Here is a 72,089-nt window from a genome sequence, read left to right as displayed (position 1 = left end):
AATCAGTTGTGACCACCCCATCGTTAGATAAAGGGCCGCAAACTGGCAGCTGACAAATACATTGGGATGACTTCCAAAGATTCCAGAAAGAAAGACTTAACCCACACCCTGGCACAACCACCACTCTGGCTAGCGTGCGCAAAGAGGAAAAGACTGTAATTGAGTAAAGCTTGATTCGACTTCCTGAAGTAGTCCAAAGAGTTTTTAAAATGAGCAAATGAGGGAAAACACATAAATAGTAAGGGCTGGAGTCAGGCTAGGTGTCTCTGTCTGCAGGTCTTTATGCCTTTTTAACATTTGTTTGTTACACCTTCTGGATAATGAAATCAAGATGTGCATTCCTTCTAAATACCTAATTGTAGTCTGTGACCTCAACCTGGTCAACAATCAAACCCTCTACCCTCAACCAAACAAATGTAAACCCTTTCAGAACAAATGTGCCTTTGAGCCAGAAAGACCTTTAACAATACTGTGCAGAGTTATTTGATGCCTGCACGGCTGAATGTTAGTCATCAGTGCAAGAGATTAACCCCTGTCCTGCTTCCTCAGATAATGGCAATGTTGAAGTAATTTGTTCCACCATTTTGATAAACCCCTTGGTTTAGTTCAATCCCCCTACATAATCAGCACATTGCTTGAAGCACATGTACAGTTAATATTGGAGCTATTTTCCAGGCCCAGAGATGACACAGATCAGGAAAATGGAACAATATGTGTGTCGGCGTACTTAACTGCACTTAACTCTTTTTAGCATGTATATGCGAGTGATTTTTTATATTTTTGCATCAAATATGAAGATATTTCATGGGAAATTTTCATTGTTTTGCTTAAATATTACTGGTTTTTACTTAAGCTATCATTTTCTCCTTTTATATTTATTCGGTTTCTGTCATTTTTGTGTATGTGTGTGGGGAGCAGAGGATGGGAATCAAGTTGATACTCTGTAGTCTACCTGAATTTCAGAAGTACTATAGAAACTAAAATTTCATGAACCACCAGAAAATCATATTTATATAGAGGAAACAACTTCAAAATATAAAATCACTTTCATTTAGAAAAGTGTCATTTTTTTAGTACTAGAAAAATCATTTCTTTATTCTAGTCTTCAAACGTAGCAATTATGAATAATCACCCTCCTCATATATATCACTCATCTCCTACTCTGCCCTGCCACAATTCAGATTATGACAGGAACTAGATGTCATTTTGAATAAAATAAAACCTACAACCATGTAAAGGTGCCTGGAAAAAACAGTCTCTCAATTAAAAACCTTGTAGGAGAAATATGTCTGGTAGTTGGTGCTTTCAGGAAAAACCTACTTATTACTTTAGTGAATTCCCGGATGTGTCTGAAGAAAGCCGCATTAAGCTGAAATAGATTGACATCTAGGGTTCTATTAATTGATGGAAGATGAGGAAAATATTTTTAAAGTAAGAATGTGTTAAATGAAGTAGTTTTCTCTTTATCTAAGGGGCATCCCTCAATAAGGTTGCAGAAAGAAATAATAAAGGAGATTCCCATACATCTGCTGTTAATCTAATTTTCTTTACTAAATCACATACATTCAAGGATCCAAAGAGGGAATAACATAAAACATTTTCTTTTGTGCTATCAAGTTATGCATGTAGACTGAATTGATGCTTTATAAATAAATAAATATATATATACATATGGTGCATCAGCTTCCCCTGCCATCCAAATCCCATCCTTTCTACATCACTGCCTGCGTCTACTGTTCGCACAGATATTTACCTTTATTATGTTTTGTTACAACAGTCATATTTTTCTTTCTTGTTGAAGCATTAATCTTTGTTATGTGCTCTAATTTTTTGCTAAGAATGTATGAATCTACGTTCCTTCCTGCTATCTCCCATTTGAACTGATTTGCTTTGTTCATTGGTGGCTTCTAGCCCTCTTAATACAAATTCTGTCAAACAAGGACATTGTAACACTATCCAGATGGCTTTAGAAGCAGGTAATTTTGGGTATGTAAATACGAAGGTCATTCATCTATAACAGATGGGTGACTTGTGTATTCTGTTTAAGAAGGTGAGTCCAGCTTATTTCAGGTTCTTGCTTCAAGAATTTAAAGTACTTTTATAGCACAAAAGGAGGCTTTAATACCCTTGGAAGACAGGTTTGGTTAGATCGTCTTGCTTATAGCAATGATATTGGATAATCTTAGTGATTCATCTTTACGATTCACTTAAGAGCAAGATATATTGGTTTTATGTCAATATTTTGCCTCTGCGAAATAATTATTTTGTAGCCTAGTTTCTTCAGAATTTCATCCTTAGTATTCATAAAAGCTACCAGATAGTGATGTCCACTTCCTGACACTCCATGAAATCTATAAATCATTTCTGACACTCTTTGCCCTCAAATTAATGCCTTTTTTCTTCATGTGAATTTAGATCAATAGCAATATAGAGAAGGCAACTCTCCAATCTAAATACTTTGTGTTTGTGATGCACAATTAACCTGTAAATTACACTGAGCTATGAGAAGAAAGACAAGATATTTGCCAATTTTGCCCATCAGTAATAAAATAAAATCAGTCCTTTTCATGTACCACTACAAAAAAACCAGGCATTATAGCATTTTATGAATGTCACAAAAAATCTATTTCAAGTTTGCAGTGGAGAGAGACAGTTTATCTTTTTAATTTGGAATAGCATGGTGACAATATTAGGGATATTTCTAGTAGCACTTTAAGTATTATAATAACAACTCTGTATGCAGTAAGAAAAACAAACATAGCTAAATCTCAGTAAGTTTTTACCATTCAATTTTCTCTTACTTTACTTAGTAAAGTGAAAAAAAATTAATAAATAATGTTGTAAAAGCTAATTGGACATCGTTCCAGCTTTTATTTTTAAAATTCTTGCTTTAAAAAAAAGGCGTTTCTGGCAATGTTCTCTTGAATATAACACCAAGCACATGGGCAACAAAAGAAAATATACATAAATTGCACTTCATTAAAATTAAAACATTTGTTTATTAAAGGACAATATCAAGAGGTAAAAAGACAACCCACAGAATGAGAGAAAATATTTGCAAATAATGTATCTGATAAGGGATTATTATCCAGAATCTGTAAAAATCTCCTACAACTCACCAACTATAAAACAAAAAATGCAATTTAAAAATGGGCAAAGGACTTGAATACACACTTTTTTCAAAGAAGATATACAATAGCCAATAAGCACATGAAAACATGCTCAACACCATTAGGGGAATACAAATCAAAACCACATACTATTTCACACCTATTAGGATGACTATAATTAAAAACAAAACTAAACTAAAGCCAGAAAGTAACAAGTGATGAATATGTGGAAAAATTGAAACCCTAATGCATTCCTGGTGGGAATGTAAAATGGTGTAGCTGCTTTAGGAAACAGCATGAGAGTTCCTCAGAAAATAAAGCATAGAGTTGTCATGAAACCCAGCAATTACACTTCTGGGAGTATACCAAAAAAAATGAAAGCAGGGGCTGAACAGATATTTGTACATGAATGTTCGTAGCAGCATTGTTCACAATCATCAAAAGGTGGAAACAACCCAAATGTCAATCAATAGATGAATGTGGTAAAAAAAAATGTGGAATATACAACGAAATATTATTCTACCTTAAGAAATTCTGATACAAAATTTTCTACAATATGAATATACTTCAATATGGATAAACCTTGAAAACGTTAAGTGAAGTAAACCAGACACAAGAGAACAAACATTGTATGATTCCACTCACATTAGGTACCAACATGACATAATTTGGATCTGTGTCCCCACCTAACTCTCAGGTTGAATTGTAATCCCCATTATTAGAGGTGGGGCCTGGTGGGAGGTAATTGGAATTATGGGAGTGGATTTCTCATGAAGGTTTAGCCCCAATCCCTTGGTGCCGTCCTCATGATAGTGGGTGACTTCTTACAAGATCTGACTGTTTAAAAGTGTGTGGCCCCTTTCTCTCTCTCTCTTCCCCCTGCTTTCACCATGTGATCTGCCTACTCTCCCCTCTCCTTCTACAATGATCATAAGCTTCCGGAGGTCTCCCCAGAAGCCCAAGGGATGTCAGCACCATGCTTCCTGTAAAGCCTGTGGAACCATGAGCCAATTAAAACTCTTTCTTTATAAATTACCTAGTCTCAGGTATTTCTTTATAGCAATGCAAGAACTACCTAATACGCTAGAATAGGCAAATTCAAAGACAGAAAGTAAAACAGAGGTAATTAAGGGCTGGGGATAGGGAGGAATGGAAATAATTGTTTAATTGGTATAGAGTTTCCATTTAGGATGATGAAAAAGTTCTTGAAATAGAGGTGATGACTGTATAACATTGGGAAAGCACTTAATGTGATTTGTACACTTGAATAGTTAAATAGTACATTTTATGTATATTTTGTTACAATTTAAATGAATAGAATTTTGGAAAAAAAAAAGAAGGTTCAACAGTATTTTCAGCTGCTTGCATAAGACAGATCTCCTTTTAGGAAGTGGGATGGATTGGACTATCACAGTTCAAGGAATTAACTCTCAGATATGAAAGTCTATATTCCTATTTGTTTTTCTCATTTTTAGACCATATTTGATTTTGACCCTGGACTACTGCACAGAATCTGCCTTTTGCATTTTTGCAGCTCCTATTATACTGGGAACAATCTCTTGGCTTTGGCTTTCATCCTAGCTGTCAATCCTATTCTATAAGCTTGCTGATCCCATGACGGGCTCCCTAGTTTTTCACAATATACAGCCTGATGTTGATAAATCCAATGTTACCACCACATGACATGACCTAGATAGCACATTGTTTGGTTTTATAGAATTTATATTCATATAAATGTAGGTTAGATGGGGAAAGTAAGTATAGGAAGACAGCCATGGACAAAAAGCTGAGTGCTATTTATTCCATGCATTCATGTGATTTATGCTAAAATTAGAAGTAACTTAACAATTCCTTTGAGCTTTCAATGAATGAGATTTCAGTGCACTCATAAGCACTCAGGCTGTTTCTCATTATCCTCTTTCCCTAAAATGATCTGTTTGTGTTTTTATTTCTTACATGAGACTGAAGGTCAGAGACTTTGTCTTACTCATCTTCATATCTCCAGTGTTTAGCACAGTGCTCAAAAACGTTTGGTTGATCTATACCATTTAATAACATAATACTAATATTTAACACAGTTTTGTTCTTGCTCTCATTTATTATTTAATTTAACCCTTAAAACAACTCTCAAAGCTGGGTACTTTTATTATTATTATTAATTTACAAACGAGAAAACTGGAACTTGGATAGTTTTGACACCTTGAAGGTAAAACATCTGAATGGTAGAATCAAACATTCATGAGGTCTCTTGATTCAAGAATCCAATATATGTTCAATGACTTCACAGTTGCTTCTCTGAATATCATCCAAATAACATTGTTAGGGGAGAACACTTTATCCATACCTTTCACTTGTATTTCCACATTAAGGAAATGGAATTCATTCTGCCCCAAGGGCAAAGGTGTGATTCAAGTGATTGGTTAAACTGAGAAAAACATATTGAACATTGATCATGCTCTGCTCGAATCAGCTCATCCCTCTTTTCCTCTGGGATCCAGATGCCCACAGATAGCACAAATTCTCCTTGGTAAGTAAGGAGTAAGTCTATTTAAATTTGGGGTTCAATTAGGTGCTCACTTAGCTTTTGTGTTAGATACATTTTCCAACTTAGTGTAAAGTAGTAAATATAGTAATTAAGTGGACACCTTTTTCTCCATCTTCCTTCCAATTTTTTACTAATTTTTCAGATTCCATGCAAGGTGTTATTTATTAGACCCCCACAAAGGTCCCAACAACCTTGAATAACTCAGGTTATTTTAAGAGTGGAGTGGAGTGGAGAGAGGATAAGTTGTGTAAGGATATTGGTCAGAAGAATCTATAACTCTGAACTTCAGTGATAGCACCTGGAAGTTGTGACTGTCTAAAAGGCATCTAATAGCCACATAAAAATAATTCTGATTTTCATCTTATTATTAATTACACAAGAGAAGTCAAGCATGTGTAGGCTCCATCACTGGCGTAGACATTAAAAGGATTCTCAAGATACTGCTAGGTAACTAGGTGATCTTTATTTGTCCTAAAAGTACCAAGAGGTGCAAGCCACCTTCCTAATGAAGTTTAGTACTCGGGCAATAAGGTAAAGAAGGTATGGTACTTTCTTGCCATTCAATCAATGGATTCCAGGTACCTAAAAAATTATATCTGATGTTACATGCTCATTATATTCAATTAAATCACGCCTTACTTTTTAAATTTTAAAAAGCTTTATTTTAAAAATGCAATCATGTCTTACTTCTTCTGACATACATATTTTTATGTAAAAATCACATAGGAAAAAAATCTATATGTTTAGTGCACCTCCTCTTTTTTGTAGAAAGTTATACTGTTGGTGGGAATGTAAATTAGTTCAACCATTGTGGAAGATGGTGTGGCAATTCCTCAAAGATCTAGAACCAGAAATACCATTTGAGTCAGCAATCCCATTACTGCATATATACCCGAAGGAATGTAAATCATTCTATTACAAAGATTCATGCACGCATATGTTCATTGCAGCACTATTCACAATAGCAAAGACGTGGAATCAATCCAAACACCCATCAATGATAGACTGGATAAAGAAAACGTGGTACATATACACCATGGAGTACTATGCAGCCATAAAGAAGAATGAGATCGTGTCCTTTGCAGGGACGTGGATGGAGCTTGAAGCCATTATCCTTAGCAAACTAACACAGGGACGGAAAACCAAACATCACATGTTCTTACTTATAAATGGGAGCTGAACAATGAAAACACATGGACACAGGGAGGGGCAAAACACACAATGGGGCCTGTCAGGGAATGGGGTTGGGGAGGGAGAGCATTAGGAAAAATAGTTAATCCATGCTGGGCTTAATACCTAGGTGATGGGTTGATAGGTACAGCAAACCACCATGGCACACGTTTACCTATGTAACAAATATGCACACCCTGCACATGTACCCCACAACTTAAAATAAAAATACATTTTTTTAAAAAAAAAGAAAATTTTAACACATTGCTTGAACAACTTTTTGCTCAAATTTTTCCTTCATCTGACCATGATATTATTTCATATAATCTCTTCTTTTCTATAAAGCCTCTTCCATTATATTAGTGCAATGCAGGAATAAACCAAGTTCACTTAAAAATAAATATTAGATACTAAATCAGCTATCTAAGTTCATAAAATATTCCTAGTTTGAATTTTGTTTTCTAAGATTATAAAAGTTGATACTTCAATTTACATAATGTAGAAAATTTCTTAAATTCCCTTCCTAGTACAAATATTCTATTGTTTTCTGAATTGTACAGTGTATTTAATCCTGAACTCAATAACTTGCAACAAATTTTTACACACCAAGTCCTTTGTTTAATGTACTTGACGTATAACAGTAACTCAAAGGAGTTAATTGAGAAACACTAGCAACTAAAAAAAATCTTGCCAGGAACTTAATTTCCCTCAAACTAAAATCTATTGCAGATGACAATATATACAGGCAAAAATATGTCTATATATTGTTATGAAATGCAAAGACATTTTCTACTTTCTGTTTTATTGTCAACAGCTAGATTGGATTTCACAGAGGTTAAACACTTACAGCATATATAATTTCTAAATCAGGGTTTCAAAATTTTGAGTAAATACATTAATCAAATTTAGTTACTACAGGACTGATCAGAGTGATCTATAGACTGATATATGTTGCCATTCTCAGATGGAGATAATTGTGTGGGATTCCCCAAACTTTTTTAACCAAACATCTGGGGAGAAAAGTTTGAAAAAACTCAGTTTAGAAAATACTGTTTTAAATAATCAACCTGGAGTGAGAAGTATTGACATGTATGTAAACCAAGTTTACTTTTCAATTGCACGTGAAGGTCTGATTAGAAGCTAAGTGTATCAGTTTGGGTTTTATATACTTAATGATACCATTAAGTTATTATGATGTATATAACTTATAGCTTAAAGACTCTGATAAATTTTTAGAGGATCTCAATGATATCTTAACTATTGGTATCCCAGTTTTCATACAGCCAAACCATAGTCAGATAGAAATACGATGGCTTTAAAAAAAAGAATAAATAATGTAACAAGAAAATTTTGTAAGGAACTGATAGCAAAAAGTAGTATCCTGACCAAAGGTTACACCTCAAATTTAATATAATATGCAAGCAATTTGACCTAGAAAGTTTTTCCCTTGATTTAACTTGATTTATTCAGATATCTATGCCACTTGAAAGAACATCTCTTATAAAAATATAAAAACTACTAATGAAAGGTAACTATGATTTGAATATTTTGTACATTTTTCTCAATGTAATTTTTAGCTATTGTGGTATAGACAAATTTTTTTTAAAAGATTGTCTTGTTAAGTTGACTTTTTGTGTATGGTAATTTGTCTATAAATTGTCATCAAGCTACAAAACAACAACAAACCAAACATTTATTTTATTAACTATGTGATATATTTTTTACCCTAAAATAATTATGGACAAATGCGTTAACTAAATAATTGTGCTAAAGCAAAGCTAGATTTTATTTATTTTGATTTAAAATAAAATTTCCAATGTATAAACAGAATTGGTTATCTGACAAATATGCTTTCTGTTTCTGAAAAAAAATATTTTCAAATAACTTTCTACTTGTTCTAAAGAAAATAATATTTTGTGGAAATGGCCTAAAAACTCTAAAACATTATATTGTCTATTGAGAAAAAAATCTGAAAAAAAATCTGGAGTAGAAGATCGATTTGCTTCCAGTTTGCATACATGTAAATGAAAAACTATGCATATACTAGGCCAGCCCAGTATTTCATGTCTCCTCATGGAATTAGAGGACAAACAGGAAAAAAAAAGCCACTATTGTGAGTTTCAAATGCTTATACTAAATTTATTTATTTGATATTTTTATTAGACATATGAATATGCTGCAAAAACAAACAAGCAAGCAAACAAATAAAAAAACCATAAGCCCCCCCCCCCCACACACACACATACACACGAAATTCTCCCTTGGGAATTATACACTTTAAAGCAATTTAAATTTTAAAAGGTATATATGGGTCTCTAAACATATGGCCAAAGATCTAATAGTTCTCTAAGTATAAGACAGAGTAATTTTTCAGAGCACAGTCTTTGAGGTAAACAGTTCTAGTGGCTAAGCCTGACTCTGCAATTGATCTGTGTGATCTTAGGCAAATTATAACTTCTCTAAGCCTCAGTTTTTCCATTTAATAGACTTAGTATAAAAATATTTACATCTTTTCTTCAGGGGTTACTATAGGTATTCGATGAGGCAATCATAGTAAATATCAATTACTACCATTTAATTTGTACTTACTGTCTCTCAGTAATTATCTAAGACATATTGAATATAAAATGCTTAGCAGAATGTCACATATTCATAAATACAAGCAAATTTATTAAATGAATATAATTATGTATACAATAAGAATTATACTCCCAATAGTGAACATCAGAATAAAATATTACGTATTGCTATAATTTAAAATACAGTTATTATTCCAGCAATTTTACTTCTTACTCTATGCCCCAAAGAATTGAAAACAGTGACCCAAACATATATTGTACACCAATGTTTATAGAAGCATTATTTATAATATCCAAAAGATAGAAATAACTCAAATGTGAATCAACAGCTGAATGTGGTAACAATTGGAAAGTGGTATACAGAAACAATAGAATATTATTCAGCCTAAATTCCGATACGTGCTGCAACCTTGAAAACTGTGTGCTATGTGACATAATTGAGACACAAAAGAACAAACACTGTACGATTCCACTTACATGAGATACCTAGAATAGGCAAAATCAGAGAGACTGAAAGTAAAATGATAGTTTCTAGGGACTGAGAGAGAAGAGGGAATAGGGAGTTATTGTTTAATGGATACAAAGATTCTGTTTGGGATGATGCAAAAGTTCTGGAAATGGAGAGTGGTGATGGTTACACCACATTGTGAATGTACTTAATGCCACTGAATTATACACTTAAAAATGGTTAAAAGAGTAAGGCTTATGTTATGTATATTTTAACCACAATTTCAAATGTAAAAGAAAAATATTATTAGAACAATCAAAGGTAGCAATCTGTTTAAAGACGGTGTTTGAAGGCAGTTTTATATTTATTCTTGTTTTGTGATTTTGAGAGCCTGGTATATTTCTAGCACCAACATTTCCCCACATTAGATATTGACGATTCAAGGGTATTGGGCTGTGACACACAGATTCATCTTTAGAACAGAAAATCTTCAGCAGCTGCTGGAATGTTAGGGGCTGACAACCCTCAGTTCTCAGCCCTGTCAGAAAATTGCCTTCGGGTGGAGAGCTATCTTGCCCGTGGTCAGACTCCCTCTCCAAGGACAGCTTCCATCCAATAAGCAGTGAAAGAGGGAATAGAAAAGCCTGTCTCCTCGCCATGACGTGGGACAACTTGAGAGAGTAACATTTAGAGCTCCACATAGGGTCCCCTGAGGTCTTCGTTGAAACTGCACTGTAGCCCAGCTTCTCCCTCTGTTCAATCTTGTTTCACTATCTGCCTTCCACAGATATTGAGTCTAGCACTCCCTACTGAACTTCTTTAATGCTCACTTCCCTCTCAGAGTAACTATTCATTGAAGAAAAGAGAATACCTAAACATTTCTAGGTCACTGGACACAATGTCCTTGTTGACATTGAACTCTAGGGAACTAAAGTGCCATCAAGAGCCCTCTGTTGCAGGAGGGCAAATATAGGGTCAAGTATCAAATGAAGTCTTGGCCAAAGTCTGGCTTACAATGGTCCACTCTGTTCATGAATCCTGTTCAGTGCTAATGGTCCCACTTGGCCACGGTCTAGCTTACAGTGGTCTACTCTGTTCATGTACCCTGTTCAGTGCTAATGGTCCCATTTCAAGTATATTCTTAGGGAGTGGGCACATTAGCACTGAACTCTGTTTAAGTTAAGCAGAACCTCTAAAGTGTTCTCCCCGTCAAGACTGCACATCAAAAACAACATTGTATTGCTTAAGGAATGGCAGAAATTATTGTCCTAAAGGAGGCAGTGCTGGTAGTCTCTGCCCTATGTCTATGTAAATAACATTTCCTGTCATCATCCAGGAACCCCTACAAAAGCAGGTGGCTTCTGGATGACAACAATCAGCTACTGACTCAGTCAAATTATAGCCCCCATTGCCTACTTGCCTTTGCTGTTCTAGATGGGCTGTTTCTGCGAGCACAGATAAACACATCCTCAGGTTCATGGTATGAGGCCTTTGATCTGAAAAATGTGTGTGTGCTTTTAACTCTTCAGAAAAGAAGAACAGAAACAATTAACATTTCCTTGGAAGTGACGATAGCATACATTTGCAGTCTTGCCCAGCACTAGGTTAACAGTTTTTCTCTCTCTATCAAAGAAATCTGGACTGGCCGCACATCCTGAAGAACATCCTGCTGGCACGTTACACTGCTGACATCATGCTAATCGAACCAAATAAATAAGAAATGACAAGTATATTGGAGGCTCTAGTAAGACAGATGTGCTCCAAAGGGTAGGGAATAAACCAAAAATATTTTCAGGGGCCTGCCACATCCCTAACATTTTTAAAGGTCATGTGGTTTAAGGAATGCTGGGCCAACACCAAAGAAAAAGAAAAATTTTTGCACCTCACGTCTCCCACTACAAAGAAGAAAGCACATCACCTGATAAGATCCCTTAGGTTTTGCAGGCAGCATATGCCAAAACCCAGGAATATTACTCTGGCCTCTGTACTGGGTGGCATGAAAAGCTGTCAACTATGATTAGAGCATGGAGCATGAGAAGAATCCAGCAGCAGATCCAGGCTAGAGAGGGCAAGGACCTTGGCCACTTAGGACACATGACCCAGTAGACCCTGTGATATTAGAGGTATCTTCGGTGAGAAAAGATGATGTGTAAGGTTCATGACAAGCCCAATAAGGTCATCAACATAGTCCTCTATGATTCTGAAGCTGTCTGCAGAGGAAAATGCTTCACCTTTTGAAAAACAGCTCTGGGTGTGTTTTAGGGTTCTGGTGAAGATGGAGTGCCTGACCATGGGTCTTTAAGTGAGCATGTGGCCAGAACTGTCCAACATAAGCCAGTTCTCTGTCAGGCTCACCAGTTCAGCAAAGGAGGCCTGATGTTAATCATCAGAAGACTTTAGGGCTGTGGTTAGCAAGGGATTATAGGGAGAAATATGTTTAGCCCCAGTATATCCCTTTAAGCAACTCTTGGTTAATTAGATAGTTCTACATATCTAGCCTTTCTTTCCTTTTTTTTTTTTTTTTGAGATGGAGTTTCACTCTTGTTGCCCAGGCTGGCTCGCAGTGGTGCAATCTCAGCTCACTGCAATCTCCGCCTCCTGGGTTCAAGGGATTCTCCCGCCTCAGCCTCCTAAGTAGCTGGGACTATAGGCACTACTACGCAAGGCTAATTTTTGTATTTTTAATAGAGATGGGGTTTCACCATGTTGGCCAGGCTGGTCTCGAACTCCTGACCTCAGGTGATCCGACTGCCTCTGCCTCCCAAAGTGCTGGGATTACAGGCGTGAGCCACGGCACTTGGCCCATATCTAGTCTTTCAAGAGCCAGCAAAGCCTGTCTGTAAGATGTTGGATGATAAGGTACCTTTTCAACAAATCATTTAATTCATGGAGATCATTCTTTTGGAGCATTAGAATTTATGTATAATTGAAGCACTCCACCTAGAAAATTGATACTAGCACCCACTTGTATTCTGATGGTGACAAAACACAGACTCAAAATAATCTCATTTTTCTGTTTTAAATTTCAAAATTACTTTATTTCTACTACTATTATCTACTGTTTACATTGCAAACACTATTCTATGCATTATATGCACAATAGCCTAGAACTAATCTTGCAAGATATACATAGCCTATCCTCAAAATAACCTTACAAGACAGATACCATTAACATTTGCAAATACTGAGCCTCAGAGGGATTCAAACTTTGCCTGTAATTACCCAACTTATAACTGGCAGAACTACTATGAACCTGAATCCACAAGTTATTAAAATTCCCTCAAATTTTCATTTTCTCATAAGTTGTAATTTGGTCCTAGCTAAGAAAAACTAAAATAATGCCATAAAAGCATAAGGTTTTTTACATTAACCAGACCAGGAGTTATGGTGTAGTGGTAGAAGTAGTAAAAGCAAAACCTGAATTGCAGAAAGCTAGAACAAAGAATAGGTAATGAAATAGCTAAAGCATGAGTAAAAATCTCCTCCAAGAAGCATGGCTTTGTAGAGATTATATGGTAGCTAGAGATGCAGCTTGGATCCAAGAAAGCTATTTGTAGTTGTGTATGAATTTTATTGTGTTTTGCTTTTGTAAAAGTAGAGTAGGCCATGCCTGTATCCTGATTCAAAGGATTCCCTAGAGAGAAAGAGACTGAAGAATAGAGAAACAGAAGGAAAAGTTAATGAAGCAAGATCTTTAAGAAGACAGAAAAGAATGAAATGTAGCAAATCTTTGGTACAAAGTTATACTGCTTCACTGCAGCGCTTCTAAATGAAAGGTTACCGCACCAGCGGTTCAGCCTCACTTGAGAATTATTAGCTTTGCAAATTATCAAGCTCCATTCAAGACTTGCTAAACCAGAAATTCTCCGGTAGGACCCAGCAATCTAAGGTTTAACAAGCCTTCCAGGTGATTCTCACCTATACTAAAGTTAGCAGACCACTGCTGCATTGTGTTAACAGGCAAGAAAAAAGCCAGGTGCAAATGGATGTGGACTTACAGGGATTCAGCAGAGAAAGTTTTGGTGGAGTTTCCATCTATTGTATCTCTCAGTCATTAGGCATTTTCTACCTTCAGGACCTACTCTTTCCACACTCCGTCTCCCCACCCAGCAAAAAGGCAAGAATTTTAGCTGGCTTCTCTTTCAAAATGAAGTCTCAAAAGAGGATGGGAAGCAATCGCGATCAAAGCCCAAGGACTTCCAGACCGGGTTACACAACCATCAGGTCAGCAGGGGCAGAGCAGAGTAGGTCCCAAAACCCATGGCAGATCCTAGGGTGACTTTTCTTTTTAAGTTAAGTGCTATCTTAGAAAGGAGAGAAGGTTAGTTTAGTCTGAAAGTCAGAGAATTGTTATCTAAAGAGATTAAACCCTGCATTAAACACTATTACGTGTTTGCTCAAATTATGTTTAAAATGAATTTGGGCAATCTCCCCGCCCCCAACCCGGCCCACCCCTGCTGCAACAACACAGAAAGTTCAGGTTTCAAGTTCAGACTGGTAGTAGACAAAAATAAGCAGACTATATTTTTGCTTTAGATTTAAATGTAGTGTGAGTAAATCTGTGACACCATTTTCTATATTTAAGCAAGTAACTTAAATAAATTAGAGGGGAAAAAAAGAGATGCAATGTTCAAGCTAATGTATATTTCACCATGATATTCTCGGCAAAATTATTAATATAGGTTTATTATGTATTATATAATGAACATAAAAATCCTTTAGAGGGTGAAAATGTATTTTTTTCTGTGACAGAAGAATATGCATTAAAATGCAGAAGAGAATGGAAACTGCCTGAATCAATTAATTTAACTTAAAAATTAGTCAAATACATTTTAAGGAAGATAAATAGCGTAAATACTATGATATATGTAACAAATTTGCTAAGTAAAAAGCCTTTTTTGTGTACTGTGATATGATGTATATGTTAATACTCAACATAGAAGACCATCTGGTTTTTTAGACTTGTGTTATATACACGTATGATATCCATACCAATTAAATGGTTACACATGTTTGATGTGTGTAATGGATGTTAACTTACAAGCAAGTTCTATACAGAAAGAAACAAAACCAACAGTGTCCAAAGCAGGATATTTCTAGAAAAACACTGCAGAAATTATAGGAAGAAGGGAATGCCAGATTGCAAAATTGAAGGGATTGTCTGTTGCCCAAGAAAAAACAGCATTTTAAAACAAAAACCCAATTTTAAAAAAGATGTTTCTGTATCAGAACAGAGTATTTAAGTGTAAGCATGTCTTCTTTGTAACCACAAAGGTAAATTTCATATACAACTTGACCACCATTTACTTTCTCTCTCCTTGACTTCATATTAATTTGCTACATTTGATTTTTTATCAGCTTAGGTGATTTATAATGAATTTATAATTGCATTTGTGATGTAATGGGTTGGACAATTCTGATAACAGAAAAATTATGTTATCTAAACGAGACAATAAAATTATATGTTGGTAATGAGAATGAGATTTTGCTTGTACCATTTTGTACCCTGCTGCAATCTTGCATCAAGCTCCTTTGAGTTACACATGCAACTCCTATTACCACTAATTGCAGTTTCACTACACAGACACATCAAAAGAAAAGAAACAGACCTCCTTTGTGCTGTGGGTTTTGTAATCCTTTTTATATTGTATAATGAGATCCCATTCTTCTTTCACATTTTAGGTACCGGATGTTCTTATTCCAATATTTACCTATTTCTAGTTTTCCTTTATTCTTTGAAATTCCTGGAAATGTTCAGATAGATGTATTAAAATGAAAATAGTTAATTATACTTTTCAGAATATGCTTGATTCTAAAATGAAAAGAAAACCTTGTGAAGGCATATATCTTTTTATCTTTAGAATTAATATAGTTGTAAACACAATCTAGAAATTGAGATCCATATAGGAATTTAATAATGTAAAAATGCTCAAAAATTACTTCAAGATTTGTGGTCATACGGATGTAATCTTTTACTAGTTTGAAATATAATAATTATTTAAACAATATTATGGTTCACATGCAGAGTATTGAAATCAGGGTACCTCAGCTCTGTTGTTAGGCTATGCCCTTATCCTTTCTGAAAATTCTCAGGCTTTGGTACACATAAATAAAATCTGTACTCTACGGAACCTTTCAGTATCAATGAGATATCACATATACAGGAAAGGCAGGCATGCATGTCCCTCCATACCTGCTCTGCCATGTTCCCCATCAGAGATGGTACCACCGCCCATTCTATTGCACAGGCCAGAAACCTAATAGTCATCCCTTCCACCCCTATTTCCTCTGCTCTTTGTTCCACCTCTATTATAGACTCTGAGTAGTTTTACCTTCTAAAGAGCTCGTGATTTCAACAACTTTTCTTATCACCATAATCAAAGGTTAGCAAAGTTCCTTTGGCTTCATTTCTGGACTGTTGCAGAGACTCCAAAGTGGGATGTCTCTATCCGGTTGACCCATTTCTCTCTTCTCTTCACATTGAAAATATGTCTTGCTGAAAACTCAAACATCAAAACTCAAACTTCTTTCCTGATTAAAATATTTCAATGGTTCCTCATTACTTTTCAGATAAAGTCGAATTTCCTACAAGCCTCTAGCCTGGCCTGCTTCTCCGCCAAGTGTTGCACTGAACTGCGCTGGCTCTTTGGGCTGGTCTTTTCTCCTTTTTTCCTATTTGGCATGCTCTGCCCGACCACAGGCCTTGGCACACACTTCCTCTTCTACCTGAAGCTTGTTGCTGCCCCCTTTCCCAACATATAGGTGCACATGTGTCCACACACATACTCCTTTAGAACCTCATTCATTCTTCAGATTTGCAGTACAAATCTTACTCCCTCAAATATCTGTGATTTCTCATATCAGGTAAAATACTTTCTCCTAGTACTCTGTACTTCTCAGGAGTCCTTCTTTCACTTCTTTTAACAAACATTTAATGAATAATTAAATGATGGGATAAGTAGGCATGATTCCAGGCACTGGGGAGCAATAGTCAATTAGATAAGATCCTTGATCTTAGGGGCTTCTGTCCTAGTGGAACACATGCAAAAAATAAACCAAAAAGCAACTCAACAAACAAATAAGTGCTATGATGAAACTATAATAGGATAGAGTGGTAATGACTATTGAGGGGAAGGATCTCCTCTAGGGAGAGATTTTGCTGATACTTGAATTATGAGTCAGTTCCATTTCCTTATTTGGTAGGTAGATTAACTCTTATTTATCTGTCAACTTGAAACTCCATGACAGAAGTAGCTATGGCAATTTGCCCAGTAATTCTATAACTTAGAAGGTACTCTGGAAATATTTCTGAATAAATAAATAAATGGAAATATCAAAAGTTTTAGCTCAAGCCTATCTGAATTCAAGTCTTGGTTCTCATCTTCAGCTTGGTCAAATTACTAACCGCCCCCATCTTCAATTTCCTCATTCTACCGATGAGAATAATAATGTCTGTCAATCAATTAAATTATTATATATATCTCAGCCACCAGCTTATGATTTTAACTATCGTAAATCCAAAGGTGTGTGTTCCTAATTTGGTGTTTCTCCTCTTATGTCTGAATCAAGAAGATTTTTGTTTTTAAATTCAATGACAGCCCCTAGCATTTAGTTTTCTCATTTGTTAATTAAAATAACAATACCTATGTCTCATGATTGTTTTGAGAAATGAATGAGGCATTAACCTATTAAGAATCTTAGTTCAGTTTCTGGAGTGGTAGAGACAAATTTTTATGTTATTTTATTATAAAAAGTACATCAGAGTAGTACACAAGAGTAAAAGCAGTACACAAGTTCACAGAATTATTACTAGACAACAGTTTTTAAAATGATTTTGCTATAAAAAGAAATAACTAATTTAGATTCTTACAGTGTATATACAGTGTGTGTATTTATATATATATATGTACTTCCTGAGGGAATATCATACATACTAATATTTATATGGTGTTTACAAAACTCTTCTGTAAATATTCTTTCATTAGACCCTCAATAAGAAACTTGGAAGGCAAGTATTGCAAGTCATAAGGAACCTCGTTTTGAAAGAGCTAAAAGGCAGTGGCCAGACTCTTAGGTTACATGCCTTATCCTGTTACTAACCATAAGCAGTGCCCTGATTTGTCAGCAGGTGTTGGTACTGAGGGTTCAACTCTCAGCTGCTGGAGAGGCAGAGAAAAGGAAAGGAAAGGTAACCTCATTGCTACTTCCAGAGTATGGTACTGGCAACATGATCAGTTGGTGAGGGAAGATAGATTTTTACCTTCACATTCCCTTAGTCTTTTACAGTTCACTGCCTAAGCCTGCTTGAAACTCTACATTTACTTAATCCTTCCAGCAGAGAACAATCACTGTGAGTTTTCCCACTGACATACTTTTATTTGCTGAGATTTCATTCTTTGCAGGTTGAGAATATAAAAATTTAAAGGGACAGACTTATAACTACTATAAATCACCTCCTTCATCCCACAGGAAAACAAAGTACCCTACCTCAAGAATTGTTTAAAAGTATTTCCAGAAAATGTATTCTACATAATATATAAATACTTTGAAAAAATGAAAATAAAACCAAGGAAAGAGCTAACCTTGCATTTTCACAGATCAAAATGTTCATTCAAGTAGTATTTGTTGAAAAATGGCAGTGTCTATGGCGTGAATGATGATATTCACCATACTCTGTGAAAATCTGATAAAAGCGTTTGGGATATGACTAAAATTTTTGTTTGACCGAATTTTGAGTTTCTATGATAATGTCAGTAAATCCCAATTAATCTCTAGTCTAACATTTTGTAAATATTTCCATTTAATACTGAATGCTTACGTTTCTGAAAATGAATTATTTGTACATTCGCTAACAGAGAACAAGTTGTAGGTGAATGAAATAGGACTAATGTTTTTATATTTATTCTCTAACGTTCTATGAATTAATGATTCTATGATACCTGATCATGTGGTTAAAATTCACAAATGTTTTATGTCTGTGATATTTCAATTTAGATACAAAGAAATTTAGGAATGATAATAATATTGCAATGTTCTCCACAAGCTAACACAAGAGAACTTTGGACAATTGGGTTTTCCTTGGTCCAGGCTGAATTTTAAAATGTCATGACAAGAATATGGCAAAGGTGAAGGATCCTTTCAGATGTAAGTAAGCTCCTAAATCAGTTGATTTTGAGTTCATCAAAAAGTAAGGAGATTATCCTGGGTGGGCTTGACTTAATCAGATGAAAGCCTTCAATTAGACCCTCCTAAAGACCTCCAGAAAATAAGCTACCCTCTTGTGACAGTGCCTGCAGGAGCCTCTGGGAGGCAAGTAGGGTCCCTTACTGATGACAGCATGGAAATGGGGACCTCAGTCCTACAACTGCAAGGAGCTGAATTCTACCAACAGCCATGTGAGCCTGAAAGAGAACTCTGAACCTAGGAAAGGAATGCAGCCTGAAGATACCTTGTTGGTCATTGAATGAGTCCAGGCTAAGCCATGCCTGGAATCCTGACCCTCAGAAACTGTAAAATAGTAAATGTATGTTGTTTTAGTCCATTTGAAAAAAAGAGCTATTAATGAGTTGTGACTCCTACATTAGCTATACCCACATAATTTCTTGGGTTTAATTACCACTTACTACACAGCCACTGTGTTTCAGGCAATATTCTAGATACTGAAGACTACGTGTTTTAGTGTAAATGAAACCATTAAATAACTCCGAGTGTTTCCTCTCTGATTCAGAATAACATAGTGCAAGTGTAGTAGTCTCTCCCTAATCTCTGCTACTTCACCCCAGCTTCACCCCTAACACATCCAAGCTCTCGGTCCCAGCATGATGAATGCCAGCCTCCAGAGCAGTCTTTTCCTCACTCAGTTAGGTAGAGTATATTTTTATAAAGGGGCAAAGCATAAGTAGCTTGTGTCCTGGGAATCACAACACAGACTTTTTACTGTCTCCTTATGTTGTTATTATTACTATTATTTTTGAGACTGAGTCTCGCTCTATCGCCCAGGCTGGAGTGCAGTGGCGCAATCTTGGCTCACTGCAACCTCTGCCTCCTGGGTTCAAGTGATTCTTGTGTCTTAGCCTCCCGAGTAGCTTGGATTATAGGCACCTGCTACCACACCCAGCGAATTTTTGTATTTTTAGTAGAGACGGGGTTTCGCCCTGTTGGCCAGGCTGGGCTCGAACTCCTGACCTCAGGTGATCCACCAGCCTCAGCCTTCCAAAGTGCTGGGATTACAGGCGTGAGCCACTGCACATGGCCTTTTTATGTTTATTTTTCCAACTTCTTAAAGTTCTACGTGTTACAAATTGCCTACTGGAGTTAGGATACTTATTTTTACTCTGATGTAATTTCCTTCTATGACTTAAAAGACTTACTTTCTTGTTCTAATTGCTCCAGACTTCCCTCTAAAGTCCAGTTTGTCTCCTTAGCAAGTCTTACTGGGTGAATTGCACTGAACCCCCTTGCCAGTGCTGGGACCTCTTTATTAAACCTGCCCTATTGCCTCTTCTGCTACCTCATGGTTGAAGGTTACTAATAAAGGCAAATCATTAGTAACAGCAAATATAATTCATTCATTCTTCAGTCTTTCATCCCCTGTCATTAGAAATTGCTCTTTACTTCCCTAAAAGACTGTGACAAGATGTTATCTTGGTAACATCAGACATCTTTGGTTCCAAAATTAATTTTGAGACAAGCTTGGGATATTTTAGTCCAGTCATTTCTGTGATAAAATGATATTTTTGAGATTTTAATCTAAGTTGTTTTCATTTTCTTCCTGTATTATCCGTTTCTTCCCTCTGCTCTCATCCACACAAAACATGGAGACCCCTGCATTTCTTTGCCTTAAAAGGCATTTGAAACAGACTAGAAAACAAAACCAAAAAAATGATATTTACTTCCCTTTTTGTCAATTTTGCCCCCGGAAAACATAAGTCTATATTAGAATCCCTAAGCAGAGTAATATGAAGTGAAAAGATTGTGTCTAAACTAGGAAGACATTTTCCAGGGCTGAGGTAAGGAGAGCTGAGAAGGCAAAGACTGCGAATCTTGGGAACAGAGCACGTGAGTCTTGCTTACCTGCAGTGCCACCAGGAAATTAGCATGTTCCCAGTGAGGAATGTGGGCAAAGGCTTTTAGCAAATGGGACCAAACATAGCCTCACAAACTGCCTGTGCTCCAAGAGCAGCATAGAGACACAGCATAGACATTCCTCTTTCTAGAGCTTTTGGCCAGCCCTTTCACCTGCCCGAATGCTCTCCCTTCTCTCAGCCTATCCATATCACACTCCTCTCAAGCCCCTCCTAATCCACTTAGCTTCTGTCTTAACCTCTGCCCTTGTGTATGATCACTCCACTGAACACCTCCCCAATTTTATTGGTGTCACTCATTCAGCACTTAATCCTACTGCCTGCTAGCCTGTCATCTAATGCTGTGTATTATTTTTCACTCATTTATCAATTTAAATTAAAATGCAAATTTTTTGAGTTAAAAACAAGGCTTTAAATTCTTACTTTATTACAGTGGTACCCACAAAAATTAATAGAAATAATGTACAATGAAAGAATACTAAAGGTGTTCTAAGAAGAATCATGCTATTCTAGCTCCTAAATCAATCTTGAAATACCCATAAAATAGAATTTTATGCTCAAACTACAATCACATTAGAGTTTTACACATAAAAATGCAATATTATAGAATCACTCTTATCTAGAGGTACAAGGTGAAGCACAAGGGATTTTTAGGGTAGTGAACATATTCTGTATGACAGTGTAATGGCAGATTCATGGCATTATGTATTTGTGAGAACCCATAGAACTATACAACACAGAGTGAACCTTAATGGAAACTACGGACTTTAGTTAACAATAATGTATCAGTAGTAATTCATCAAATGTATCAAGTGTACTACACTCATGCAGGATGTTAATAATAGGGAAACTGTGTACGTGTAGGTAGGGAGGAGGGTATATGGGAACTGTATTTTCTGTAAACTTAAAACTTCTCTTAAAAAAGCCTATTATACAAAATACAACATTATAAAATCACTCCTATCTAGAAGCTTGTTGTTCCAAGAATATATAAAATCTCCCTTAAATAATTTTTTAAAAACAAAAAATTTGAATATTTTATATACTGATTTCTTTCATTTCTGATGGCCCTTTTGCTCTCTATATTGAAATGGATATTTTATTACAACAGCAAGATAGCAGCAGTTGTTCACTCATGGCTAGCCATATGTGTACTATAGCAAGATCATCATATCTTATTTCTACTTAAAAATCATGCCTATTACCTGCTAATTGCCATGTATTGATTTACTTAAGCATCCATGGCTGCTGTATGAGAAAGATAACACTTGGCTCTAGGGGGTCTGAAAATTCTTTACACTGTCAGTGACCTTAACTGAAAGGGTAATTAATCTGAACCTCCGGATGGCATTAAGAGACTTAGACCTTTCATTCTTTGTGAAAAGCCTCATCTTTAGCGATGTGAGCACACAGTTCTATTTACTGAGAAAACATTTTATATTAACTTATCTCCTTCACTTTTATGATCAGCTGCCAGAATTGCAGGTTTTCTATATCCAAAGAAAAGAAAAGGAGACAAAAGACTTAGTATATTGTAAGGAATTTGTTTTTTTTCTTTGGGGTTGTATCTGCTCATAAACAGAGTTAGCCTTATTGGCAGTGGCCAAGCCACTCTATTTTCTTGTCTAGTTTTTTCATATGCACAATGAAATAATAAAACCTGCTAGTTTAGGATATTAAAATAAAATGATAAAAAATATATTTAAAAAAAAAATTTTTTTTTTTTTGAGATGGAGTCTCACTCTGTCACCCAGGCTGGAGTGCAGTGGCATGATCTTAGCTCACTGCAATCTCCACCTGCTGGGTTCAAGCAATTCTCCTGCCTCAGCCTCCCGAGTAGCTGGGACTACAGGCATGCACTACCACGCCCAGGTAATTTTTTGTATTTTTAGTAGAGACGGGGTTTCACCATGCTGGCCAGGCTGGTCTCGAACTCCTGACCTCCTGACCCACCTGCCTTGGCCTCCCAAAGTGTTGGGATTACAGGCGTGAGCCACCGCGCCCAGCCGACATTTAAAACTTATATAAGCCTAGCATTTCTTTGTTTTTCTTTGTTTTTGCTTTTAAAGAATCACTCGAGAGTTAAAATATGTCTAGATTATCTTTCAAACTTTTTCACTTCTTTATTGTTTGGTTGTCACCTGGTTTCTCAAAACATGCAAGACAAGTCAGGCATAGTGACAAAAACATGAAAATAAAAGCCAATGCAATGAAACATCAAATAACATACCTACATTTTTTAAAAGGTGGACATATTTCCTGATACAAGTGTTCTTCAATGTGTTCTAGTAATTGTATTTTGATGTCCAATAGGAAAATGCAAAAATGATTTTTCTTTTGATAAACATTTTTCTATGTGCCTTTGGTTTGACTGATACTTGTAACTTGCCAAATGACATCTTAAAAAAAAAAACAGAACTACTGATTACAAATGATTCTAACAAACCAGACAAAGAAAGTATAGGGGACATTGTAATGTGTTACCTAGCAGGAAAATTCTTGACTTCCAGATTCTCTCAGGCAATCTATTTTAGTCCAACTCAAGTGCATTTCTAGTCATTTTCTTTACTGATCAGCACGTCGCCAAACTAATTGAGGATTCCATGGCTTTAAGAATCCTGAAATAAGCCATCTTCTTTCTACCCACGTATTTTTTTTTTTTTTTTGCAGAGCTGACACTTCTGCTTCTTTAGCAAGTGCCACTTCTGGAACTACGTTCGTGTCTCTTCCTCTTTTTATTTCCCTCAGAGGTTTCACGAGGATACATTTTTGCATGTAGATATGCATGCATTATTTTTCACTTCAGTAAAAGTCAATAGCTACCAATGGATAGTTGCGGCTAATTTACTGTGGAATAGCAAAACATATTAGGCAGCTGTAGGAACACACACTTATGTTGAATTGCCTGACTGAACAGTGAGCAACAAATAGAGAATAGGGTTATGGGGAATGGGATATGAAGCAGTAGGCTACAACCAGTCACAGTAGTGTTTAAATTAAGCATATTGTTAGCAGGGTAAAACTAAAGGTCCCTTTGAATCTGGCATACACGAACTAATGACAGCAGAGCATCAGTCAGCCATGCCTTCTCCATCTGCAGTTCATATGGGAGAGGAGAGTGGATGGAGAAAGGGAGGATGGCGGAGGCCAGCAGGAGACAACCACATACCAGAAGAGTAAAGTTACAATACACGGAGCAGTGCTCAAAGAAGAGCTCTGCTACCAGTCTCCATCTTTTAGGTTTCAATGTGCATAGCCTTGGCTTAGCTTCCTCTACAGAGATTGCTAGTGTTTACAAGAAAGGTAAATGCCAGCGTGGAGAAGCACAAGTAGTATCAGCAGAGTCCTGCTTCTCCCAATACCTAGAGTTTTCATATCACCCAAAGATAGTGATTACAAAACTTATTTTCTCCATGCTATATTAAAGAGTTATAATAATTAATACTAATAGGATTATAAAGTGAGTTTGAAAAATCACAAATTCACTGAATTCAGTTCTGCATTGCTCTGTACATGCATCCTAGTTAGAAATATATATGAATCAAAATTGTATATAATTTTTTTTCCTAATTACTATCTACCCCAGGTAGGTAAGATTAGAGGATGTTAAGAGAAAAAGTTTTAGAACAAATGAATAGGTGACTTAGGTCAGGCTTAAGTGACCAAAATGTGTTAGCAAGCAACTTCTACCAAATGGTTTCTTTGTACCATAGCATAGCTATCAAGACACTTACAAATTGTAGAAGTCCTTAAAAACTGTGAAAAATCAGATGAAAGAGGTGTAATGTGGCCTTTGCCCCAGTGGACTTACCATACACAGGGTGTGATCTGCAGAATAAGAGAGAACATCTAATTTGTAGAAATAGACCTATATGAACTAGCATATAGTGGTTGGTGTGTGAAACAGAACCTCAGTTCATTAATTTGCAGGCATCAAGCTGACCAGAATACTTAAAATGGCCAACCACAACAGTGAACTTGGTATCAGAACAAGTTGGTTTATCCTAAGCGACTTTTAGCTAAGGTAGCTTGAGTTGTTTTCACATACAAGACCGATACACTACCCAAAGAAACCTTCCCACTTGAGGCAGCTTAGCAGAGATTCAGTCCACCCGGGGCAGCGAGTGGATGCTCTACCAACTTGTGTTTCTGAGTCTTTCCTTTCCTTATGCTTCCATGGCTCAGCACCCGTACTCTCTTCCCACAATTTTTCTTCAAATAGGATAAACCAATTACATCTCTATGTAGTAGATTAGACACACAAACAGTATTGTTTCTAAAATGATTCTCAGATCTCTTGTTTCCTTAACATTAACTTACACTTTTATGAACAATATCTTGATTTTCTAATGCAGATGGCTGATGTAGTCGTTTAATTTGGATTTGATAAATTGAACTCCCTTAGGGCAATCTTATTTATAATTATGTTGTGAGTATCTCACCATAACCCCTATTATCCTAACAGTAATACCAATTAGCAGAAATTTTTCTTATTTGCAAATGCCAACATAAATGTAGAATAAATAAACATGTAATATGATGTTAAAAATTGTATATCAACCCCTGGAAGGCAGATTGGTAGGAGGCAGGTTGGTAGAAAGTTGTGGGAGGTGTCGGTATCTGATAGAGATTTTTATCCTACCTTCAGCATGTTTTAACTCTATGAACTTTGACAGGTTATTTAAACTCTCTCTATTTCTTCATTTCAAAAATTAGAGGTAGTGAAAATAATAATTGCTTCATAGAGTTGTTATGAGGATTAAATGAAGCTAATGTTTCTTGACACAAAGTAAATACTGCATCGATGTTAGTTCTTACTAATTATAAACAAAATGGTTATAACTCAAGCTGATAAATGTCTCTAAGCATTAAAAAAAGTTTTCGTTTTCAAAAACCTAAAAAAAGATTCTTATAGCTCTAAGTACCAATTCTGGTGCCTTATTTCTATTCCTTGTTCTTGACAAAATTGTCTTAGTCTCAAGATCTTTTTCAAATATATTATAATCATTGTAATAAAGACACAGGATCCCAAATTATTTCATTCATTTCTCAAAAGAAAAAGGCTTTTATCTGGAAGTAACAGATATTTTGGTAGATTACAATTGTCTGGCATTCTCTAAACTTCTAGATCTAAATTACAGCTTTATTTTCCTGACTATTTGAACAAATCGGGATTATTGCAAGGGGAGGATGGCAGAGAAGGTGCACATTACCAACATCACTTCCAATACTTGGCATAGAAAAATCAATTCTTGTCCTTCCAACAATAAATAAGAAAACTATCTACTTAGTACTTCTTTCTCTGGCAATGTGCCTGCTGAGCTCATATCTGCTAGATTACAAGAATCCTGTGAGTCAACCCTAAGGTGGAATGAATTGGTAAAAGGCAGACAAAGAGAACTTTGTGTTCCTCTTCTCCCAGTTCTAGATTCTAAATTACTTCCCAGGAGGAAGAGTTATACCTATAATTGGGAGAATGTAAGTCATATTACATATTATGTAATATGATTCACTTCCCCTCATCCTAAAACTCTAAAAGATGGTAAGTTTCTAGCTACTTGGGTCTCAGCGATCTACAGTTTCTGTGATTTATTTCAAGAAGATTGCATTGAAACCACCCTATCAAGGTTAGGTTTAGATTCTAAATGAATAAACAAATGACAGGTGGACAATTTTTAGACCCATACTGTATTAGTTCATTTTCACCCTGCTGATAAAGACGTACCGGAGACTGGGCAATTTACAAAAGAAAGAGGCTTAGTGGACTTACAGTTCCACATGGCTGGGGAGGCTTCACAATCATGGCGGAAGGCAAGGAGGAGAAAGTTACATCTTAGGTGGATGGCAGCAGGCTAAGAGAGAGAGCTTGTGCAGGGGAACTCCTCTTTATAAAACAATCAGGTCGCCGGGCATGGTGGCTCACACCTGTAATCCTAGCATTTTGGGAGGCCGAGGCAAGTGGATCACCTGAGGTCAGGAGTCCGAGACCAGCCTGACCAACATGGAGAAACCCCGACTCTACTAAAAATACAAAATTAGCCAGGCGTGGTGCCACGCCAGAAATAACTGCAAAAAAAAGCAAAAATTGACAAATGGAATCTAATTAAACTAAAGAACTTCTGCACAGCAGAAGAAACTATTAATTGAGTGAACAGACAACCTACAGAATGGGAGAAAATTTTTGCAAACTATACATCTGACAAAGGTCTAATATCCAGCATCTATACAGAACTTAAACAAATTTACAAGAAAAAAACAACTCCCTTAAAAAGTGGGCAAAGGACATGAACCGACACTTTTCAAAAGAAGACATACATGCAGCCAACAATCATATGAAAAAAGCTCAATATCACTGATAATTAGAGAAATGCAAATCAAAACCTCAGTAAGATACTGTCTAACACGAGTGACAATGGCCATTATGAAGAAGTCAAAAAATAACAGATGCTGACAAGGTTGTAGAGAAAAAAGAACATTATATATTGTTGGTGGGAGTGTAAATTAGTCCAGCCATTGTGGAAGACAGTGTGGCAATTCCTCAAAGACCAATGAAATACCATTGGAACCAACAATCACATCACTCGTTATGTACCCAAAGGAATATAAATATTTCTACTATAAAGACACATCCATGTGTATGTTCATTGCAGCACTATTCAGAATAACAAAGACATGGAATCAACCCAAATGCTCATCAATGTAGACTAGATAAAGAAAATGTGGCACATATACACTGTGGAGTACTATGAAGCCATAAAAAAGAATGAGATCATGTCCTTTGCAGGGACATGGATGGAACTTGAGACCATTATCCTTAGCAAACTAACATAGGAACAGAAAACCAAATGCTGCATGTTTTCACTTATAAGTGGAAGCTAAATGATGAGAACACAAGGACACAGAGAGGGGAACAACACACACTAGGGTATTTCAGAGGGTGAGGGGTGGGCAAAGGGAGAGGATCAGGAAAAATAACTAATGGGTCCTAGGCTTAATACCTGGGTAATGAAATAATCTGTACAAAAAATCCCCATGACAAAAGTTTACCTGTGTAACAAACCTGCACTTGTACCCCTGAATTTAGAAGTTAAAAAAAGTTTGTGGCATGAATTAAGGAAACAATTAACAATGAGATGTCCTTATTAATAAACAAATTAGGAACTCCTATATATATTTTTTTCCTCCCTTAAACAGCTATTCCTTGGATTCCTGAGAGTCTACTATTAATGGGATATTCTTTTATGTTATGTATTATCTTTCTCCATTTATTTCTTAAAATTCACATTCACCTTTAAATGTAGTTTAACCAATCCCTTTACATCTTATTGTGAATGTATTAACCAGAACTTTATCTCTGGTACTGGATATTCTAGGCATCAGAGTCTAAGAAAATGATAAAAGAATGCTTGGAAAAAATGGCTGGAGAAAGCAAAAACAAAGGGGCCAAACAAAAGGCATAGGATTCTTTTTTTTTTTTTAGGGGCCAGAGACCTATTTTATAGGTTTGCTGTTAAAAGTCTTTACATTTTCCCATGTCACTGTCTTTTTTTTATTATTATTATACTTTAAGTTTTAGGGTACATGTGCACAATGTGCAGGTTAGTTACATATGTATACATGTGCCTTGCTGGTGTGCTGCACCCATTAACTCATCATTTAGCATTACGTATATCTCCTAATGCTATCCAGGCATAGGATTCTTGCAAAGAACCAACTAATATAATACTGTATATTTATGGGTTTCTACTCTCCAAATCAAAGCAGAAATTCTCAAACAACCAATTATTTTCTTTTGACTCAACATAATCATTCTAGATTTAATGATATTCCAATTACTTTTCCTGGGTATAATTATTCCTAATAAACATACCACTGTCATGTCAGAGAACATATGTTTTCAGAAATATTGTTCAATTTTGATTGTTGGTGAATTTCAGCCACTATGCCTTCCACCAAGCCTTGTCAAGCCTGCGGTTCTCTTCTCTTTGGCAGTAATGTTTGGAATGGGGTCCCTGCCCTGATGATTCCAAGACTTCTGATATCTGGCCCTAAAAATCCTTATTATAAGGTATACTAGCATTTAATATAACATAAGCTCTGTGAGACTAGAGCATTTCTTTTGTATACAGTCTATATAATATAGTGCCATATAAATAATCATTAATGAATACATGCTGAATAATTGGTTACATCAATAAATGAATAGATTTACTCTGAGAGCGTTTCTTAGAACCAGCTCCCATAGATTTGGATATTGATCTAGGATTATCATACACAGTGAATGAATAATGGGAACACTAATGGTGAGAGTCTGGAAGCTTCCAATTGATGCAGTAATTTCCCATTCAGTCCAACTGATATTCTGCCAAATGAATCAAAAGGCTTTAGAACATAAGCTTGATTCTTAGCTGAGTAAGGTTACATTTGGTGGCTCTAGAATGCCTTCACAGCATTCATAGTTCAAAGAACTTTGTAGTTCATAAACCAGAAATGATCTTGGCTCTAACTTTATGGACAAGGAGACTTGGTCCTTGGTTTCTCCAGGGTTCCAATTATAGTAAAAGTATCAAAGTAGCAGAGAATAATTAAAACCCAGAGCTCCTTATTCCTTATCCAGAGCTCTTTGCTTCCCTTATGACTGAGATACCATCTGATCTAAATGGATAGATTAAACATAAATTTCATTTTTCTTGGTTAGTGTTCTTGTTCACTGATATAGAAAATTGAGCAATTGATTTTTATTAAGGTAAAGTTTATGACAGCTTTCCCAATGATGACCACAGCTGAAGTTGTGGACACTGATAATCTTTTACTGCTTTTAATAACTCTATAAGGAAGGGAAAACAAAACTCACATTTACTGTGAGAAAAAGAAGAAAAGATATCTTAGAAATTGAAGAAACTGGTGGTTACTTCAAATGCCTTCTCTTGTATCGAAACCTAAGAAAAAGTTCTAAAACATTTGTTCAGGCTTTTAAGTTATCTTCAAAATTCCCCAATCCATTTGGTAAACAGTGAAAATAACTGTCTTAGAGCTATAAAATCAGGTAATTGCATTACTTGAATCAACTAGCTTTAAAACAAACAAACAAACAAACAGAAAAACCTTGTAAAGAAACTTTCTCTTTACTCAATATTTTTACTGACCCTCCCTGTTGGTCCCATGACACAGCCTCTTTCCCAGTTTCTTCCTTAACTGTTGACCCTATATATGAAATAAACTGGACTTCCTATTGAACATTGATGTACATAAGCTCAATTCTTTAAACACCTCTGTGGCCTGTGGGCTAATACACTCTTTTTTCACCAGTGTTCACCAATTGTTTTCACAGGATAGAATATGCACTCTGCCTAGGCTAGCTGAAGATTTATCCAAAGCTAAGCTTTCAGAAAAGTCTTTTGCAATCATACCCTATGAGCCTACAGCCCTTGCTGACAAATGCATTTCCTCTTAATGAGACATTTACCTAAACCCTAATAACCTAATAACCCTAATAACCTTAATGAGACATTTACCTCTTAATGAGACATTTATCTAAACCCTAAGCATTAGTAAAGAGTGAAACTGTGCTAGATTATGGGGCACAGATTATGTTCCTTCCTCATCCTACCCATACCCTGAAGGATCCCTAATATCGCAAGGACTTCCAGTCCATTAGCCTTAAGTGATCTATGGTATCACAGGTGTAAATTGCCTGACTTTTAAAAAATATAATTAATCAGCTGTAGGAGATCTTAACAGCTGGGACACAGAACATATGGCTAATAGAAAAGCTAATACAAAAGCTACATATTCTTAGAGCTTATTTGTGTCAATGTAGGAAAAATCCTATTCTTTACCCCCAGAAACTTGACAGTATTAGTTATTTATATTCTGTCCCATAAAGAAACAGGTGCAGACACAGGGCTAGAACTTTCCTTCAATTCCAAGGGTATAGATTTATAGTATTACATGTTTCTAAATCCCTTCATATGGAAAAGCTTCTTACTCTGTGTACGTGTATACCTCAGTAATTGATGATATGAACAATTATATCAAAAAGGCTTTTAAGTTACTTTTTTGTATAAGACCATACTCTAAATTCTATGAAGCAGCAAAAATATTTCAATGCTCCATGTGCATTATTCATATTTACTGTGAAAATGTGGTGAAGGGAGATACTAGATTATTTTGAATCTTATATTGATATTCAAATTGAGATATTCTAAAGAAGTGTGAGTTATAAAAATAAGCTTGGATGTTACAAAAACTAAGACTGTCTTTGAAGAGGAGAATGTTAACGTGGTTCATTTAAGAGACTTTACATTTAATAGCCTCATTTATTCCTTATTTCCATTGTGATGGGAGTCACATGCTGGCTTTGTGATTCACACCTGGCTAGATGTGACGGTGGGGGAGGTTTGCTTGCAGAAGTGCCACTGTATTTCTACAAACATGTGACAGATCCCCTCAAGACAAAAGATAGAAATTTTATTTTTTTTTCAAATTTGGAAAGCGTCTCCTATGAACACCACGTCTTAGGCATTTATTTAAGCAAAATTTACACACTACTGAGAGAGCCTTCATTATGTTTGTGCTATTACCTCTTTTATCTTTTTAATAATAAATATTTATATTGTGCTTTTGTTATTCGTCCTGTTGCTCCCTTCCTCCCACCTTCATTCTTTTTCTTTTTTTTCTTTGAGACAGGGTCTTGCTCTGTCGCCCAGCCTGGAGTGCAGTGGCATGATCTCGGCTCACTGCAACCTCCACCTCCCAGGCTCAAACAATCCTCCCACCTCAGCTACCCGAGTAGCTTGGACGACAGGTGCACGTCACCACACCTGGATAATTTTTTTGTATTTTTGGTAGAGATGGGATTTTGTCATGCTGCCCAGGCTGCTCTGGAACTCCTGAGCTCAAGCGATCTGCCATCCTCAGCCTCCCAGAGTTCTGGGATTACAGCCATGAACCACTGCACCTGGCCCCCAGTTGCATTCTAATCAGTAAATATTTACTGGCTTTCAGAAGTTATTTACTATTTCTTAAGGATTCTCTTTAAGGTTCACAGAAATATGGAGAATGTGTAAATATTAGTTGTTCCAACGAATCCTAATAAAAGTTATAAAACTAGCTACTTCAATTTCACTGCAATAGACTGATTTCCACACTTCTAATTTCAAGAAAATATATAGGTCTATTATTTTGTTAATACATAACCAACATTATTGATGATTTTTCCATAATTCTTTAATAAAAATGTTATTCATTATATGCATAATTTGTTACTAGTTCCCTCTTGCACAAAATCAATGTCTATGTATCTTTAACACATGTAGGGATCTTGGCTCTCTTAGAAGAGCTATGTAATTAAGGTCCTCAGTGGTCGTGGATTTCATTCTAATGGAGGACATTTCTCCTTTAGTTAATATTATTTCCTGTTACAGAATCTGGCCCATTAACTTTCTCACTGCACGTGGTTTAGAACTTTTGGATGTTCAGAACATTTAAAATGATTCGGGAAAAGGAGAGTGGTGGAGGGAGAGAAATAGCAAATTATAATATATCCAAGTATTTAAGTCTTGGCTTTAATACTAAATAGCAAACTACTCGACCATTCTTAACCTTGATTACTTCATTCCTAAACAGTGGTAATAATATTCTTATATTTTCTAGGGAAATTATTGTATAAAATAAGTGAGATAATATATGTAAAGATATTTTGAAAATTGTTAAAGGATGTACAAATATAAAGTGGCCTCATCATTATATACAGATTTCCAAATAAAATAAAGTATATACAGTTTGACTAAATAATCATGTCTTACAGAAAAGTCAGGGCCTAAGCAAAGTTATGAAATTATTGAAGTGTGATTAGATATATTAATCAGGTTGGATTAGGTTATGCTGCATAATAAACTCAAAAACACAGTGGTGACTTAGAACGAAAGGATTTAATTTTTCTTTCAAGGTTCATGTCCTTTGAGAATTTTCTGGGAGACTCAAAGCAAAGGCTGAATGACCACCTTCTGGAACATTATATTACCACATCAGAGGGAAAATGGACAACAGAGGGCCTTTATGCTCTGGTACAAAAGTGGCACACTCTATTTCCATTCACATTCCTTGGCCAGAACTAGTCATACGGTTCACCAACAATTAGGGCCATAGGAAATGCAATCATATAAGGTGTGCAGAAAGTGGAGAGCAGGAGCACACCTCTAATGACTACCCCATTAAGATTTAAGAAGATTCCTAACTTACAGAAACTTCCATATTCTCCTTTTAGGAGCTCTCCCCTTCAGATTTGACTTGCATATCATTTTTGTAGAAATTTAAATATTTGTTGATAGAATGCAGAATTGTAACAATAAACACATACCCACAAACACACATGCATGCACAATGATAGAAGATTAAGATATTTATTTCCCGAAAAGACATCTCTGTTTTAACAATTGACTCTTAAGAAAAATCTTCAGAAATCCAATGGATGAATTGTTGTTCTCTACTTTTTGGCATTTGGGGATTTAGTTTGCCTATTCCTGGGTTATTTTTAAGCAAATGAGACTACCTGTCCAGTTCAGATAACAACAGAGAGAGGGTTTGTCCTCTTTTATGAAACAGAAAGCTGGAATAGGTGTGTTTCATTCTTATCATTGAACTAGCACCACGTCATGGATATGTAAAGTGTTCTGAGGGTTCCTTCTCTCAAAGTGGAAGCTCAGAGATCTATATCTCAGGGAGTCAATGCAAATACTGACTTTGAATAATAAAATGAGAAGGTAAAAAGAAACAAATGTATTATTGTCATTTCCCTGACATTTTTCCAGCCATTGTTTAACCAGATGGTTCATTTGAAGTGTTGTTTGTGTTTTTCTGTTTTAAAATAAACTCTCCCTTTTCCCTTTGTTGTTTTCTTTAAAAATATTGTGTTCATTTGATAGTCTTTTTTCAAAAATGCAAGCATAAAATAATAATGTGTTCTACACATAATAACCTTCTTTCATAGTTTTTAAAATATTGCAAATTTTCAAAGGCCAGCATAAAGCAAACCAAACCAAACAAAGATAATATTTGCTGAAAATTGCTTGAAAAAAAGAATGACTATTTTTTTTCTCCCAGGAAAAGCATACAGTACGGCAAGCGACTCCCTACTTCCTTGAAAGCAGTCATGGTTGACTGGTACTCTGAAGGACAGTGACCTCAGTGTCCTCTAATAGCCTAATATATAGTAATTTAATTTTTCAAGCCCTTAATTCAAGTGAAGGCAAAAGTTAAAAAAAAAATTAAACAACAGTATGTGATATGTAACAATTAAATTTTGTGTGTGCGTATGTGTGACAAATATTATGGCTGAATGAACATATATGAGACACACAGAAAATTTTAGCAAGGTCTCTCTGTTCCTAAACAGCAAAATTAACAAGTATCCACTTCTATATTCTTTTTCAAGTTCCAGCTTCACTGATGATTGCTAGTTTGGCTAGTTGTATTTAACAAAACATATGTAAAAATACTAAGTATTTAAAAATTAGTAAAATTGCCTTTCTAATCAAAATACATCTAATTTTGATGATCTCCAACTTTCAAACCTCTTAAACACTCTCTTAAATTTAACAAAGTATCAAAATATTTGTTTAAAAATCATTTTTATAGTAAATTACTTAAAATTTAATTTTATAAGCGCAGGTTTATAGATTCCTAAGAGGCATACACAAACTTCAGGAGTTTTTTATACTTTTGTTTGATTTTTCATAGATAATCTAAAACTAATCTGTGATCAAGTTGAATTATTTGTTGCTTGTAAAGAGAAAACCTTTCATTTCAGTGTGATTCGCAATTGAAAGGCATTTTAATTGAATATGGTTTTAGTGTCTTAGGTTATTCAATAAATTGAGAACTAATATCAATAAAATAAAATAGTGTAGATGGGTGGAAATGAACAGGGGAGGATTTATGTAAATAATCCATATGTGTTAAATGAAGTCATATGTCATAAGGATGAGCTATAAGGGGGAAGGACTTTCAACTCTTAAGAGAGCAAAGTAAAAGAGAAGCGATTCAGCACAGGGAACAAAAATTTTTGTTCATGTTCAATTTAGAAGAAATGCATTATAGCACACAGTATTCAGTTCAGGTTGAGATAAGATATATTATATTACATAGGTACAATACTGTGCTTATCCATTGTATTAAATACAAATGCAAGATTTTTGTTGTTGTTAAAGTGTTATTTTTTTGTTAGCATTTGAAGGTTACTATAATTCTCTTGAACAATTAAGAATTAGACAGAGAAAAGTTTAGAAGCTAGAAATTTTAAAAATCACTTTTACTACTATTAAAGACAATATTATGCAATGTGGTTTACGTCTACGGACAAGGGGCTTTCTGACGCCTCATGCCAGAAATGGACAAGCTACCCTTCAGTCATTGACCCTCTGGTTCAGCACAGACCTCCCGTTACCCCAGCAGCCATCTCCCCTGTGGCAGGCAGGGGTGAAGCCTGAGGGATGTTTCCTTGGGAATGTAAAAGGGTAATGGAAGTGGGTGGCCAAAAGGCCCAGTTCCTCATTCCATACTCTTATCAGATTAAATCATTCTTTCTCTCAGGAGGAAGAGTGAATGTGAGTATGTGGAAAGGCTAGGAGGGCTACTGAGTGTAGCTTCCCTCTTATGAAAAAAGAAAAAACAAAAGGATTTTTAAAAAGAGAGCTATAGGAAAGAGACATTAACTGCTATCATTCCCAGCCTTAACTTTAAAAATTAGGATCCATTTTGCAGGTGTTTCATTACATTAGATTGATTAGACCATCAAAATAATGGTTTGTAGTTAAAAGGTGTCAATTAACTATAAAATAAAAATCACAGTCAATAATGATCAAAATCACAAAAATCAAAATAACAAAAAGTGGGACATAGTTTAAGCAAATATGTCTTTTCATTATTAAACTCAACAGTAGAAATACTATATAACAAAATAATGTTACTTAGCGTATTAAATTTATTATTACATTTAACTTTATAGTAGTTATAGTTTTATTTATATTTAACTTGTTAATTATTTTCACTTTAAAATATATGAGATCTACATGCAAAAGGAATTTTAATTAGTGTTTTTGTTTACATGTAATTGACGTGAAAATAAAAATAACCTGAATAAAGCTGGAATTCATAAAAATGCTCTTTCCTTAAAAGAAAATTTGAAAAATTATTTTAAAAACACTAGAATGTTCAAATTAAGCACCACACCGTTTATTTAATTATAGACATTATCCATATGTATAGATACCTATTAGAGTTTCAGCCATAATTTTGAAAGACAGGATCCTGAATGTTTAAATCCTAAAAGATCAAAATCCCTAGAGTCTAAAATTATGAAAATTTTAATTCTAAAAGATCAAAATCACAAAAGTGTAATTCTGCAAAAAAGAATAAAAAATTCTTTAAAGATATTTATTTACATTTTTTAAGGATTTATTTGAGAAACACAAAAACACCACAGAACACTTCTTAGACCACTTTATATAGTAAAATGGGCAATAATGGCATACATATTTTTGCAAGCATAACCACCCAGGTATACTAATGACAGTCTCATGAGTATAACATTTATGAGCAGATGAACTGTATTCATATAGAAATAGGTCAAACAGTGAAATGTATAAGCACATATTACTATGGTTGGTAATTGTGTACACCCAGCTTTATAACCACAGTCATCTAAAACACCATCATGGACAACTTAAGCCTTTGGTTTGTTTTATTTGAGACAAAGTCTCACTCAGACTGCAGTGCGGTAGTACAGTCAGATCAGGGTTCACTGCAGCCTCGACCTCCTGAGCTCAGACAATCCTTCTGCCTCAGCCTCCAGAGTAGATGGGAATACAGACATGTGCCACCACACCAGGCTATATTTTTAATTATTTGTAGAGATAGGGGTCTCACTTGGTTGGCCAGGCTGGTCTCCTGGGCCTAAGTGATCCTCCCGCTTTGGCCTCCCAGAGTGTTGGGATTACAAGCATGAGCTACTACGCCCAGCCCAACTTAAATCTTTTTACCAGAGGGACCAAAACCCACAATGGTTCAGCACAGCATGCACAGTCTCCCAAAGAGCTGAGATCCTGAGAAGTTTTATATTTCACAAATGCAAATGTACAAAAAGACATCTTTTCCTGTATTGAGGAAGTTTCAACGTTTTTATGTACACATACAATACTCTCACATGAAGTCAATGTTGTGATAAAGCACTGTTGTGGCATGAAATTTGCAAAAAAAAATGCAAATGACTTCTGGCAAATGCAGCATTATTTCGCTAAAAGTTCCTGGGATTTCATTAGCTGGAAGGAAAGCCAATTTAGACAAATGGTGCATTTTTAAACTAAAGTGTTCATTCTTGCCCTATCACATGGCCAATCCACTCATCTGAGTTTGCCACCAAATGCAAATAAAGACAATAACAAAGTATTAGTTCCACCTAATATGATGCAACTTTGGTTGATGAGACTCCTGCCTAAAACCTAAAATGCGCTAATCCCTTTCCCAGAATTCAGCTTTCAGGATTTCAACTTTCAGAATTTTAATCTTTTGGAATTGTGAGTTATGGAATTTTAGACTTTAAGGATTTTGATCTTCAGGGATTTCAACATTCAGGATTATGACGTTCAGGATTGTGTCTTTCAGGATTACGACTAGCACAGATCTATTCCTATCTGGACATATTGACTTGAGAGACAGCCAGAAAGAGAGAAATGTAGATAGACAAAATGAATTAAAATTTGCATTATAGCAATAAATATTTGCTGACATGATCAGGGATTATAATTAATAAAATTAGGGTACAGTGGTGATTTATTTGTAAAATGAAATAAATGCTATCATTGACTTATAAATTGTCTTCCATCTTTTGCTAAATTTCTCCCAAGGAAAATCTGGAGGGTGAACAAGACAAGGTGCAGATCATCTTAAGGAACTTAATGTTTTCACCACAGCCTTCAGATGAAGCCAGGTGATTCAATGACCTCATTGTGGCTGCTTTCATTTTATAGTGTGAAAGCTCACCTTCAGGTTAAAAAAAACAACAAAAAATACAACACTAAAAAGTGTATGCAAGACAATCAATCATGTAGCCAGAAATTGGGATTTTATTATACATTTAAAAGAAAAATCCTGAAGGATTTTAATCAAGAAAGTAAGATGACCTGGCTGTTGTATGAAGAACAGATGGTACAAGATAAGAAGTGGAAAAGGAAAGGCCAGTTAGGAGTCCTAACAGAAGAGACGTTCAGGGTTAGAATCAGAACTAGGGTGAAGTTCAGGAAGGATCTAGACAGAGAGGAGAGAGTTGTAGTTAATGGTGGTATGAAGAATGGCCATAAGGTTGGGTGAAGTGGCAAGACTGTGACAAAGTATTCCAGGAATTGGTCCTACCCACTCCACCAATCATTTCCCTGACATTTTTCTCACTTTTAACTTTTTCCTTCATAGCATTGCAACAATTGTAATGATTTATTTGCACTGTAAATTGTTCAGTGTCCAGCTATCCTATTTAACTCTACATACCATAAGGGTGAGTACTGTGTCTGTTTTGAATTGTATCCTCAGCTTGTAGTTCGGTGCCTACTACAAAGTTGGCTTTCATTAGATCTTTATTAAAATAATAAATGAATGAATGCACCTTTCACCCAAGCTGTATGGAGAAAATATGTAGTAGGTAGTGTTAAGCCTTATATAGGCTGCCTTGCGTCAATCGCAAAATTTTAAGAAATGATAACAAAACATGGTGTTAAGTTAGTTGTTATTTATATATTCCAGGCAATATTTAGTTTAGCCCCAATAAGTTTCTTACATCTTTACCAGAAATTGTACCTATGACCTAAATTATAGCTTTTTTTTTTTTTTTTTTTTTTTGAGACGGAGTCTCGCTCTGTCACCCAGGCTGGAGTGCAGTGGCTCTATCTCGGCTCACTGCAAGCTCCGCCTCCCGGGTTCACGCCATTCTCTTGCCTCAGCCTGTAGCTGGAACTACAGGCACCCACCACCATGCCCGGCTAATTTTTTGTATTTTTAGTAGAGACGGGGTTTCCCCGTGTTAGCCAGGATGGTCTTGATCGCCTGATCTCGTGATCCGCCCGCCTCGGCCTCCCAAAGTGCTGGGATTACAGGCATGAGCCACCACGCCGGGCCAAATTATAGCTTTTAACAGTATAAAGTCTATGTGTGCCTCATAAGCCCCTGATATCAGTTATCAGAAAATTTATTTTATCCCTAGGAAAACAGGAATAATATGTTGTCATTTATGTTGTCAGGAGGAGCTAGTTTTGAGGGTGGAATTTAAAGAGTCTATTTTTTCCCCTTAGAACTTATTTCTAACCCCTGGCAGTACAGCTAGCTTAAAAAAAAATTAGGCCTTGATAACAGTGTTTGCAAGGAGCATGTCAAAACTGTTTAGGAGAAAAAATATCTAAAGATAGCATTAATAATTAATAAGCAATGATAAATTGGAAACTGTATAACTCATTCTCTTTTATATATTAAGTCAGTTCTCAGGTCATTTATTTGATATCACTTTGTTAACCTACTTTTGTTATCTATGTGAACATAGTAAAACTATAATTCTTTAAAATATTTCTCATGATTCAGAATTCCATCAATTTACTTCTCTTCCTCTTTCACAAGTCTAAACTAGTGAGATTTTACTGTAATTTTTACTATTAATTAAGACCCAAACAATAATGATTATTTGATCTCTGTATTTATTAGATCATGTTATTATTAAAGGCAATAATTCTTTCTTTTTTTTTACTTTCCATAATTAAATTATCAAGAAATTGCATGTCAATTGCATAATCAAATTATCAAGAAATTTATTGAGACACAGGCTTGATAATAAGTTTTCTATGAAAATACTTTGATTAAAAACATGAAGTTCAATAAACTAAACATATTTAGCTTTTAGAATGCAATTATTTACATTGAATTATAATGAATAAACTGGTATTTATTTTTCATAACACTTGCCATTAGCCAACATTCTATTTTAACATATGCTTATATATTAATGTGCATATATATGACATACAGGCTTAATACTAATGAAAATATGAATGGATTATACAGCATGTTAAAAAATTCCCTAGTAATATTTTCTCTCCTTCCTATACTAAATAATTTAAAAGGACATTTTCAATTTTTCATTCCTTTATGAAATAAATTAGGTTCACACTAATCTGTCCCATGTAGTCAATTATTCTAGTTAAATTTCTTATAGATATCATGAGATTAATAGCAATGTTCTAAAAAATACAGAGTTGCACATATATGAGAACATGTTTTCTTTTTGGCCATTACATGATCATTCCAGTGATAGATATCACAGATTAGGAGCTAGGCTTTGTGGCAAAAAAAAAAAAAAAGAAAAAAAAAACAAGATTAAATATTATAATCTAGTTGGAATAGTGAAATTGCTAGTTTCCTCTGATTAAAAAATTGTAAGCTTGTCTCAGCTATGAGGAGGTAAATGCTACTTAACAAGAATAGCAATGCTTGGAAACATAATGAACTCTCTAGATGGAAATAAATTATCCTTATTAGGCAACTTGCTTTTTTCATTGTTTCTGTTTATTATTTCACTTAGTAATGAATACTATAGCCAATTTGTAAAGTAATGAACAGTTTTAGAGCACTAATAAAAAGAAAACAGGTACAGTTAAAAAAAAAGAAAAAATGGAATTTTACTTGGTATCTTTTATAGTCTAGAAATAAGCAAATTTCTAGTTCTAGAATTTATCACCTATTTCTTTAGACATTTTGACCTTTTTTACCTTTTAGAATACATTTTCCAGGGTCTGCATCTAGTAGAATATTATTTTATTAAAACATTTGCAGTATTTGCAAGGCACCATTTCTCATGATAAAACATTAAAGCTAAGTAAATACACAGGAAAATGAAAGCACCAAGTTATTAAATTATGATTGCAGATATGTCCTTAGCAGGGGAGGTTTGATCAAGAAAGCTACTTGGATTTAATATGCTCTTGTCACGTATGTTTAGAATTAACACATACCATGAAAAATGGATATTATTATTATTTTCATCAGCTCAGCATGCCATAACAAAATACTATAGGCTGTGTGGCTTAAACAAAAGAAATTTATTTTATCAGTTTTGGAGGCTGGGAAATCTAAGATCAGGGTGCCAGCATGGTCAAGTCTGGTGAGGGGGCTCTTTCTGGCTTGCAGAGTGCTGCCTTCTCCCTATGTCCTCACATGGTGGAAAGAGAGTACAACCTGTCTAGTGTCTCTTCTCATAAGTGCACTAATCTCATCATAAGGGCTTCATCCTCATGACTTTATCTAACCCTAATAACCTCTCAAAGATGCCATCTCCAAATAACAGTACATTTGAAGTTAGGGCATCGACATTCAAATTTTGGGGGAACACAAACATTCACCCATAATAGTGATATATTCCAAGAAAAGTCACTAAGCAAAAGGCAAGTGTCACTTAAAAGGGAGAGAGAGAGGAAGAGTAAAGGAGAGATTGAGAGAGGAATTGGGAAATGGACCTTTCTCTTTTATATTGAAGAAAGATTCAATTTGCAAAAGACTGACACCTCTCATCAGTATGAATTTAATAGCAGGAAATTCTAGACATGTATATCATATATGATAGAAAAGGTAGTGAGAAGATTTAGTAAATAGCAGATTCACAAGCTTGCGTTGGCCATACCATGTAAAGGACAATTATTAATACTTGGAAATATCTAAACTTGCTTAAAAATCTTTGTAAAGAGTAGTTCTATCTACTCCATAGACTATTGGCAAAAACAGTCTTTAATAAGGTGCTAAGGCCCTTCTATTCCTGCCTTCGAATTTACTGGAAGTAAACATAACAGCATTTACTTATAGAATTTTGGAACTAGAATGCCTTTATTCATGTAATAGGAAACTAATGCTTTGTATCCACTTGAAGAGGTTAATTGTGCTTTCTATGAGGCTTTTCTTGTAGAAAAATATGACAGTAAAAGAAGAGCCCAAGAGGAAAAGAGAAAACATGGGAATATAAAAGAAACAGACAAATGCCAAGAGAAAGAACTTTTCCATAAATTCCTTTTCATAAATACCGTCCTTTGTCTGAAACCTGAATAAAATCAACTTGCCTTCTGGATCCTTTGCTTTAATTTCTCAGAAAATGGAGTTCGAATAGGTCTCTAGTCCAGTGTTTTTGGCAAAAAAAATCATTGTAAATCAGGTTATTATTTCAAGAAATAGCTTAATTAATTTAGTGTTTCTATGTATAATTTTCTTGCAAAACAAAAATAAGTAAAGTTATATACTATTTTATTAAATGTGCTTTTGTTATAATTTCCACTCACTTCCCAAAATAAATTTTACTCAGGCATGACTTTGCTATGTTGGACCATACGTAGAAACATATAGTGTTTCTTTGTCAACATCATGGTATTCTGGTTTATAAAATGGTGAACTGTATATGACTGGAGATCAACAAAATTAATTAAAAATAAATTTTGAACAAAGGTAAAATCCCTGTAATCAGTATGTTGTAGAAGGAATAATAATCCTTGGTAATAGCAAGACTAATGTAACTTTCCAGATTTTCCGTAAAAATGTAGAAAGAGTTGGAAATGTTGGACAATTATCCTAAAGAATTAGTACAGTCATCTTCTCAGGTTTAATAATTATATTTTAAGCTAAAATATACAAAAAATGACAAAGAAGAGCAGCATTCCAGCTGTGATTTTATGTGACTTGCAGCTGTGTCCCACCTGCCCCAAGCATCAGTAATTTGGATGCTGGGCATTCTTGGCTCAGTAATGCACTTGTTGGAAAATGTTAAAGCTATTAGCAAAGACAATCTCAAATGAGAAGACACAGAAGAATAATGTCAGTAAGGCTGAATAAAACATTATTATCTTAAAACTTTTGCCTATTCCTTCTGTATAATATTAGCACAACTAAAAGGACGTGCTCGATTTTGCTTGCAGTGAGCTATTTTTAGTCCCTCAATTAAGCTCCATTCCAATAGTTATTATCATTAGTTAGCATTTGCATAGCAATATACATGTGTTAACGCAAGTGCTTTGCAATGATTTTTAGAGATTTCTCTTCTCTGTGGTCTTATGAGGTAAAAGTTAATCTACGTAAGATTTACAGGAAAATACAACTAATTATATAAATCCTACATTTTATGTCAAAACCACTTGCAGTTAGCTTTGCCACAAGCCAACATAAATTGCAGTTGTAGCTAAATCAAAAGAAAGGTGGCTAATTTATGCGAGGTCACATCTGGAGTGAGCCAAAGACCCGGGCATAAAACTCTATCCCCTTTATCCACGATCTTGTACACTCCCCCAATAATATCATAAAGGTTCTGAATCCAACTGGCAATAAAACCATAATGTGAACATATGCAATTAAATATAGCATCAGAACAGCCACATATTACTGACCTTGCACGATACATGGCAGCCGTGAATACCATTAGAAGTGAGATCCAATCCCCAAAGGCCAAGGAAATTGGAGCCTCAGCTCCAGGGTTGGATAATGCCCTACTGAGGGCTGACTTTCGTTACCTGGGTCAGGTTAGATGGTTACAAGCTCCACACTGCTTTTCTGGTGATCCCCTTAACATAAAATTAAAATAGAAGCCATAGTCAACATATGTACATGCCAGTGGCTCTTTAAACATTAAGCTCATTTGTTAGGGGAAAAAAAGCCTCAAAACTAATAAGTATGACTGTTAAAAATCTTGAAGGTGATTCTTTGAACACTCAGAACCTTACGGTTTCTCCTCTTTTGTGTTTACTTCTCAGAAGCTTCTAGCTGCTGTTCCTGAATCAGAGGATCTCCCAAAAGGTCTGCTTTGGCTCCCTCCTTCCTTTTATTTTATATCAATTGTAAAGATTTGCCTATATAAATATGATAAATCCTTCATTTCTTTCCATTGTGTTTTCACTTTAATGAGAAAGGAAGATTGAAGACTAAGAATTATACAGTAGCTTCTGTTATTTTCTCACAGAAAAAAAAATCTAAAGATTTCACATATAATTCCTCATTTCAGAGGGTGGGGAAGCTTGGCATATACTACTATCACCCTTTGTTCTATTTACTAAAAGGAAAAACATTTAAAGATCCTTATTCTCATAATTTTCTCTCTAATGTATTATTGTAAAAAGTCTTAATGCAATCCATATTAAAACGCTTTTAGGCCAGGCACGGTGACTTACACATATAAGGCCAACACTTTGGGAGGCTGAGGTGGGAGGATCGCTTGAGCAAAGGAGTTTGAAGTTGCAATAAGCTACAGTTGCACCACTAGACTCCAGCCTGGGCAACAGAGTGAGATCCTGCCTCAAAAAGATAAATAAAATGAAATAAAAATGCTTTAGGAGGAAAGGAAGAAAAATAAGTTAATATAGTATATGTAGGCCCACATACATCTTAAAAAATCTGAATTTAACAAATTGATATTGTCCCAGGTGACAGGAATCTCAGTTACCAAAAATATCTTCTATATCCCAAACCTTAAATTCTTAGTCTCCGTTGTCACCTGTCACAGTGTTTTACAAATCTTGACACCTTTTTTCTAAAATACGAAGTAAAACTTCAGTTTGAGAGAGACTCTCCAAACCCACAGACAGAGTAATCAAGGACTCTCAGGTTCTGAGAGTTCATGGCTTCCCGACACGATCCCCAGGATCAGTCCTCTCCTGCTCTAGAGCCACTGTTGGCATTCACACTTACGTTGCTACCAAACACACAGGGTTTTCTGTGGCCCAGTGAGGACCACTGTTCTCCTGAGTTGTTTCTCCAAGTCTCCTTGCTACCAGTCAAATCCAGCACAAGAACCATGAAAGGGAAATCCCTGTGCATGTGTATGGCTGCCCCAAGTCCCAGGGTACTCATCCTTTTTTCTACTATAATTGGTTGAGCTCTCACAATATGTTCCTACATTGGTCTCTATTTCTAGGTTCTCACTAGTTTCACTCATGAGACCTCAGTCCCCGTTGAGGGACTGGACTCTGATTTTGGTTTGATGATTGGGAATCCCTGTCCTCTGCTCCTACAGGGCCTGGAGACTAAACTGCTACCAAGTGACCTCCCTGGAACCCTAAGGAGTGAATAAATTTTCTAAATGCTGCATAGCTCCCCTTGAAGTTCTGCTGCCTGAGATTCTTGTAATTACTTAATATCACTATTAACAAAAATATTATAGACTATCTAGGAATTACTATAATGAGTGAATTCATATGTAAGATATAGTGCCCTTCTCTGACTCCTTCATCTGCTTCTACATAGTCTAGACTATACAATCCTTGAAATAAGAAACTATGACCTTCATTGTTTCACACTCCAAAGCCTAGCACTGTTAGTGCTGTGGTTCAAGGCATAAATGAACGAATTCCCCCATGTGATAGGTTAAATCATGGCTCTCCAAAGATGTCCATAACTTAATCCCATGAACCTGTGAATATATTACATTGCATGGAAAAGAAACTTTGCAGACATAATGAAGTTTATGGACTTTAGGAAGAGTAACCTGAATTATCCAGGTTGGCCCAATCTAATTACATGAAAAAGCAGAGAACTTCCTTTGGCTGGAGCCACATAGATAACAGTAGAAGGCAGAAGAGGAACAGCAGGAACAATGATAGAAGTTAGATTTCAAATATGAGAAGGCTGTGCTGTAAGAGGTCATAAACACAAACTAAAGAGAGGCCTCTAAGAGTGAAGGGTGCCCTTCTACTCACAGTTAGCAATGAAGTGGATATTTCAATCCTACATCCATCCACCAAATTTGGCCAACAATACAAATGAATGTGAAAGCTGATTCCTCTCCAGAGCCTCCCATAAGGAATGCAGCCTTGCTGACACCTTGATTTTAACCTGGCGAGACCTGTGTTAGACTTCTGATCTATAGGAACTGTGCCCTTAAGATTGTGGTTATTTTTTACAGCAGCCATAGAAAACTAATACACCTTGGGAGGCCGAGGCGGGTGGATCATGAGGTCAGGAGATCGAGACCATCCTGGCTAACAAGGTGAAACCCCGTCTCTACTAAAAATACAGAAAATTAGCCGGGCGCGGTGACGGGCGCCTGTAGTCCCAGCTACTCGGGAGGCTGAGGCAGGAGAATGGCGTGAACCCGGGAAGCGGAGCTTGCAGTGAGCCGAGATTGCGCCACTGCAGTCCGCAGTCCGGCCTGGGCGACAGAGCGAGACTCCGTCTCAAAAAAAAAAAAAAAAAAAAAAAAAAAGAAAACTAATACACCTAATTTCTGGTTATCTCTGTTGCAGGCTCCTAGTTTGGGTTATGTCTTAAATCTGTTCTCTTTCATATCCTCTTGGACAGCATGCCTAGGAGGAATAATTGTTAGAAGAACCAAAGAATTTGCCAATGTAGGCTAATTTCATACAAAATGTTTCTTTCCTTTGAATACCTTCTTCGCAAATGAAAACTTGAATTTTCTAATTACAACAAACATATACAACATTTCAGTCCTTGATGCTTTTATTCCAGAAGCTGTCAAAACTTAAAAGTATATTATATCTGCCTGGAGGGCTTGTTAATACACACATTTCTGGGCCCTAGCTCCACAGTTTCTGATTCTATGAGTCTGATATAGTCCAGAGAGTTTTCATTTCTAACAAGTTCCCACGTGGTGCCAATGCTTCTGGTTAGCTGAACATCCTTTGAAAACTACTGTTTAGTAAAGTCAAATAATTCTTTTGTTCATAAAATATTAATATCTTTTATTCCTGCTCATTTTTTACCTATCTCCATATTAATATTTATCTGGGTATGTGCCCTTCTATTAAGAGAGTAGAAAACAGCAAAATAGATGATTGATTTCAGTAAATTTTTCTGATAATAATGTAGGTTATTGAAATTGAAATTATTTGGAGATTACCTATGCCAACATTTCTCAATAGAGGTGCTCTTGGTATTTGCAGTGAGACAATTCTTCATTGTGTCAAATTCTATTGTATATTCCATGTACTGAAGAACTTACTACCTCTGACCCCTTTCCACTAAATGCTCATAGAATTTCACCCTCATAGTGGTAACCAACAATCTGGCACACATTCCCAGATGTCCCTGTGTTGGATGTGCAACACTAATTGAAAACTATAAATCTATTTTATTCAAGTTTCCATGCGATTCTTCCCTATATTAGTAAGGATTTTCAAATTTTACTCTCATGTTTTATTCATAAATACTAGTTATTCTAAATATTTTAATTAATAGAATATATTACCGAATGAAGTCCCCGAGGCCACAATCAAGAAGAATATGTAGCTGGTACCATGAATTGGCTCACTCAGAAATGCATTCCATCCTCTTTCAAGTGTGCAGAGGCTGCTAAGTAAAGGCCACATTTACCAGACTCACTGAGGTATCCCTATATGGTTTAATGTCCACCAATGGGATGTGTCATCATGATCTGGAATTGAGGGAGAGACATACATGAGGAGGAACTGAGCAGAAAGCATCCATTTTATTTGTGCGTATTAAGGTAATATTGATATGTTTTGGAGCCAGAAACTGTAGCAATAGTTTCCTAATTTACTAGCCAACTTTCTGATTCCACCAGTCACCATCATTTCTGGGTTAGTGGACTCCTGAGTGGTCCAGTTCTACTCTATGGCTTTTGGATGCTCTCCTGGAAGTTGTATGACTTTAGGATTTATTGCTCAAGTTCAGCCTAGAGTCAACTTCATTTGCATTCCCCCAAATTCTATGAGCCATTTAATAGCCAGGAATAAACCTCCTTATGTTCCAGCTAGTTGGAGTAGAGTCGGCCCTCTGCAACTGAACTCTCCTCAATATAGAATACAACTAGAAATAAATAATAGCCAAGAGAACACCTATGAGTGTTTGTTTGCTTTTAAATCTAGAATCAGGGTAACTTGAAGGATAATTGTTCCCAAATCCATGCATATAACAAAAAGTTATAATATGTTTTTAATATTTTATCTCGATAGAAATCTAGTGACAAGTAATGCAGACAAGAATAAACAAATTTGACTATCAGTGGGTTTAGTATTATAGACAAAATAGTTTTCAGCTTTGTAAATTCCCCTCTCTTCATTTTTCCTCTATACCAAGCTGTCAAAGTGGAAGAAATTCTATTATTAAAGAATGATCTGTTTCGGTTTTTCAGGCCTTTCAATCAAAATGCATTTCTAAGTACAATTTAAAGAGACCTCAGATAGAATTGACCACGTTTTATTAGTGCTCCACAGTGTTTAAGAATATGGAAGAGAAAAGTTAGATTTCATGTCTGGATCAATAGGGACACTGAACTAAATCGCTGAAAGTGAAACTTGGAGCCAGAAGTAACCGTGACAAGTTAGCCAGCCCCACCTGCCTCAACCTAAAACAGGCACACATCCACAAATATACAGCCCTCAACCTTGGCCCTTGGAATGCAGAGAAATTCTGGTGAGGTTATTGGATATTCTAAATGTTTTAACACTGGCTTATCAACCAATTTTATGTGGTGTTTAATGGGCAGGGTTACACTATGATGATAATCTGTTTTTCTCTTATAAACCTAAATTCAAAATACAATGGTGTCTTTTCCCATAGAGGGCCAGCACCAGGAAAGCATTAAATTATATAATGTTTACCTTTGTTAGTTTCACAGTTTTTTTGATGTTCTTATTTTCTAGTGTTCTAAATTATTCATTTAAAATACATATATCTATTGGTTTCTAATTGTCCCTCTTCTCATTTTTATACATACTGTACACACAGTGCACACACACAGGTGTGCACACGGGAAACGTGTGTAACAGATTACTAAAGGTTTGGGGCTTGGGAAGTAGTGCATTGCTGCAACACAACTAAATGTAGTATAAAATATTTATTTAGTTCCAAATAATTAGATATTTATTTAAAATATCTAATCTCTTTAGTTATTTCCAAACTCACGCTTTTGTCCAGCATTCTATTCAGTTTCCCTGTTGACTCTTCTCATTGCTTTTTTTTTTCCCTTCCTCTTTTTTTCAGTATTCCTTCCCTTTCTTCTCTGCCTCACTCAGGGGCAAAACAAACAAACAATCAAATCAAAGCGATCTTCCATTTTCAGATGTACTCAGTTCTCTTTGGTCCCTACCTCCAAATTTAGCAGACTTGTTGCATATTCTGAGAATTTATCTCAGAATTACAAGATCTCTATCTTAAATTCTTTGATAATCTGAGTCGGGGGAGTAAGGAGGGTCAGGGGAGGAGTGGGAGGATTGGAGGAGGATTTCATAGTTTCCAGTTACATAAAGCTTTGTCTCTCAGTTATTCATTTTGGAATAATATAAATAAATTTTAATTGTATGGTGAGGTAGCAGACATTTCAAATTAGGGTGAGAGAAAATAGCTATAGGCTTTATAATACAGGAAGCATCAAATTAACTTTAGCTGGTATTGGTAAAGTGATTTCTTCCTTCATGTATCTTCCTACAAGCAGCTCAAATCCTCATCTCTCCCTATGTAAATGCTTTCAAGACATGTTTTCATACCAAGGAATTTCTAAAGGGGTATTCACACTTTAATTTTTTATTCTAAGGCTCTAATGCTATTTATTTTCTTTATAAGATTTGATTTTATTCTACTTTTTTCCTTCAGATTAATCGATTGCTGTTCTGCAATCTCTCATGACTTATATTATTGCCAAAATAGTTTTCTATTTTCTAATCACACAGCTTGCCGGTATGTCATTCTTCCTCACTTCAGTACCCCATTGCGGGAATCCTCACAGATAATGAACACGAACCTAATAGACATGCTCCTCAAGTCTGGTAATGAGAAGGAAAAAAAATTAAACAATTTCATTCATGAGTAGAAATTAGGAACTGTGAATTTCCTCATTTGTCTCATTTAATAAGGTGATTCACATGCCAGCACTTTTAAAACTATAAAATACTACGTAAATGTTGGTTACATTTACAATAATAATAATAACCATCACCACCACTACCATCATAACACTTTCTCTTCCCCATAATTGTACCCTTTGGAATTTGATTCAGATCATAAATGTCATAACTGTGATTTTATCCACTAAAGGCTAGTAGGAAGGGAGCCTAATTAAAACCTAGTTTTGCTGGGAAAACATAGTAGAAAAGGCATCTGTAGATGATAGCCATTTAAAAGGATTTTCCAGATCTAGGATGATACGTCCTGTATGAAGATATAAATGTAAACAAATCATAATATAGCTATTCAAACAATGAGAAGATCTACTGCACACTTTTATTAAAAAGCTAGCTGCCATAGTTCATTTTAACCAAGTCATTTCATGGAATTTAAAGTGACAGATACATTTGGCTTTTATTACATTTTCAGAAAAAAAAGAAAACCTATTATCTGTAAAGAGTAAAGCTGGGGAAAATTAATGAAGGTGGAAAGTTAGCGAGGATTTATCTCAAAAATGTTAATTTTTCTCCAAACCTAAAGATAACTGTCTGATAGAGTCATCAGCAGGGGTTGGTAGGAAGGGCAGAAGGTTTGAGATTGGAAGTTTGCCAAGAAACAGAGTGTCAGGAAGAAGTGGTATCAATGTATGCCACAGTCATCCATGTACTGGAAATACCCAAAAGTCAAAGTCTCTGGCTAAGGACAGTGAAGCTTTACTAAGGAGTAATGTCAGTCATCTTTTTTTTTTTTTCCTGGGATTTTTATTTTATTTATTTATTTTTTTTGGAGCCAGGGTCTTTCTCAGTTACCCAGTCTAGAGTGCAGTGGTGTAATCATAGCTCACTGCAGCCTTGAATTTCTGGCCTCATACCATCCTCCCACCTTGGCCTCCCAAAGTGCTGCGATTACAGGCATGAGCCCCAGTGCCTGTCCCTCGGTCATCTTTTATTTTCCTAAAACAAACCATCAAAAGTCTTCACAAAACATTTTGGTATTGTTTTGCAAAATAGAGTGGTTAATAATGTCTGTAGGAGAACTCATTGTGTTTTCTAGAGACCCTTATAAGCTGTTTCATCATTCCTTAATTCATTAATTCTCTAGTCAAGACTTTCTCTTATCTAAGGTATATGTATATAAGTAGTGCAAAATACTATAGACAATGCAAAACAAAAACCATAAAAAAAACAAAAAACTAGTTGAAAGGAAATATCTGCTCAATATTTCAGCTGTAATGTCTTCATGTCTCTGAATAGGCAGTTTATTGATTTTTCCTCCTCTTTTTTGATGATTTGGCTGCTTGTTTTGTCAACATATAATTTCAGTTTCAGTCTGTATTTTAGGTACATATGATGTCATGAAATCAGTCTTTTTATTCCCCTCAGTCTTTGAATCCACTTTGGAATATCATGGATGCTATTTAATATAATTATTCCTGATCTATACACTTAAAATGTATCAGGTTTTTGTAATCCACTCAAGTACAGATACATCCAGTTCTTTTTTAAATACATTGATTTCAGTTGCATAAAAAATTATAAGATAAAAGATGAAGGCAATAAGAAATAAACATAGATCAAGGGAGAAAATCAAGAAAGGATAGGTTCATAGATAAATGCACGAAGTAATCAAATTAACAAGGATTTTTATGATGGTGTAATTAATGAACTGCAATTTTACATTAGTCTCCAGCAAAAAGAAATATGGAGAAGGAGCAAAGGCAATTATGCATTAATGAAGACTATGATAATGTGACAGCAATATTAGATAGCAGTAATGGAATTAAATTTTATAAAAGAAAATTCCAGAAAGATAACAGATGAAACAACATAACAATATGCATGAATTGTTCTAAGAGAATTGTATCTGCTAACTTTACTACAGTATTACCATTTTCGATATTACTTATAAAAAGCATAAAGATAAAAGGGAACATTTTTATGACATAAATTAGCCCTTTATTTGTATAGATGCTAAAATGTTTAGGCTTTTTTTATTGGTTTAGTTTTTCTAATAAATATTTATCCCAAAATAAATCTGATAGAGGTTTACTTATGACAAAACTAAAGGACCATAGGGATTAAATAAATTTCCAAAAGCACACATATCTGTTAAATAGAGCCAGAGCCCTACATCTGCACTCAAGCCCTCCCTTTCCTAATGCTAACTTCATTTCCTACATGACCACCTGACCTCAACCCTGGTGTGTTAACTTAAAACAATTTCCTTCAATTTACATTTTCTTTTTAATTGTAGTGAAGTTGAATTTATTCTAACATTGTAAGATTTTCTGATGTTTTACCATGTTGAAAAAAATAACTTTCAAGTTCAATTTATTTATTATTGGAAATGAAATCAATAGAGATTATTTACTTTAGCACTGTCTTTGGCATTTTTTTTCTATTTCTAGAAGAGAGTAAGTTATCACTTTTTGAAAGATGAAAATTGTGACTTGGGGAAGTCAGTGACGTGAAATCGGTTCTTTCAGTAATATAGCAGTCATTCTTCACATATAGTCTAACAGTAAAGCTATTCATGCTTTTATAGTTTCTGTCTTTACAGATAAGAATTGTAATATGAAATTTGTTGTCTTTGGAGGGATCTCAAGGAAAAGATATTTACATTCATAACATAAAAATATAGGATAGCTGAATAAAGTATAAAAATGAGATATAGGTAACTAAGCAGATGGGGGTCCCTCGCTGTTCTAATTATCAATAGCTTCCAAAACAAAATTGCATTTTCAAATGAGCTAATGATACAACTTCTATGTACAATTGTTTTCTTAAGATTTCATTCTAGGTGAAAAATGAGAAGATTCAAGAATATGACGTATTTTTGTGAAAACATAGAAATTAGAATTGGAAGTGAATCTTTAATAAGTGATTAAGTATCTTTTATCACACAAATACCTTAACGTGAAGAGTTTGTATTCTAAACTAGAAAGGTACTGGAAAATAAAAGCCATTATTTTCCGCATGTAAAGCATTTTACATCAAAGAAAAAGTAAATTTAACAATAGAGACTTCACTCTGAGGTGCTTACAATAAAATACCTCGATTGTTCAAAATCTCATTGTTGAAAGGAAGACATACGTCAAAAGAAATGATAATATTTGACCAAGTTATCCCTTTGCCTTTGTAACTACCACTATCAGCACTTTGATTTCTTTATCAGATGTCACATTAGGTTTTCTCCAAAAAATGAATGACAATACATATAAGAGCATATGAAGCTTAATTATTTTAAAATTAAAAATATCATACTCAAAAAGGGAAAGAGAGAAGAAGAGAAGTAAAAATATAAATCCAGTATGAAATACAGTATTCAAGAATCCTGCAACTTGGTAAATATTAATACATAAAGCAACACTGTCTATACCCTGAGTGAATATGTTTTATGTGAATATTGCTTTCAGGTTCTTCTCAGGCAAGAGAATGAATGAGAGACTCAATTTGGACACTATGTGAGAATTGATTGCTTAATGCCTTTTAAAATCTCTTTGAAAATGAATTGGTCAATAGAATTCCCCTTTGTTTATTAGGGAGTAGGAAGGCAGTCAGGCCTTCAGGCAAAAACAATAACAGATGGTAAGAAGGAAACAATTCATTTTCTGTCCACCTTAAGGAAGACTTACATTTGAAAGGTAAGGAAGAAAATAAGGTCTCTTGATTTTAATAGTTTCTATACCAGGAGAAGCTGGTGTTAAAGACCCTTCCAAATGTTACAGGTGTTTGCATTCAAATACGATCACACAGCTGCTGGCTGCCACAGAATGGAAGTCATCCTCAGAAGCAATGTGTCACAGATTTTCCCTAAATCCCCAAGCCAAACATCAGCTGTGGCTAAGCTTTTACATTTTTCTTCCTGGAAAGGAAGATCCCTTGGCTCATACCCATGATTATCACTTTGTTACTTAAATCAATTTCAGGTAAAACTGGAAAAAAATAAACATCGTCAGAAATTACATTACTGTGAATAAGGCTTGTCCTACTGGATACAAAGAGATAAACAGTGCCAGATCAGGCCTATTACCGCTGGCTTAATCTCCTGAGAATTTGGGGCCTCCAAGTCCACTCAAATAGTTCTGCCCAAGAGCAACCTAAGGAAAGCCCAGTATCTGCCCTAATCCAGACAATTTTTATACTAAGCACTTCTTCAGCAAAAACACAATGCAGAAGAGACTATTAACTCCCATCTCTTGCTGATTCCAGAATAGAAAGCTGACTGTCTTCTCACTGCACTGATTCTTCCTCTGTATTTTTTCACATCTTCTATTTCTTGGACTGCTACTAGAAGAAAATATTTATTTCAAATTATATAAAATCTCCACCCATACATCTTGAAATCTATGTTGAAATATTTAAGTAGGGGAGAGACTGATATTTTATTGGGTGCACTGCATGTACTTTCTGATTAATTCTATTAACAACCAGGTGGAGTACCTATTACTAGCTATATTTTTGAGAGGAGGGTTATTTTTGTACTCACGGTCACAGAGATGGAAAATGGGGAAAGCCAAGTTTGAGATCACTTTGTCTGACTACAAGGCCATGCTGTTTCCTACAATTCGGGTGCCAAAAAGTAATTCAGGGTAAAGTTTCCCATAAGCACCGGATTATAAAAAACTTAATAACTGGAGAGAGATCGGGCAAGTGAATTTATTGTGGAAATATGCTAAGATTGTGTTGATGAATTTAAATTCAAAACAGTTGTCAGGATTGTATGTACCAAAGGAAGTCATGTCACAAACAAAATTGTGTGTACTTGATAATCTCATAGCATTTATTGGAATAAAAGTCACTTAGTAGCGACTTAATAAATGTACTATAAAAGGCATGACTTTAGTATTTTTAGTTGTATAATTAACATGCAAGATGCCATTAATTTTTCTTTCATTTTACCCATTTATACACATTATCTACTCAGGCTCACCACTTGCTTCCAATTCAGAAGTTCCTCTGTATTCCTTCATATCTTCATTGCATGTCCATCCACATGTTGGCAACTGATCTTCATTTAGAACTCTGAAGTAACTGCAAAACCTAGACTTTTGATGTCAACCCCAAACTTGCTAGTTTTAGAAGAAGACTGTAAGGTATTGGCTTGACTTCTCCAGTTCCTGGCTCAGAGTAGATAGTCAATACATATTTGTGGAATAATTTATGACTTAGAGGTGCCTAGCCTCTATCAGATTGCAAGGCAAGGGGAAATGAGTTCATTCAAAACTTAAAGGATTGTTTTTTCCCCCATCCAGTCAAATAATTGTGTTAGAGAAAATTACGTGCATGCATTACTCTTATTTCGCCACTGTTAAAAAAAGAAAGAGAAAAAATCAGGGGAAAGAGGAGAAGATATAATTAAACCATCATGTAAAAATGGAGAGGCAATATTTTGTGGAAACTCACCAAATGATGAACAGTGGTCAGTAGAACAAAGCAATATTTGGAATTTTGAAGGCAAATAACTTCTGTGTACTTTTATAATGGCTATATAATTGTTTTATGCTTTTCCTATAATATAAATTTATAATTTATAATGTTCAAAGTAATATTTGTGTATTATAAAATGATTAGTTTAACACTCAAGGAGTTCCTCAGAGTTCTGGCAACCAAAAGACAGGAGCACCGACAAGGCAGGCAGTGTGGAGGAGGGACATCACACTGCACAGTAACATTTTTCAAATGTTTTCCATATAGAAGTATATCCAAAAAAAAGATTTATAGAATTCTTTTGTCTTTTGTTGCTAGTGATACAGACCAGGGATCGGTGAATACTGGGTAGAAGACGGCGGTTTCCTGGCAAAGGCCCCACCATCAAGCCTGAAGACCTGCAGCCCTAAATGAGGACAGGTATCTCTGTTTTCACACCCAAAAAACTCCCTTTTGGTCTGCCATGCCCCCATCCTGCCCTCATATAAATCTCGAATCCCACACTCCAGATGTGACCTGCAAGCAAGGAGACGAGGAGGCAAGCAGACCAGCAGACCAGCAGACCAGCAGACCAGCAGACCAGCAATGACGGAATGATGTGGCAGACAAAGAGAGAGGAGGAAGGATGTCTGGACACCGAGGGGAGTTTGGCCAGGGGCAGTCAGAAAAGAGTCCCACCACTGGGAGTCCTGACTGCAGGGGAAGACCACCTTCCCTCTCCATTCCCCCTTCTGGCTCCTCATCCATCTTGCTGAAAGCCATCTCCACCACTCAATAAAACATTGCACTTATCCTTCAAGCCTGCATGTGATCTGATTCTTTTGCGACCCTGGGCAAGAGCTTGGGATACAGAAGGCCCTCACACTGGGGCCCTGCCCTTGTGATAAGGCCGAGGGTCCATTGAGCTGATTAACACACAAGCCATCTGCAGATGGCAAAGCTAAAGGAGCACACTGTAACATATGCCCACTTGGACTTCAGAAGTCGCAGACACACACCCCTAGATGATTCTGTGGGGCTGGAGCCCAAAGGCACTCCTCCCGGTTTCCTGCACCTGCCTGTCTGTGTGCTCACCCTCCTGTAAGGGGTTTGAGCTGTCGGGAGACCAAACAGCCGAGCCGCACCTCTGTTAGACACGTCCTGCAAGGGGAATCAGGGAACTCTTGGAAGTCTTCTGTTTCACTACTATTTTAAACCAGTTATGGAGGTAATTTTTTATTAAAATGTTATTCATGCCTTCTTAAATATTTAATAAATTCTAATTCTCTTGCAGATATAAAGATCATCTGGATTATCCAGTTTATGAATACTTAATAAAATAATAATATTTAAATAATATATAATAAACATCAAAACTGAGTATGATATTTCTTTTTTTTTTTTTTTTTTTTTTTGAGATGGAGCCTTACTCTGTTACCCAGGTTGGAGTGCAGTGGCGCAGTCTTGGCTCAATGCAGCCTCCACCTCCCAGGTTCCAGTGATTCTCCTGCCTCAGTCTCCCAAGTAGCTGGGTTTACAGGCACACGCTACCATGCCCAGCTAATTTTTGTATTTTTAGTAGAGATGGGGTTTCACCTTGTTGGCCAGGCTGGTCACGAACTCCTGACCTCAGGTGATCTGCCCGCCTTGGCTTTCCAAAATGCTAGGATTACAGGCGTGAGCCACCACATCCGGCCTGAGTGAGATATTTCTAAAAACATTTTGTAGTTCATAGATTACAATTATTTCTAAATTTGCATATTCAACATTTGATAAATCTTTCTTAGAAATTAACAGATTGTCTTAAGATGCTGTGTCAAATTATTTGTTATGTAATTATTGCAAAGGCAGTAGATAGTGATGGTCAAGAGCCCAGATTCTGTAGCAAATGACCTGGGTTCAAATCTTGGTTCTGACAGTTACTTGGGTGACCTTGGTCAAGTTACTTGACATCTCTGTCTTGGTTTACTCATCTGTAAATGGTAACGATAAAACACTTCTGATATAGAGTTATTAGAACATTCAATAAAAGAATATATGTAAAACACTTGGAACAATGCCTGGCAAGTATAACAGCCAACACTTCGAGAGTGCTTGCTATGTGCCTGGCACTTCAGTATTAGCTATTATTATCATTATTTATTTATTCAGAAGAAATTGATGACACTGTGATCATTTACTTGTCAATAACCACTGGCAGTAGTGTATTAAATGGTGGTAGAGCAATCAGGCACCCGTGAGATTACAAGTAATAACGTAATAATGTCTTTTTGTGATAAGAAATGCTTAGTTGAAGGTATGTGATTATTAGTCATTAAATCGCTTTGCATGTGCTTTGGTTCTAATTTACCTTATCTCATAAGAACATGTAATAAATTATACAGGGAATTTCTGTTAAAAAATAATCCCACAGTTGTATGAGATTGGAGGAGACTTTTAGATGGTAGGTCAGTGGTCTTGCATTTAGTTGAGCAAAAGCAATTTTGCTTCCATTTCAGGACCGCATTTTGCTCCTCATTATAGTAAGTAATGTAGCACTTTTCTGACTTCTATTTTAACATTAGAATTGGGATTACTATCTCATTAATTTTCAAAGTCTCTGCAAGAAAGTCAGTATAATCATCTTTAGTAATGAGGCACCTCTATGGTAAAAAGTCTTAGTAATTTGTCCATTGTTTCAAATCAAAGAGAGAAGTGGAGGCTTTTAAATTCTAGCAAGGTGTTTATGTTATTAATATTTTCACTTTACAACTATTACAAATTAATAATTTTTTTCTTCTTGGAAACCTAGTATAAATATATTTGTAGGTCATAAATAAAAAATGAGAAATCAACTAAAAATGTTACCTTGTTCAGACTCCATTCGCTAAATTTTTCTCTCATTTTCATTGCAGGACATTTGATTATGACTGATCATGCTATTTGTCAGTATGTACATATGTGTGTACGTATGTATGTATCAATCAACCAATTATTATAGTAGCAATATATTAATTTCATATTACCCAAAATTATAAGCCTGAATGTGTTGAAAACTTGAATTTAAAATTACATATTTCTGCAAAACTTTTTATTTCTTTTTGCCTTTTCCAAAAGCAAACACTGTTTTTGGCTTCTTTCTCTTTGCTTACTTCCATATTTCAAGTCATCCTGAAATGATTCCATGCTGGAATTTTCAAAATAATTTCATGTTGAAATTTCTGCCTTAATATCTCTTGTATAAAACTACCTCCTGTCCTAATGTATCATGTCAAAAAAAAAAAAAAATAAGGAGGTTTCAGCTTTTCCCTTCACAAACTGTGTTTTCCTTTCATATGCAGAAATATGTTACTAGGTAATTATTTTGTCTGCATGTTCATCAGCAAAGGCTTCAGGTGGACGCATTATAAAGTAGGGAATAGTTTTGAAGGGTCCTTAATTAAGATTACCAGCAAGACTTAGAGCTTCTGTAGCTGCATATGAAGCCAAGGACAAGGATATAAATGCATTATCATGAGTATCCTGATGGATCAATGAGGTGTGGATAAGTAGAACAACACATTTTTATCCTTCTTTTGCCATTCTACCCTTCCCCCCAGCCCTTCAGAAGCTGAATATGATTGAGTAAAGGAAGAACACAAAGCACAATGTTCTACTTAATTTATAAAGGATTTCCCCAGGTCATGGAATTATAGCTTTCTTGTTATTTCACATGAACCTTTAAGAGCTATCTGACATACTTGGATTTTTATTAAGAATTCCAGATCACTCGTCAAGGATTTTTCTAAAGTACAGCCTCTGTTATTTACTGCTGCGCGGAGAGAATAAAGACTCTGCTTTGCTCATATTTTATAGGCCCATCCCTGCCATTCAAAGAGGTTTTTCATGATGCTGATGACACATATTATCTTGTCTGTGGGTTTCCTGCCTGTACTACCTATCAGCTGTGTGCATTCCTTCCTTTAAAATAACCATGTTATTTTTAAAGGTGCTGAAAATACATCAACCTACTTGACCCAAACTTATTAACACAAAAGAGTGTCATTCAATGAAGAACCAAGGGTTTAATAATAAAGGAAGATAGAAAACAAAATGCTACTGCTTTATTGACCATATGTATTCATGAACATCACTGTATATGAATGAGAGAAGGAAGTGGTCATGCTTTCCTGTTGATAAAACAAGAGAAAAGGTCCAAAGGTCCTTACCTCCTCTACGTCTCCTGTATGCACTTTTCTCCTGTTTCACCAAATGGGGGGTGAGGAAATGGGAAACAGAATAACACACCCACACCCTTGCTGTGTACAACTTACTTTGGTTTTATAAATTTTATTTTATGTAAATCATAAAGTTCTACTTTTTAAAGTTAAATGTAAATCCTATCATATAAATTGTTGTTTATTGTGGTATGTAACTCAGAGACATGTTTTGAAACATACTTATTAATTTTGTCCTTCTGGATTTTCTTTTTGTTTTAATAGCCATACAGACTGTTCCTTATTGTTTAGCCCAGAATCTGAGCATGAAGTATAAATGTTTGTTAAATTCTTTTTTTATTATTATTATACTTTAAGTTCTGAGATACATGTGCAGAATGTGCAGGTTTGTTACAGAAGTATACACGTGCCATGGTGGTTTGTTGCACCCATCAACCCGTCATCTACATTACGTATTTCTCCTAATACTATCCCTCCCCTAGCCCCCTATCCCCAACAGGCCCTGCTGTGTGATGTTCCCCTCCCTGTGCCCATGTGTTCTCATGGTTCATCTCCCACTTATGCGTGAGAACATGTGGTGTTTAGTTTTCTGGTCCTGTGTTAGTTTATTGAGAATGATGGTTTCCACCTTCATCCATGTCCTTGCAAAGGACATGAACTCATCCTTTTTTATGGCTGCATAGTATTCCATGGTGTATATATGCCACATTTTCTTTATCCAGTCTATCATTGATGGGCATTTGGGTTGGTTCCAAGTCTCTGCTATTGTGAACGGAGCTGCAGTAAACATATGTATGCGTGTGTCATTATAATAGAATGATTTATAATCCTTTGAGTATATACCATAATGGGATTGCTGGGTCAAATGGTATTTCTGGTTCTAGATCCTTGAGGAATCGCCACACTGTCTTCCACATTGGTTGAACTAATCTACACTCCTACCAACAGTGTAAAAGTGTTCCTATTTTTCCACATCCTCTCCAGCATCTGTTGTTTCCAAGTTTTTAATGATTGCTATTCTAACTGGCATGAGATGGTATCTTATTGTGATTTTGATTTGCATTTCTCTAATTACCAGTGATGATGAGCTTTTTTTCATATGTTTGTTGGCCATATAAATGTTTTCTTCTGAGAAGTGTCTGTTCATATACTTTGCCCACTTTTTGAGGGTTTTTTTTTTTTTTGTAAATTTGTTTAAGTTCCTTGTAGATTCTGGATATTAGCCCTTTGTCAGATGGATAGATTGCAAAATTTTCTCCTATTCTATAGGTTGCCTGTTCACTCTGATGATAGTTTCTTTTGCTGTGCAGAAGTTCTTTAGTTTAATTAGTTCCCATTTGTCAATTTTGGCTTTTGTTGCCATTGCTTTTGGTGTTTTAGCCATGAAGTCTTTGCCCATGCTTATGTCGTGAATGTTATTGCCTAGGTTATCTTCTAGAGTTTTTATGTTTTTAGGTCTTATGTTTAAGTCTTTAATCCATCTTGAGTTAGTTTTTGTATAACGTGTAAGGAAGGGGTCCACTTTCAGTTTTCTGCATATGGCTAGCCAGTTTTCCCAACACTATTTATTAAATAGGAAATCATTTCCCCATTGCTTGTTTTTGTGAGGGTTGTCAAAGATCAGATTGTTGTAGATGTGTGGCGTTATTTCTGAGGGCTCTGTTCTGTTCCATTGGCCTATATATCTGTTTTAGCACTAGTACCATGCTGTTTTAATTACTGTAGCCTTGTAGTATAGTTTGAAGTCAGGTAGCATGATGCCTCCAGCTTTGTTCTTTATGATTAGGATTGTCTTGGCTATACGGGGTCTTTTTTGGTCCCATATGAAATTTAAGGTAGTTTTTTCAACATTTCTTTGGGCTAAAAACTCAATAAACTAGGTATTGATGGAAAGTATCTCAAAATAACAAGAGCTATTTATGACAAACCCACAGGCAATATCATACTGAATGGGTAAAAAACTGGAAGCATTCCCTTTGAAAACCAGCACAAGACAAGGATTCCCTTTCTCACCACTCCTATTCAACATAGTATTGGAAGTTCTGGCCAGGGCAATCAGGCAAGAGAAAGAAATAAAGGGTATTCAAATAGGAAGAGAGGAAGTAAAATTGTCTCTGTTTGCAGATGACATGATTGTATATTTAGAAAACCCCATCATCTCAGCCCAAAATCTCCTTAAGCTGATAAGCAACTGCAGCAAAGTCTCAGGATACAAAATCAACGTGCAAAAGTCACAAGCATTTTTATCCACCAGTAATAGACAGAGAGCCAAATCATGAGTGACCTCCCATTCACAATTGCTACAAAGAGAATAAAATACCTAGGAATCCAACTTACAAGGGATGTGAAGGACCGCGTCAAGGAGAACTACAAATCACTGCTTAAGGAAATAAAACAGGACACAAACAAATGGAAGAACATTCCATGCTCATGGATAGGAAAGAATAAATATTGTGAAAAGGGCCATACTGCCCGAAGTAATTTATAGATTCAGTGCTATCCCCATCAAGCTACCATTGATATTCAGAATTAGAAAACACTATGTTTGTTAAATTCTTAGAAAAGAAAGCTCAGAAATCATAGTCATGAAGATTTTGAATGAAAAGTACAGAAAATTATTTTAACCAACATGCTCTAGAATCAATTAGAATTATATATCTGATTAATTGTTCAGTAAAAGAAATATATCCTAACAGTCACAAAGGAGATAATACTTTAGATTTTCACATTGACATATAATATATTTATTGATTGATGCAATAAACCTGATACAAAGCAAATTAGAAAATATAAATAATACTGAACTGAAGATAAAATCCCAAGTCTTCAGGATTGAGCCCTTTTGGGTTTTGTGATACTGTGAGATATATATTTGGTCTTCATGCTGTTTTCTGACATCCAGCTCCTAAAACCTTGGACGATCGGAATAATGAATGTCTTTTGTATGTTAATGAGAAGACTGGTGGCTGGGGACTCCTAGATAGCTTCAGGATGGGGATTGGTCACCAGAAAGACCAAGGTATGATTAGAGGGTTGAGATTTTCAGCCCTATCTCCCAATCTCTGGGGAGGAGAGATGGATTGAAGATTAAGTTGATCACCAACGGCCAATGATTTGATTAATCCTGCCTATGTAACGAAGCTTCCATAAAAACTCAAAAAATTGGGTTTCAGGAGCTTCTAGATAGAGTCCTGGAGGGTTGTGTTCCTGGATGGGGCATGAAAGCTCTGTGCCCTTTCCCTGATGCCCAGTGCATCTCCCCCTTCCGGCTGTCCATCTATATCTTTGTACTATCCTTTACAATAAACTGGTAAACATAAGCAAAGTATTTCCCTGAGTTCTATACTGCTCTAGTAAATTACTCTAACTCAAGGAGGAGAGTGTGGGAGCTCGAGTTTATAGCTGGTTGGCCACGACCAGCTATAGGCCAACACCTGGAGCTTGTGATTGGCATCTGAGGTGGAGGATGGTCTTGTGGGACTGAACCTTGGATCTGATGCTATTTCCAAGTAGGTGGTGTTAGAATTAAATTGAATTTGAGGACACCCAGTTTGTGTCTGCCAGGAAAGTGGATGATGTGTAGGAATCCCTCTGCCCCACATCTAGTCACACAGTATTGTGTTGAGTGACTGGGTGAGAGTGGGAACACACATTTTGGTTGGTTTTTCCTATATCTCAGAACAACCAACACTATATTTTATTTTCAATACACTTAGTGGATAGACCAGGCGTGGACCAACTATGTTTTTATAAATAAATTTCTATTGGAACACAGCAGTGGCCATTAATTTATGTATTATAGTTTTTGAACTAAAATAGTAGATTTTAAATAGTTGTAGCAGAGACCGTGTGTCTGGCAAAGCTTTAAATATTTACTATTTGATCTTTTTCAGAAAAATTTATAGTCTATTTTTGTTTTAAAAACTAGTCTTTGTCACAAAAAAGTGAGCAAGTCATGAATGGCTCAAGTGCTGTAATATTTTTTCTCTTCTTAATTTTTTGGATAGTTTATGAAATTGGAAAAAAATGCCATTTATTTTGGAAACATTAGTGATGCATTTGAAGAGTAACCTCAATAGGCAAAATATGAACTAAATTTCACAACCTTAGTAACCCAGACTGAGAGTGAGGAAGAGTAAGCATCTTAGTCCATCCATGCTGCCGTAATTAAACACCATAAACTGGATGGCTTATAAACAATAAACATTTATTTCTTACAGTTCTAGAGGCTGGGAGGTCCATGATCCCGGTGCCAGCAGATTTGGCATCTGGTGAGGGTCCATTCCTCATAGACGGCTCCTTCTAGCTGTAACCTCATAGGGTGGAGAGGTAAGGCAGCTCTCTTGGGTCTCTGTATAAGGACACTAATCCAATTCAAGAGAGCTCTGCCCTCATGACCTAATCACCTCCCAAAGGCCTCAACTCTGAATACTATCACATTGGGTATTAGTTTTTGGCATGTGAATTTTGAGGAGATACGAACGTTCAAACTATAGTAGGGAGGTTACTGAAAATTTATCCTTGTTACAATTAATCCACACAACTAAATTGTATTCTATTGCTAAAGATAAAGACATAGAGTCCTAGCGAGGATATGTAACATAAAATGCTAAATACCACACAACTGATCAATGGCAGAGCCAGGTTTCAGACCCAGGTTTGTTTAATTCCAAAACTTGGACCCTCACGCCTGCTTCATGCAACCTCTCACATCTAACATATGTATCCAAGGCAGCACAGTGCTTTCTGTTGGTGCCACGTAGTTAGGGGTTTAGGTCCACGAAGCCAATTTATTATTCAAATCTTAGAATAGTAGAGGGTAGAAGACGAAGGATTCTTCTTGTGGGTTTTTCCAGCATTTCTGTGAACTACCAAGGTAGGGACTTTACCCTTTTGGAATAATTACACTGTAATTTCTACCCTTCCCAAACCTTCTTCCTTACTTCTCCGGAGACAAGGAGGGCCTGCTCCACTCTTTCTAATTTTTCTTTTCCATATCAGCTCCTCTGCAGGAAGCTCAGGATCTTTTCCTGCTTCTTTCCTCAAGGGTGCCCTCTTGAGGGAAGCAGCATTTGTTCAACTGCTCTGAGTGTGACTGGAGGTATCAGTTTAACCGAGAAAAGGGAGTCCAAATAGCCATCCGAGGCTCTGTCAGCAATATGTGTGATATTTTTATCTCCATCTACACTTCCTAATTTGGAAGAAATTGGGATATAGTCTATCCACCCACTCAGACTCTAGAATCAAAGACATTACCAGATGATCAACATCTTTTTGTCACAGGCATGCTATTCTCAGTTCTCATCTAACATTCTACTCTTTTAGAGGCACAGAATCTTATGACTGCAATGGGGATCTTAGCAGTCCTCCAATTCAGGCTTCCCTGCAATGCATAATTCCATAAACACCGTCTTCTTGGTTTTGATTAGGGGATTTGTGCACGTTACCCATGAAACTGCCACATAATAGAAAAGTGGGCACACATTTGCTCTGCTTATAAGGTCACAGTCCTTGAAGCTGTGCAAAAGTCTCACCATCCTAAGTGTGCAGCCTTCCAGCTCTAGTATTAGAAATCAGCTATTAATCCCACTGGGGCAGTGAGAGCACCAGAGACAAGATTTCTTGTCTATAGTAGTCATGCTGTCTTTTGAAATCCCTGTGTTTTTCAAGGGATTTTTAAATTTCTGAAGCAAAAAACTGAAAACAAAAACAGAAGGGAAATGAAGGAGTGGTAAAACCTTAGAAGTCTATCCCTAGAGCCTCTAGTGTCCCCTGGGAGTCTTTTTTGGCTCACATGTCGCTCTGCTATTGGAAGGAGATGGGTAGATAAAGCAAAAGGTCTTCGGTGACCAGTATTGGTTTCTCGCCAGGGCCAGCTTCATGGGACTGTAACCTGTGCAGTGCCATTTGATTTAATACTCAGCTGTCTCCATCTCAGAATTATTAATCATTTTTAAACAGGGGACTTCATGTATTCATTTTGTACTAGGCTCACAAATTAATGAAGCTAGTCCAGGTTCTCATTAATGTGAACTTTTGTTCCATATTACATTTCCCAAATAGCATGGAATATGTATTTTTTGTTTGCTTCGCTTGTTTTTAGAACAAACAAATGACTTTTTAAATCACTTACCAAAGGAAGCAGAGCAAACAATTAAACTACGCCAGCACTGAATATGTTTCAGGCTTTGTGTTTATTTTATTTGCTTTTTGTTTGTTAAAATTTTAAATCTTTTAAAAAATAAAGCAGTAACAGAAAAAAATAACTTTTCCACTGAATCTGGAGAAATATATCAGTAAGCAGAGAATATTTATTTTCAAACTAAAAAGAGTAAAACCTCTGGAGTTAATGCTACATTTGTCCAAAAGTTGTCCTTAAAATTAGGTTTCAGGTGGAGGCTGGTAAATTGAGGAGAGATAAGTAAGTGCTTTTCTGAGGTTTAAGCGCTTACCACATGCAGAGGTGGAATAAATCATTTATAAGCTTTGTGACTTTGGGTAAATTAGTTAACCTCTCTGTGTCTCAATTTCCCTCAGTAAAATAGAGATAGCAGCAAAACTTTTCTTGTGAGACTATTTAATAAATAATGAGCTATTATATGTACAACACTTAACATAACACTTGGCAAAAAGGAAGCACTTGATACTTTGAAATATAATTATTCCCAAATGCACCTAGTACATTCTCTTGTATATGTTAGGAGATAAAAGAAATATTAATTGAATTGTTAAATTTTAAAAAACTGAGAATATATCAAGATGTATCCAAGAAAAACTTTGTACTGACAAACTGTATGGAACATTTTCTTCTCTACTTTATTTGTTGTATTAGTCTTTCAATAGTGACTCAGTAAACTGGGACCTTAGATGATTAACATTTTTTCTTTGCCTATAATGCCCTTAGATTTTCTTAAAAGAAACTATACATAAATTCCTAGACATCAGCCAATAATATTCTTCCTCTTTTAATCATTTGTATTAGTTTTTAAAATTTAAAAAAATTAGGAGCCACTCTTCAACGAAAGTATTATTTTTAGATCTCAAATTTATAAAGTTGACTCGTATATACAATTACTAATTGAAATATGTTTGTGTGTGGCCTTCATTACTCTGTGTAGAATAAGAACAACTTAAGACCATACACTGATAAGAAATATCAAATATCAAGACCCAGTTAATAAAGGGTGCTGGATAACTGGTTATCAGTCAACCTTTGTATGTGGGTATGGGATTTGTTGTAAAGGCTTTGAAAGCACAAAGCCTCCAAGGCAAATGAGAATAATAATCATAATCCCAATCATAAGCCTAATAACACAGGGGTGATTAAATATTACTCTCTGGGGAAGAAATAGATTGATTCTTTCTCATAAAGAGGGTAAGACACATTTCCCACAAATATGGCATAAAATATATGGCTAAAGTTGGGTTTCGAGCGGAGGCTGGTAAATTGAGGAGAGATAATTAACTGCTTCTCTGAGGTTTGAGCACTTACCACATGCAGAGGTGGTTATATTGACTAAGCATCTAATTTGGTATTAGCACATTTTAGCTGCTGAATAGATGTGACCTCCCTTTTGTTTCCAATCTGCTAGCAACCACCTAGTTAGATTCTATCATCACACCTCCTGTCACCACTACCAACAATCCCCTTCCATCAACCTTAAGGTACACTCCCATATTTAAATAGCAGACATCCATGAACCTGGAGCCTTCTGAATGATGGCTGTGGAAGAGGTCACCTGTACCTGCAGTCCTCCACTCTGCCTTTCTCTGCCCTCAGCCAGCTCCATTTCTTTAATTATAAACTATTTTAGTTCTTCTGGTTTCTTTTGTAAATTATTGCCTATGAATGCTGCACTCTTCTTCTGCATGTGTGCAATGAACTCAGAAAGTCACTAAAGGCTGAAAATCAGTATTTATTCACACATCTATTGCAAAACCCATTTTTACCCACATTTTTTTCATTTGACCATTGTTTAGGAAGAAACAATGTTGTGTCATCTCTTGTAAAAAGAAAATTATCACATTGTAATTGTACTATTGAATCATTAACACAAAATCATTCACATAGAAGCTAACAAATAATTACTTCAGTGTAACAGGTTTAGTTTGCACCAAGGCAGATTAGGACAGAAATAATATGTCTGTATTATCCACTATCTTCAAAGATCAAGAAACTGGATAAACACGAATACCTCAAAATAATAAAAATAATATAAAAGCTACCCAGGTAACAAAAATATTATTTTTTTCAGCTCTTTCAGGTGACTGTGTTAATTGACTTGGTTTATCCACTTGGTCCACACATCCTGAGTGATCAAAAAGAAAACAGGTACAATAATAATTTTTAAAAATGTAATGATTAAAATGGTAAACGCATTTAGTTAATTGGTGCAGTCATCAATGTTTATGTTCTAGTTCTGCTTTATTTCAAGACGAATCATTTACTGGAAACCCCCAGTAAATTCATACCTTAAGGAACCACAAGTTTATCTTCACTTCCTTATTACTAAAGGAGAAGTCAATTGCTGCACATTTGAAAATGTCTCTATAAGTCAGACTAGCATAAATTAAAATATATGCATCAAATTATATAACCAATTTAAAGTAGGGCATAGAAATATAAGCCAGGCTTTGTTGTTGTTGTTTTCTTTTGTTTTTTGTTTGTTTTGGGAAAGGAAGTAAACTAAGACCTAAAGATGAGAGATTGGTTAGGATAGGTCCAACATACATATTTTTAAAAATTAGAAGCACTGAGTCCTTATCTTATATCTCCTCCTTTAGGCCTTGTTGCTCAATGTATGTCCTATAATTTTATATTAATTTTCAGTGATACCGATGAGTTTTTCAAGTAAAATGAAATATACGTAAGATTTTTAGATATGCATTCAGTAAACTATGATACTATAACCCAGTTGAGTAAATGGAGAAAGAAGAAAGAAAAAGGAAGAAAAGGAGAGGAGGACAAGGAGAAGGAAAACAAGTCATGGCTCCAGGGAAGCATTGTTCTGACACTGATGTGTGTCAGCTAAGTAGGAAACAATGCAAGACAGATGTACTCAAGGGTGCACAATCTGTTTCTTTATAAGGTACTCAACTTTCCTGATGATTCCATGTGAGCATAATCTCCCTCTCTCTGTTTCCTTTTTCTATGTAACATTCCAGCTCCTCGATGTTAAACAGAGTCAATATTTTAAGACTGTGTGTAGTTTCCATTTTATTTGAAAAAGAGACACAAAAGCATTAAAATACTATGGGCTGCAGGGCACTAGTTATTTATAAAAATTAATACTTATTAGTTATACTCAGAGGTTAACTAAAGCTATATATAAACATGTAAGTTTTGAGACTATCAACAATTTTAATTACTTAAGATGTTTAGAGTTGACAAAATGTTTGGTGTCAATGATAGTAACCCCAGCGGTCTTGCATTCACTAACATTGGAGGGAATCAAATTGGGGTTACCCTAGGAAAAGACTTTTCTTGGGGAAAAAATAACTCCTTATGAACAGAAATAGTCTTATATTCTCAGAGTCCTTTTGCTTCTTTTGTCTAGAGCCTTGTCTCTCCTGATACTGTAATCACATTTAATTATCTTTGCTTGAGTATTTAAAAAATAGCAGAACCTAAACCTTGAATGAACTCATTACTTACATTCTTATTACTATTTTTCTGTATTTGAAGTTAAAATAACGTATTTTTTAAAAGTAAGACCAAAGTGTCCTGATTTAAACAATTCGGTAATAAAATATTACTTGTGGCTCTTATTCCATATACACCAAATTTGGAATAACCAGTATCAATTATCAATCATCTTGACTTACTCCATCATAATTTTTTAAAAGCTGATATAGCATGTAAACTTACATTTCTGAGTTTTTGCTTGGTTTTGGTGCATATCAGGTGTACAGTGGCTTATACAAAATTTTTTAAATTTATGCTGCTGGAGATGGATATTAGCATATGAGCCTGTGACTTCTGCTTTTTAACAGTACTTTTCCATTTTAAAAGCATAACCTTTAGATGTGTGCAGACACCACATATCTGCAATTATATAATTACTTGATGCATATGCATAATGTTGAAATTACAGATGCTCCTCTATGCTCATTTAGCTGAGAGTGTGAAAAACACCATGGTTCCGTCAGTTCATTGAAAGTAGCTAGAAGATTAAAATGTTCACAGGTGTTCTTAAGCCACTAACCAAAATGGTCAATAGACTAATTTTTATTGCTTCAGTCCAACTCACTTTGTTTAAAAATGTTCTCTCAGAAACATTTTAATTTCTGCCCAAATTAGATATTCAGCATATGTGTTCATATTAACTTTAGACTAAAGCATAGATTAATAGTTTGAATTTTTGTTAAATAAATAAATGTTAGGTGACCACTTTTTTTTTTTTTTTTGCTAACTCTAGGTCCAGAATTGAATATCAAAAGCAGAAATACCAGACCAAAATATAATCAGAACAAAATAAGGGGTAAAATTTTCAGCCAAATTTTGCAGAGCAAAATAGATATTTTAAATTGATGTTGTGGTTTAGTGATGGTAGTATTCGAGTCTATTTTGATTTTCATTTAGACATGAGATATTTAAGAGAAAATGTTAATATGGGATGTGGTGTTGGTGGTTTTTTTATTTTTTCGGTTAGACTCAGTTCAAATAAGGTAAGATCTTACAGAACCAAATATGGCTTTTTTCTTTTCTTTTTCTTTTTCTTTTTAAATTTCCTTTTGGTAGATTAGAAGAAACAAAGGATATGCATATGTGCCCTCTGCTGGCAAAGTAAAAATCATGACCATTTTCTAGAGACAATAAAAACAAAATCCTGGAAGCAGAACAGTGCATTATATTCAAAGATGTTTTACAGAAGGAGCAAAACAGATTTGAATTAATTAAGTAAATGTCTTAAAAGGACTGAAGACAAGTTTGGTATTGTGGTTTATAGCAAAGCTAAATGAAGTTCTTGAAAAATTAGAATGTTGTTTTTTAGTCTTAAAATTGTTATATTAATTTGTTGAAAATAATGAAACTGTAACATCTAGTTTGGTAAATTCCATTAAGGTTTTCAGAGACAAAATAAAGCTAGATTACTTTGTGAGAGTAATTCAAGCTTTCTAGGCCTCTAACAATAATTATAGTGCATTTGCCTCTCAATCTTAAATACTGGATAAATTTTCTATTCATAGAATTAATAGAATACTGGTATTTTGAACTAAACTGCACTGCTTTAACATTTTCATCCTCTTAAAATCTTGAAAAATAATACTTGAAATGAATTTGTATAACCTTATCAAATTGAAGAAGCACGAAGATTTTTAAAAACAAAGGCTTCATAAAATTAATCTACCCCAGAAATTTTGTAAAAAATCAACAAATGTTTTCCAAACTGAAAACATTTGCAGACAATAAATAAGAAATAAGGATATAATCAATGCATTAGTGTCAACTCAGGAGAATGTAACAAATGATGCCCTGAAGAGTTCATCTGAGGCCTGGTGTTTGTCTATCTTCTTATCAAGTGTCAGGATGATAAAACATAGAACATACTCTTTAAATCTGAAACTGGCTTTAAGGAGCCAAAGATTGATTCAGTCCCAACATGGAGAATGATGTTTTGGAGGTAAAAAGTACCTCAGGAGTTAATCTACCCAAACTTTCTTATTGTATAAAGGAGGAAACTGAGGCCCAAAAAGATTAGAGGAAACTACAGTTAAGCAAAAAAAAAAAAAAAAAACAGAGACAGAATAAAGTTCAATTAAGACAAGTATGGTGCTGTATGTTAGAGAAGAAAAACAAAAATATCCCATAAGTCCAACAGAAAAATGGCTTAGGAGCATAGCTCACAACAAGTTGACCGTGAATCACTAATATGAGGGGAAAGTATAAAATTTTTATTAAAAAATACAATAAAATACTGAAGAGAATTCAGAAAAGGCAGTAAAATGTATAGCAAAAAATATAATAGGTGTAAATAAGGGTCAGATAATTTATTCCTTATGCTACTACCAATTAGTTATAACTCGATCAGTTACTTAATCAATCTGTCACTTTCTAAATATGTAAAGTAAATTGGTCATTCACATGACTGTCTCCTATTGACTTTTAATGAACTGCACAGTATTGGCTGGCACACACACTAAAAGTGGGCTTCTTCTACATATGAGCGGCACACACAATGATACATAGATGATTCTTAAAACTATATACTATAAATGTAGTTAAAACTATATAATTTTACAAATTTGACAAATATTCACAAAACTAATTATTGGGCTAGAAAGAAAGTAAGGATGTTGTGATGGTTAAGGTTGAATGTCAACTCGATTGGATTGATGGATGCAAAGTATTGTTCCTGGGTGTGTCTGTGAGGGTGTTGCTAAAGGAGATTAACATTTGAGTCAGTGGACTGGGAGAAACAGACCCACACTCAATCTGGGTGGGCACCATCTAATCAGCTGCCAGCATGGCTAGAATAAAAGGAGGCAGAAGACTTTGGAAGGACTAGACTGGCTGAGTCTTCCGGCCTTTATCTTTCTCCCATGCTGGATGCTTCCTGCCCTAGAACAGTGGACTCCAAGTTCTTCAGCTTTTGGAATCTTGGACTTACATCAATGGTTTGCCAGGGGCT

The 72,089-nt window shown here is 35.5% G+C and overlaps 1 long non-coding RNA gene across 1 annotated transcript; it reads left to right on the top strand.

Annotated features, from left to right (window-relative positions):
- Positions 1–20,850: 20,850 nt before the first annotated feature.
- Positions 20,851–56,081, top strand: LOC105377331 (uncharacterized). The gene is made up of 4 exons (XR_939000.3): positions 20,851–20,910; positions 43,751–43,793; positions 55,601–55,702; positions 55,792–56,081. It is a non-coding gene; the product is annotated as an uncharacterized LOC105377331 (long non-coding RNA).
- The last annotated feature ends 16,008 nt before the right edge of the window (positions 56,082–72,089 follow it).

This window comes from Homo sapiens, chromosome 4, assembly GCF_000001405.40.
Source record: "Homo sapiens chromosome 4, GRCh38.p14 Primary Assembly".
Classification (NCBI taxonomy): Eukaryota; Metazoa; Chordata; class Mammalia; order Primates; family Hominidae; genus Homo; species Homo sapiens.
This window is presented reverse-complemented; position numbering and strand designations above follow the sequence as displayed.